A 72,089-nucleotide genomic window follows, 5' to 3' on the forward strand; every position below is an offset into this window, starting at 1 on the left:
TCTCTCTCGTTAGTGCCGTCATGGGGTAAGAGAAATCATTTTTTTTTTGTTATTGTTGTTAAAATAAATGAATGACTCCCACAAGTAAAACAGAAAGGGTGGCACTAGAACTGATACAAAATCAAACAGGCAAGACTGGAGGCGGACAAATGAATATCAGGCTTCACGAATGCTTCAGGGTTTTGGTGCTCTGCATGTGATAGCTAAACAATAGTCCATAAGCAACCAACAAGGAAGAACTTATGCGGCACTCACCCCAAGGTAGCAGTATAAATCGTGATCTTTATTGGAGAAGAAGTGTGAGTTACACCCGTCAGGACATATCCTACACCGCACGCTCCGTTTTACCTGATGTCCTGACGGATGTAACTCACACTTCTTCTCCAATAAAGATCACGATTTATACTGCTACCTTGGGGTGAGTGCCGCATAAGTTCTTCCTTGTTGGTTGTTAAAATAAAGTTCCCGGTAATCTCCCCCCTCCCACCCCCTGTGCGCCCGCCCGCTGGAAATAAAATACTCACCCAGCTCCCTCGATGACTCCTCTCAGCGTCGCAGCTTGTCCTTTATGAGCGGTCACGTGGTGCCACACATTACAGTGATGAATGTGTGGCTCCACCTCCCATAGGGGTGGAGCCGCATATTCATCACTGTAATGAGCGGCACCACGTGACCGCTCATACAGGACAAGCTGCGGCGCTGAGAGGAGTCATCAAGGGAGCTGGGTGAGTATTTTAATGCCAGCGGGCGGGCGCACAGGGGGAGGGAGGCGGGAGCTGACGGGAACTTTATTTTAAACACAAACAAAAAACATGATTTTTCATTCCTTCTCTCCAGTGAACGCTGCTGGTAAGAAGGAATGAATTCCGGATGCAGCACCCAAAGCAGGGGTCTACGTGAGTCAGTGACTCAGTGTCTCCGGTACGTGAGGAAACTGTCACCACAAGTACCGGAGCCACTGACGTGTGATACCGGCCTTAAAGATAGGGTATGCAGGACGCATGCAGATGTGGCGGAACTGAAGGAAGAGGTGTGGCATTGGGCGGGGCTTAACAGAGGAAGATGGCTGCCATCCGCAGCCCTGCCAAACGCTGGTGTGAAACCAGCCTAAGGCTGTTATTATACCACCTTACATGTGTTACACAGATACATCATGGGCTTGTCCTGCCCTACGCATGAAATGAAAGGCTAAAATACAATGTGGAGACTGAATCAGAGCAATGTTTTATTTACATTCAGAACTGGTTTAAGAGGTAAACAATTACCATTTCTCACAGAAATCTCAGACTTTTACTTCTAGAAATACTGGATAAATATTTTAACATTAGATATAGAAATATTTCTAATTTTATAAAACTGCATTTTTTTGCATTAAAAAACTTTATGCATTTCTAAAGTATTGTAAAACTATAATATGCTGTTGGTGAATGCGGGCAGGACTGTCGGTAGGGTATGTGGCTCAACATCCCCCCCCCCCCCCCAGGCCTGCCTGCGGTGTCTGAGGTTTCGGTGTCCCGGACCAGAGATCATAGTACCGGCCTTGAATTGTGAAGGACACGGCAGCCGACCCTGAGAAACATCCAAGGTGGGAACGCCCCATCATGTCGAAGAGAGTCTGCTAGATCCAGGCCTAGCAGACCAGTGCTGGTGGGTTCATGGATGCCAGGAGGGGGCTGGCCTAAAGGAAGGTCTCGTCTTTTCCTGGCGGGTCAGAGCGTTGTCCCGTCGGTTTTTTTGGACAGAACATTTCCAAAACAACCAAATTTGAACAGCAGATCTCTTGGGAGGCAGACTTTAGTCCTCTGTTGCAGAAGCGAAGTACTCAAACTGATTGGCGCAGAGTAGGACGCACTAGAAAGTCTGCATGCATGATTGTTCAGGGCGCTGGCGGTGTGGACCGGCCACCAGAGAAGGCCTAGACCAAAGCCTGGATATTTTAAGAGCAGGGTCACAGGAGCCTCTGGAAAACGTGGAGGCTGCATGAATAGGAAGGTTTCCTCAGGAGACGTCCACATTGCTCAGGGGAAAACTAGGACATATTTGTCCTGTTTTTTTTTTTTTTTTTTTAAAGGGCCACTCCAGCCGTTATAAACTAAAGGAGCCACCTTGTGCAGCAGTAATGCTGCATTCTAACAAGATGGCTCTTTTAGTTTTTGTTTCTGTTATTCCCACAATAAATGTATTTATAATTCTGCTGAAATACCTGTCTTTGTCCATGGAGGCGGGTCTGAAGCCTCCTCTTAGAAGCGCCCAACTGCCGTCAGTCATCTCTTGTGTAGATTTTCGCCGCCCCCTCAGCGCTGTTATTGTGTGAATTCCGGCGTCTGCGCTCTGCTCTTCTGCCTTGCGCAGGCGCATAGAGCATTTGCCGTCCTAGCGCTGGTGCCGGGTTCCGTTCTGCGCCTCTGCGGGCAGTGCGGCCACCATGTTACTGAAATCCCCGCCCCGCACTGTGTTATGCATTATGCACAGTGCGGGCTGGGATTCCTGGGCATGCGCACTGCACTTCTCAGACGCTCCCCAGGTCCCCCCCTTTCAGCGTTGCCGGAATATACAGGTATCCTTGCCGGCGTTTGGAACAGCCGCACAGAACAACGCTGGAAGGCGAGGAACCTGTGGAGCGTCTGACAAGCGCAGTGCGCATGCCCAGGAATCCCAGCCCCGCACTGTGCATACTGCATAACACAGTGCGGGGCGGGGATTCAGTAACAGGCTGGCCGCACTGACCGCACAGGCGCAGAAAGGAACTCGGCACCAGCGCTCGGACAGATAATGCTCTATGCGCCTGCACAAGGCAGAAGAGCAGAGCGTTGAGGGGGCGGCGAAAATCAACCCAACAGATGACTGACGGCAGTTGGGCGCTTCTAAGAGGAGGCTTCAGTCCCGCCTACAGGTACAAAGACAGGTATTTCAGCAGAATTATAAATACATTTATTGTGGCAATAACAGAAACAAAAACTAAAAGAGCCACCTTGTTAGAATGCAGCATTACTGCTGCACAAGGTGGCTCTTTTAGTTTATAACGGCTGGAGGGGGTGACAGTGGCCCTTTAAAGTAGCCCCCTCACTGCCTCGTATGTTTATCCACCCAGCTCTCCAGCCTGCTCTCCTGCTTTGTCTGTCTATGAAGTGCACATAGTACATCACCCAGCTTTGCACATAGATTTCCCTCTGCTCCTAGCTTCCACACGGTATGCTTTTCAGCTAACCCCAGCTCTACCCTAGTGTTATTTATGACCTTGTTTACTCAGGCCTGATTGTATGCATCTGGTCCACTCTTAATTCTCTGACCAAGATGAGCAGAGACCACTCCTCTCTGCTTCACACCTGAACGCACTTAGTTTTCCATATATTGCATAGCAAAAGTCTGCAATGACTTTAGTCTGCTGTGTGATCCCTTAGAAGTGTGTCCTTAAAAGGGTGGATTACAGTAGAATTAAAACCTGAATTGGAACTGAAGGTAACTGGCCAGTCACTATAAACAATGTTTCTGTTTGTTTTCACTTTCACCCCTATAATCCTTCACTTTCTGCTAACTCCCCTGATCCCTACACCAAGTAAGGAACTGTTCATCTCCTCTTCAATCCTCCCCATCCACCTCACCTCCTCCACAGTACTGTTCCTTAACATACAATCTTCTGTCTCCAAGCACAGACAGCCCCCTCATGCCCTCTCCTGCTCCCACCTGCTAACACTTTCTCTGCTCCTTCTCACTGCTGGTGAGATCTCTCCAAATCCTGGTCCTCCTCACCATATTCCCACAATAATTTCTACCTCCCATCCACGCTCTATCACAAACTTCCGTAACCTCTCTAACCTTATGCCCATTCGCCCAGCCCCCGCCTCCCCAGTCCTACTAACAGGAGCTCTGTGGAACATTCGCTCTGTCTGCAACAAGCTTTCCTACATCCATGATCTTTTTGTTACTACCAAACTTTCCTTCCTTGCCATCACCGAAACCTGGCTCACCCCTTCTGACAAAGCCTCCCCTGCTGCACTCTCTTACGGTGGCTTCCACCTTTCCCACACACCCCGCCCCAGCAGCAAACATGGCGGAGGAGTTGGTTTTCTCCTGTCAGATAACTGCTCCTTCACCCCAATCCCACTGCCACCCTCTGTTACCCTCCCTTCCTTTGAGGTGCACTCTGAGCGCATCTACTCCCCCTCCAACTTCCAACTGGCTGTCATTTACCGCCCCCCAGGGCCAGCCACCACATTCTTTGACCACTTCACCACCTGGCTACTTCATTTCCTTTCTGCGGACATCCCCACTATCATCATGGGCGACTTCAACATACCCATTGACACTTCCCTCTCAGCTGCCACTAAACTTCTAACTCTCACTTCCTCCTTCGGCCTCACTCAATGGTCTTCTGCAGCCACTCACAAAGACGGTCACACACTGGACCTCATCTTCACCCGCCTCTGCTCTCTATCTAACCTCTCTAACTCACCTCTTCCACTCTCTGACCACAACCTTCTCACATTCTCATCTGTCTCCACTCCATGTCTACAATCCCCACCCCACAAACTTTCACACCCTCGCAGAAATCTTAAACATCTTGACCTACATTCATTCTCTGAGTCCCTCCTCCCTCTCACAGACATAAGTTCCCTACACAATGCAGATGATGCTGCCGCTCTATATAACACCACAATAGCTGTAGCTTTGGAATCTGCTGCCCCACTTACACATACCAAAGCTCGCAAAATCAACAGACAGCCCTGGCACACCAGCCTGACCAAAGAACTGAGGCGAGCTTCCAGGGCTGCTGAGCGCAGACGGAAAAGATCCCACTCTAACGAGCACTTCATCGCATTCAAACAGTCTCTCACTACTTTCAAGACCACACTCACCACAGCTAAACAAACCTACTTCTCATCTCCTCCCTGTCTCACAACCCTAAACAGTTATTTAACACCTTCAATTCTCTCCTCCGTCCCCCAGCACCTCCTCCCTCCCCACTTATCTCCGCTGAAGACTTTGCCTCATTTTTCAAGCAGAAGATTGATAGCATTAGAGACAGTTTTGGTCAACAACCCCCAGAGCCCTTCCTCCCAACTTCCAAGCCCTCCACCTCCAAAACCAACTTCTCCACCATTGCAGAAGATCAACTCTCCACTCTACTCTCAAGATCGCATCTCACCACCTGTGCACTTGACCCGCTCCCATCCCACCTCATCCCAAACCTCACCACAGTCTTCATCCCAACCCTAACCCATCTCTTCAACCTATCACTAACAACTGGTGTTTTCCCCTCAAGCTTTAAACATGCCTTCATCATTCACACCTATCCTCAAAAAGCCTTCTCTTGACCCATCCTCTGTATCTAGCTATCGCCCTATATCACTTCTCCCCTATGCCTCCAAACTACTGGAAGAACACGTTTACCTTGAACTGTCCTCCCATCTCTCTTCTTGCTCCCTTTTCGACCGCCTACAATCTGGCTTCCGGTCACACCATTCCACTGAAACTGCCCTAACTAAAGTCACCAATGACCTCTTAACCGCCAAGAGCAAGCGACACTACTCTGTCCTCCTCCTCCTTGACCTGTCGGCTGCCTTTGACACAGTGGACCATTACCTATTATTACAGACCCTCTCATCCCTTGGCATCACAGACTTGGCCCTATCCTGGATCTCATCATACCTAACTGACCGGACATTCAGCATCTCCCATTCACACACCACCTCCTCACCTCGCCCTCTATCTGTCGGAGTCCCACAAGGTTCAGTCCTCGCGCCCCTGCTCTTCTCCATTTCCACCTTTGGCCTGGGACAGCTCATAGAATCTCACGGCTTTCAGTATCACCTCTATGCTGATGACACACAGATCTACATCTCTGGACCAGATATCACCTCCCTTCTAACCAGAATCCCTCAATGTCTGTCCACTATTTCACCCTTCTTCTCCGCTAGATTTCTGAAACTTAACATGGACAAAACAGAATTCATCATCTTTCCCCCATCTCACGCGATCCCCCCAACGAACCTATCCATTACAGTAAATGGCTGCCCACTCTCCCCAGTCCCACAAGCTCGCTGCCTCGGGGTAATCCTTGACGCTGATCTCTCCTTCAAACCACATATCCAAGCCCTTTCCACTTCCTGCCGACTTCAACTCAAAAATATTTCACGAATCCGTTCATTCCTCAACCATGAATCTGCAAAAACCCTAGTCCATGCCCTCATCATCTCTCGCCTTGACTACTGCAACCTCCTGCTCTGTGGCCTCCCCTCTAACACTCTCGCACCCCTCCAATTTATTCTAAACGCTGCTGCCCGACTAATCCACCTGTCCCCCCGCTATTCCCCGGCCTCTCCCCTCTGTCAATCCCTTCACTGGCTCCCCATTGCCCAGAGACTCCAGTACAAAACCCTAACCATGACGTACAAAGCCATCCACAACCTGTCTCCTCCATACATCTGTGACCTTGTCTCCCGCTACTTACCTACACGCAACCTCCGATCCTCACAAGATCTCCTACTCTACTCCCCTCTTTCCACAATCGTATACAAGATTTCTCTCGCGTATCACCCCTACTCTGGAACCCTCTACCACAACACATCAGACTCTCGCCTACCATCGAAACCTTCAAAAAGAACCTGAAGATCCATCTCTTCCGACAAGCCTACAACCTGCAGTAACCACCGATCGACCAAACCGCTGCACGACCAGCTCTGTCCTCACCTACTGTATTCTCACCCATCCCTTGTAGATTGTGAGCCTTCGCGGGCAGGGTCCTCACTCCGCCTGTACCAGTTATGACTTGTATTGTTTAAGATTATTGTACTTGTTTTTATTATGTATACCCCTCCTCACATGTAAAGCGCCATGGAATAAATGGCGCTATAACAATAAATAATAATAATAATATACCGGTCCTTAAGATCACAAATCCTTTTTCGCAGACCGATGATGAAGATGGGCATGGAATAACCTGGACGCAGAGAGGCGAGAGGGTAGGGGGATTCGTGGCATGAACGGTCCTCCAGGGAACCCCAAACACTTTTGATGTGTTAGGGCCTTGCCTCGTAGACCACAGATGATACGGTAGTGACAATTCTAGGTGGGAGATTAGAGTGACAATTCCACTGTCGCCCTCAAAAGCCATATCTGGGAAAAAAAGAGAAAAGAAAAAGAAAAATCGTTAATAAAAAAAACCAAAACCTAAGGCCTAAACTGGGCTGGGCGGTCCAGACCCATGTCTTCCTAATGACATTAAGATAAAACGGATTAGCTTCGTGCCAGTTGGTGGTGTACCCTCCTCTACAGGAAATACCTAAAATTTGTTTTTTGCATAGCATAAGCAGCATACACCCATTTTTTTTGTGTACCCCAATGAAGCATTAGCGCCCCCCCCCCCCCACATCAACCAGAAGGCCACACAGCATAACCTCGCTCCCCCAGTCAGAAACCTCCACCTCACATTAACCAGCAGACCCCACAGGATAAACCCAAAGCCCACCAGACATTCCCTGCCACAAGCGTAAATCCCCATATGACGCCCCCTGCCCCCAACCATAAATCCCATCAGACACCCCCCCCCATCGGATGCCACCCCAGCTTAACCCCCCAGCATAAACCCCCATCGGACGTCCACCCCTCCTCCAAGCATTACTCCCATCGTACACCACGCCCACCCAAGAATAAACCCCCACCGGACGGCCAAACCCCAACCGGACGGCCAAACCCCCCCACCCAGCACAAAGCCCCCATCGGACGTCTACCCCCTCACCCAGCCTAAACCCTTATCGGACATCCACTCCACCCAGCCTAAGCCCTCATCAGCCCCCCCCAAACCCAACCCATAAGCAGGTTGCCCCCCAATAAAGGTGGTCCCCCAGTAAGCAGTAGGTCGCCCCCAAATCCCACCAAGGGGTCCCCCCTCCCCACCACAAGCAGGTCGCCTCCCCACGTCCCGCCACAAGCAGGTCGCCTCCCCACGTCCCACCACAGGGGTCCCCCAAAAGCCTGCAGCAGGTCTCCCCCCACATCCCACAAGCAGATAGCCCTCAAATCCCACCACAAGCAGGTGGCCCTCACTCCCACCACAGGGGTCCCCCCCCAATAGACCGGTCACGCCCCCCCAAACCGAACCACAAGCATGTCACCCTCAAACCCCACCACAGGGGTCCCCCCAATAGCCAGCAGCAGGTCGCCCCCACTAAAAGGGATCCACCCCGTAAGCAGCAGGTCACCTCCAAACCCCACCACAGGGATCCCCCCCAACTGCCAGCAGCAGCAGGTTCCCCCCCAAATCCCTCCACAGGGGTCCCCCCCAACAGCCAGCAGCAATCGATGCCCCCCCAAATCCCACCACAAGGGTCCCCCCAACAGCCAGCAGCAGTCGGTGCCCCCCCAAATCCCACCACAAGGGTCCCCCACAACAGCCAGCAGCAGCCCCCCACCAAAATCCCACCACAGGGGTTCCCCCACAATAGCCAGCAGCACGTGCCCCCCAAAATTCCACCACAGGGGTTCCCCACAATAGCAAGCATCAGGTGCCCCCCCATATCCCACCATAGGGGTCCCCCACAATAGCCTGCATCAGGTGCCCCCCCAAATCCCACCACAGGGGTCCCCCACAATAGCCTGCATCAGGTGCCCCCCCAAAATAGCCAGCATCAGGTGCCCCCCCAAAATCCCAAGGGGTTCCCCACAACAGCCAGCATCAGCCCCCCACCAAAATCCCACCACAGGGGTTCACCCCACAATTGCCAGCAGCACGTGCACCCCAAAATTCCACCACAGGGGTCCCCTACAATAGCCAGCAGCAGGTGCCCCCCAAAATCCCACCACAGGGGTCCACCACAATAGCCAGCATCCGGTGCCCCCCCAAAAATCCCACCACAGCGGACCCCCACAATAGCCAGCATCAGGTGCCCCCCCCAAATCCCACCAAAGGGGTCCCCACAATAGCCAGCATCATGTGCCCCCCAAAAATCCAACCACTGCGGTCCCCCACAATAGCCAGCATCAGGTGCCTTCCAAAATCCCACTGTGGTCCCCCACAGTAGCCAGCATCAGGTGCCCCCCAAAATCCCACAGGGGTCCCCCACAGTAGCCAGCTTCAGGTGCCCCCCAAAATCCCACCACAGGGGTCCCCCACAACAGCCAGCAGCAGTAGGTGCCCCCCCAAAAAAAATCCCACCACAGGGGTCCCCCACAACAGCAGGCAGCAGTAGGTGCACCCCAAAATCCCACCACAGCGGTCCCCCACAATAGCCAGCATCAGGTGCCCCCCAAAATCCCACCACAGGGGTCCCCCACAATAGCCTGCATCAGGTGCCCCCCAAAAAAATCTTACAATAGCCATCAGCAGGTGCCCCCCTAAATCCCACCACGGGGGTCCCCCACAATTGCCAGCATCAGGTGCCCCCCCAAAATCCCAAAAGGGATCCCCCACAACAGCCAGCAGCAGTAGGTGCCCCCCCAAAATCCCACCACAGGGATCCCCCCACAACAGCCAGCAGCAGTAGGTGCCCCCACCCCCAAATCCCACCACAGGGGTCCCCCACAACAGCAGGCAGCAGTAGGTGCACCCCAAAATCCCACCACAGCGGTCCCCCACAATAGCCAGCATCAGGTGCCCCCCAAAATCCCAAAAAGGGGTCCCCCACAACAGCCAGCAGCCCCCCACCAAAATCCCACCACAGGGGTCCCCCACAGTAGCCAGCATCAGGTGCCCCCCCAAATCCCACCACAGGGGTCCCCCACAATAGCCTGCATCAGGTGCCCCCCAAAAAAATCTTACAATAGCCATCAACAGGTGCCCCCCTAAATCCCACCACGGGGGTCCCCCACAATAGCCAGCATCAGGTGCCCCCCCAAAATCCCAAAAGGGATCCCCCACAACAGCCAGCAGCAGCCCCCCACCAAAATCCCACCACAGGAGTCCCCCACAATAGCCAGCAGCAGGTGCCCCCCAAAATCCCACCACAGGGGTCCTCCACAACAGTCAGCAGCAGGTGACCCCCCAAAATCCCACCACGGGGGTCCCCCACAACAGCCAGAAGCAGCCCCCAACCAAAATCCCACCACAAGGGTTCCCCCACAATTGCCAGCAGCACGTGCCCCCCAAAATCCCACCACAGCAGTCCCCCACAATAGCCAGCATCAGGTGCCCCCCAAAATCCCAAAAGGGGTCCCCCACAACAGCCAGCAGCATCCCCCCCAAAAAAAATCCTACCACAGGGGTCCCCCACAATAGCCAGCAGCAGGTGCCCCCCAAAATCTCACCACAGGGGTCCCCCACAACATCCCACCACAGGGGACCCCTACACTAGCCAGCAGCAGCAGGTGCCCCCCAAAATCTCACCACAGGGGTCCCCCACAGCATCCCACCACAGGGGACCTCCACAACAGCCAGCACCAGCAGGTGCCCCCCAAAATCCCACCACAGGAGTCCCCCACAGTAACCTGCAGCAGGTCGCCCACCACAGGGGCCCCTCTAATAGCGAGCAGTAAGTAGCATTTCTTTCTCCCTGGAACCACTAACCTCCATGTGCCGTCCACAAGCTACAGATACAGTATGCTGCTTTCTTTGCCGCCTTGGTGATGTGAACTCAGAATACGCCCCCTCCCGATAGGGCACGCCCCCGGAAATGACGTCACACCTGGAAGGAGCCCATACACTAGCATTTTCCCCTTCTGGACGCTTGGGTTTAGACGCTACCATGACTGCTGTGGAGAACAGCGCGGACAGCAGCAGGGAGCAGACTCGGCGGTACCTGGAGGGGCTGCAGCTCATGAAGCAGGGGGCTGAGGCTCGGGTGTACCGGGGAAGTTTCCTGGGGAAGGCGGCTGTAGTGAAGGAGCGCTTCCCCAAGACTTACAGGCATCCTACACTGGACGAGAAGCTGACGCACCGGCGGACCGCCCAGGAGGTGCGCTCCATCTTCAGGTGCAGGAAGGCAGGTGAGCCACCAGGGGCCTTGTTGCTAGGAGAGATTTTAGTTTTCGGTGTAGGAAGTAGAAGCGGCCACCAGGGGCGCTGTGACTGAAGAGTTGTCAATTCTCAGATGCAGGGAATGGATTGGAAGCAGCCACCTGTGCAGGAATGGAAAGTGGCCACTAGGGATGTTGTGACTGAGGATAAATGTCAGTTCTCAGATGAAGGAAGGAGGAGTAACCACCAGGGGCGCTACAACTACTCAGAGCAATCAATTGGGTGCAGGAAGGCAGATAAGCCATCAATGGCCATGTTGCTGGAAGAGCTGTCAGTTTTCAGGTGCAGGAAGTGGGAGCAGCCACCAGGGGCGCTGTGACCGAGGAGAGGGGTTAGTTCTCAGTGCAGGAAGGAGGAGCCTCCACCAGGGGCGCTGTGACCAAGCAGACAGGTCAGTTCTCAGTGCAGGAAGGAGAAGCAGCAGCCAGGAGGGGCACTGTGACTGAGGAGTGAGGTTAGTTATCTGTGCAGGAAGGAGGAACCTCCTCCAGGGGCGCTGTGACCAAGGAGAGGGGTTAGCTTTCAGTACAGGAAGGAGGAGGAGCAGCCACCAGGGGCGCTGTGACTGAGGAGAGCGGTTAGTTATCAGTGCAGGAAGGAAGAGCATCCATCAGGGGCGCTGTGACTGAGCAGAGGGATTAGTTCTCAGTGTAGGAAGGAGGAGCGGTCACCAGGGGCGCCATGACTGAGGATAGAGGCTAGTTCTCAGTGCAGGAAGGAGGAGCAGTCACCAGGGGCGCCATGACTGAGGATAGAGGCTAGTTCTCAGTGCAGGAAGGAGGAGCGGTCACCAGGGGCGCCATGACTGAGGATAGAGGCTAGTTCTCGGTGCAGGAAGGAGGAGCGGTCACCAGGGGCGCTGTGACTGAGGAGAGGGGTTAGTTCTCAGTGCAGAAAGGAGCAGCAGCCACCAGGGGCGCTATGACTGAGGAGAGGGGTTAGTTCTCGGTGCAGGAAGGAGGAGCAGCCATCAGGGGCACTGTGACTGAGGAGAGGGGTTAGTTCTCAGTGCAGGAAGGAAGAGCATCCATCAGGGGCGCTGTGACTGAGGAGAGAGGTTAGTTCTCAGTGCAGGAAGGAAGAGCATCCATCAGGGGCGCTGTGACTGAGGAGAGAGGTTAGTTCTCACTGCAGGAAGGAGCAGCAGCCACCAGGGGCGCTATGACTGAGGAGAGAGGTTAGTTCTCAGTGCAGGAAGGAGCAGCAGCCACCAGGGGCGCTATGACTGAGGAGAGAGGTTAGTTCTCAGTGCAGGAAGGAGCAGCAGCCACCAGGGGCGCTGTGACTGAGGAGAGGAGTTAGTTCTCAGTGCAGGAAGCAGGAGCTGCCACCAGGGGCGCTGTGACTGAGGAGAGAGGTTAGTTCTCAGTGTAGGACTGGAGGAGATGCCACCAGTGGTGCTATGACTGAGGAGAGGGGTTAGTTTTCAGTGCAGGAAGCAGGAGCGGCCACCAGGGGCGCTGTGACTGAGAAGAGAGGTTAGTTCTCAGTGCAGGAAGGAACAGCAGACACCAGGGGCGCTGTGACTGAAAAGAGAGGTTAGTTCTCAGTGCAGGAAGGAATAGCAGACACCAGGGGCGCTGTGACTGAGAAGAGAGGTTAGTTCTCAGTGCAGGAAGGAACAGCAGACACCAGGGGCGCTGTGACTGAGGAGAGGGGTTAGTTCTCAGTGCAGGAAGGAGCAGCAGCCACCAGGGGCGCTGTGACTGAGAAGAGAGGTTAGTTCTCAGTGCAGGAAGGAACAGCAGACACCAGGGGCGCTGTGACTGAGGAGAGGGGTTAGTTCTCAGTGCAGGAAGGAGCAGCAGCCACCAGGGGCGCTGTGACTGAGGAGAGGGGTTAGTTCTCAGTGCAGGACTGGAGGAGATGCCACCAGTGGTGCTGTGACTATGAAGAGCAAATAACCCTGGTGAATGTAGACCTTGGGCAAGAAAGAAGTGTTTCACAAGACTGTAAACATTAATAAAAATAATTTTCATAAAATTATTTGCTAAAAAAAAAATCTTTTTATAAAAACATAAGAAAGGTGCAGAAAAGGATGAAGATGGAGGGACCGGAATATACAAATTAATTTTTGCAACAGGTAGATAATACAACTTTCTCAAAGTACATCAACTGGACATGATTACTCATTACAAAATAATTCCAGGTTCAACGTGCATAATAATTATACAGGTAAAAAGTCCATATAACATACAAATAATTTATAATCACTAGTCTCTATTGCACTAGGCCTTAGAAGAATATATATATATATATATATCTATAATTAGTATTGTTGTTCACGCTTTTTTCTCCTTACAACACTACACGCCCCCCCTTCCCCGAACAAGCAGGACGAAACGTGTGCATCGGGGCAGAGGGAACCGGTGTGTAGAACCATCTTCACATTGGTTATAACTTCAGGTAATAACTTCAATATTAATATACTTTCTTATGACATCCCATAATTAGAGCTCAACAAACATGCTATATATGGGAATCTCTACAATTTGTCTTCCTTTTGTTGCACCTCATTAGTACTTTATAGCTTTGAATTACCGTATATACTGGAGTATAAGCCGAGACCCCTAATTGAAAACGTATTGACTGGAGTGTAAGCCTAGGGTGGGAAATGCAGCAGCTACTGGTAAATTTCAAAAATAAAAATAGATACCAATGAAAGTAAAATTAATTGAGACATCAGAAGGTCAAGTGTTTTTGAATATCCATATTGAGTCAGGAGCCCCATATAATGCTCCATACAGTTCATGCTGGCCCCATAAGATGCTCCATATTAAAATATGCCCCATATAATGCTGCATAAAAGGTTGATGACTGATACATAAGATGCTCCAATAGACACATATGCCCAATATAATACTGCACAAAGGTTGATGGCCCCATAAGATGCTCCATATTAAAATATGCCCCATGTAATGCTGCATAAAAGGTTAATGATGGCCCCATAAGGTGCTCCATAGAATATTATGCCCCATACGCTGTTGCGATAAAAAAAATAAAAAAAATGACATACCCACCTCTCATAGCTGAACACCGGCGCACTATGGAGGCCAGGTGCGGGAGTCGCCGCTGGCTCAGGCCCCCAGGACTTGCGATATTCACCAGTCCCCGTTCCACCGCCACACACTGCTGTGTCTTCTGGGTCCTCTGGATGTGACTGTTCAGGCAGAGGGCGCGCACTAAGAATATCGCATGGCTCACCCTCCACCATCATACTCCCCCCTCCCCCCCATTCTAGCGCGGTCTCTGCTTCTCAGATGGTCTCTGGCGCTGGCAGCTTGTTCCTATGTTCAGCGATCACGTGGTACCGCTCATTAAAGTAATTAATATGCGCTTCACGCCTATGGGAGTGGAGGTGCGTCCATATTCATTACTTTAATGAGCGTTACTACGTGACCGCTGAACATAGGAAGAGCCCCGGAGACCATAGGAGAAGAAGGGAAGTGCAGAGATTGCGCCAGCAGCAGGTGAGTTTGATGTGACAGCCGCCACTCCTACTGCTCTCCCTCCCCCGCCGACCCCCCTGGGACAATGACTCGAGTATAAGCCGAGATGGGCACTTTTAGCCTAAAAGAATGGGCTGAAAATCTCAGCATATACTCAAGTATATATGGTAAATTTTTCCTTTGGGGAATGATACAAATGGCTAAGGAGAGGTCATTACCATCCATACATGTTGCTTTTAGGGTTCTGTTAAATAGAATTGATATACAGGGTTTTGTGCAATAGATATGACTGATTTGTCATCCTATTTATTATGCACTTTAAACCTATAATTAGTCAATAGAATATGATTATAGAGCCTTCTAGTACCTTGGCTTTTAAAACTATTTTCATATGTATTCCAACAGCACTTTATATTATATTAACCCCTTGTGGCATGACATAAAGAGAAAAAAAGCGTGGACAACAATACTAATTTTATATATACATACATACACATATATATACTGTACATACATACACACATACATACATAATTGTCTAAGGGTCACTTCTGTCTGTCTGTCACAGATATTCATTGGTCGCGGCCTCTGTCTGTCATGGAAATCCAAGTCGCTGATTGGTCGTGGCTGTTTTGCTGCGACCAATCAGCGACGGGCACAGTCCGGAAGAAAATGGCCGCTCCTTCCTCCCCACAGTCAGTGCCCGGCGTCCGCCATACTCCCCTCCGGTCAGCGCTCACACAGGGTTAATGGCAGCGTTGACCGCGGTGTAACACACTCGGTTAACCCCTTAGCGACCGCCGATACGCCTTTTAACGGCGGCCGCTGTTGTGAATTCTGTGGCTGAATTCACTCCTGTGGTCACAAGTGGTACTGCAGCTTCTGAGCTTCCTCCCTCAGGTGTTCTGGTGAGCTCGTTAACTGCTTCATTACTTAAATCCGCCTGATGCTGCTATCCTTGCTCCTTGTCAATGTTTCAGTGTTGGATCTGAGCTTCTCCTGATTGTTCCTGTGACCTGCTGCTCTGTATAGCTAAGTGCTTTTTGCTTTTTTGTTGCTTTTTTTCTGTCCAGCTTGTCTTTTGTTTTGCTGGAAGCTCTGAGACGCAAAGGGTGTACCGCCGTGCCGTTAGTTCGGCACGGTGGGTTTTTTTTGCCCCCTTTGCGTGGTTTTGCTTAAGGGTTTTTTGTAGACTGCAAAGTTCGCTTTACTGTCCTCGCTCTGTCCTAGAATATCGGGCCCCACTTTGCTGAATCTATTTCATCCCTACGTTTTGTCTTTTCATCTTACTCACAGTCATTATATGTGGGGGGCTGCCTTTTCCTTTGGGGAATTTCTCTGGGGCAAGTCAGGCCTATTTTTCTATCTTCAGGCTAGCTAGTTTCTTAGGCTGTGCCGAGTTGCCTAGGTAGTTGTTAGGCGCAATCCACAGCCGCTTTTAGTTGTGTTTAGGATAGGATCAGGTGTGCAGTCTACAGAGTTTCCACGTCTCAGAGCTCGTTCTTGTATTTTTGGGTATTTGTCAGATCACTGTGTGCGCTCTGATCGCTAAGCACACTGTGTTTCTGGATTGCCTTCATAACACCTGTCATTAGCAAACATAACAGTACAAGGAGCCTAACTAATGATTCTCAATAGAGGGAAAGAAAAAGTTCTGACATCATTTTTTTTTTTTTTTTTTTCTGCTCTGTGTTCACTTTTTTTTTTTCCCCTAGACATTTGGGTGATTCTGGACACAGGTGTGGACATGGATATTCAGGGTCTGTGCTCTTCAATGGATAATCTCGTTATAAATGTACAAAACATTCAAGATACTATTGATCAGAAATCTATGTTAGAACCAAGAATTCCTATTCCTGATTTGTTTTTTGGAGATAGAACTAAGTTTCTAAGTTTCAAAAATAATTGTAAGCTATTTCTGGCCTTGAAACCTCATTCTTCTGGTAATCCTATTCAACAGGTTTTGATTATTATTTCTTTTTTGCGCGGCGACCCTCAGGACTGGGCATTTTCTCTTGCGCCAGGAGACCCTGCATTGAGTAGTGTCGATGCGTTTTTCCTGGCGCTCGGATTGCTGTACGATGAGCCTAATTCAGTGGATCAGGCTGAGAAAAATTTGCTGGCTTTGTGCCAGGGTCAGGATGATATAGAAGTATATTGTCAGAAATTTAGGAAATGGTCAGTACTCACTCAGTGGAATGAATCTGCGCTGGCAGCTTTGTTCAGAAAGGGTCTCTCTGAGGCTCTTAAGGATGTCATGGTGGGATTTCCTATGCCTGCTGGTTTGAATGAGTCTTTGTCTTTGGCCATTCAGATCGGTCGACGCTTGCGCGAGCGTAAATCTGTGCACCATTTGGCGGTACTGCCTGAGGTTAAACCTGAGCCTATGCAGTGCGATAGGACTATGACTAGAGTTGAACGGCAGGAATACAGACGTCTGAATGGTCTGTGTTTCTACTGTGGTGATTCCACTCATGCTATTTCTGATTGTCCTAAGCGCACTAAGCGGTCCGCTAGGTCTGCCGTCATTGGTACTGTACAGTCCAAATTCCTTCTGTCCATTACCTTGATATGCTCTTTGTCGTCGTTTTCTGTCATGGCGTTTGTGGATTCGGGCGCTGCCCTGAATCTGATGGATTTGGATTATGCTAAACGTTGTGGGTTTTTCTTGGAGCCTTTGCGGTGTCCTATTCCATTGAGAGGAATTGATGCTACACCTTTGGCCAAGAATAAACCTCAATACTGGGCCCAGCTGACCATGTGCATGGCTCCTGCACATCAGGAAGTTATTCGCTTTCTGGTGTTGCATAATCTGCATGATGTGGTCGTGTTGGGGTTGCCATGGCTACAAACCCATAATCCAGTATTGGATTGGAATTCCATGTCGGTATCCAGCTGGGGTTGTCAGGGGGTACATGGTGATGTTCCATTTTTGTCGATTTCGTCATCCACCCCTTCTGAGGTCCCAGAGTTCTTGTCTGATTATCAGGATGTATTTGAAGAGCCCAAGTCCGATGCTCTACCTCCGCATAGGGATTGTGATTGTGCTATCAATTTGATTCCTGGTAGTAAATTCCCTAAAGGTCGATTATTTAATTTATCCGTGCCCGAACACGCCGCTATGCGCAGTTATGTGAAGGAATCCCTGGAGAAGGGACATATTCGCCCATCGTCATCACCACTGGGAGCAGGGTTCTTCTTTGTAGCCAAGAAGGATGGTTCGCTGAGACCGTGTATTGATTTTTTTGAATCAGATATTTTTATTAAACCATCAAAATTGTGCATAAACAATAAAAGGAATAGTTTGTTTTCAGCAATATACAAATACACAATACATTTTTTTTTTTTTGTTAGTAAACTTATTTAGTCCCAAACCAAACTCCCACCCCCCTTCCCCCCACCCACTAGAGACCTGTCAAGAGTCATCCCCCACTAAATTATCACATACAAAAGTACAAGAAGAGGAAGATGACTTGTCAAAAAAAAATATTTCCATAGGGGCAAAAGGTCTTCAGGTCACATTGATTCAAGCCACGGGCTCCACAACCTGTCAAAGAGGTCCATCTTGTTCCTCCTAACATAGATACTCTTCTCCAAAGCAATGATATGGTCCACTTGTTTCATAAAGTCTCTCCTTGTTGGTGGCTCTTCCCTAATCCAGAATTTGGCGATCAACTTTCGCGCAATAAATAACAGTCTAGCTATAACCGTTTTATACAGCTTATCAGTTATTACCTCCTCCACATAGCCCAAAACACATACCAGAGGATCCCGAGGCACATTACAACTATATGCCAAACCCACTTTATTCAACACCACCACCCAGAAGGAGGACAGCCTGGGGCACTGCCACAACATATGAAGGATGCCCGCTTCGGACTGCGAGCATCTAGGGCATTCTGAATTAGGCCTTAATCCGGCTTTAAACAACATGTCTGGGGTTCTGTAAGCCCTATGAATGACAAATAATTGTGACAGCCTACCAGGCTCACTCATTGATATCCTGGGCACATAATCCAATACTGATTCCCATCGGTCATCATCAATCGCCCCCAGGTCAGCCTCCCATTTCGCCCTTGCTCTAATAGGGTGCTCCGCCAGAAAAGAAAATAGAAGGAATTCATATATTCCCGAAATCGCCCCCTTCGTGCCTCCCCCTTCAAGGATAAAATCCAGCATAAGATCCACCTGGATTTCAACAGGCCCTCTCTTACACTGTGCCCGGTACGCATGAGAAAGACGACGGTATTGGTACATCTCAGACTTCGGGAGTAAAAATTCTTCCTGCAATATCTCAAAGTCTCTAATTCTACCCTGATGTAAAATCTGGCCCATCCGAGAAATGCCTGCCTCCCTCCAAATATGAAATCCCTCCATCTGTCTAAACTCCTGTAGGACACAGTTGTTCCAAATGGGTGAGAATCTAGTGAGTGCCTGTACACCCCTAATTCCTTTAACTTTATCCCACACCTTGTGAATGAGCCTTACAGTGCAAAATTTAGAACCTTTCTCACGGAAATGTCCCCCCTCTAGGCCCTCACTCAACACCTTTGTCCCAATCAATGATCTCAGGCTGCAAGGTGCCCGCATCCCACCTGACCCATCTCCCCATCCCTTGAAATACTGACACTGTGAGGCCAAAAAATACAACCACGGATTGGGCAATGCCACCCCTCCCTCCGTCTTTGGTCTCTGTAGGGTTTCCTGTTTAAATCTGGGGCTCTTCCCACCCCAGATCAGCTCACCAAACAAAGATCTAATCCTCCGAAACCTATTCTGCGATATCCATATAGGGGAATTGTGCAACACATAGAGTAACTGCGGCATCACAATCATCTTTATCAGGTTTATCCTACCAATTACCGATAAGTGTAGCTTTTTCCACGCCTGGACCTTGGTACGTATCTTACGCAGAAGAGGTGCCAAATTCAGTTCCTCAAAGCTAGTCAGAGGGAGTGCGATCTGAATCCCCAAGTACTTAAATTTCTCAACTAGCCTCAACCTTGTGACAGAGTCCCCCCCATCACCGTCCCCACTATCCCCATCTATCAACATCATATTCGATTTGTCCCAATTGATCCTTAAGCCCGAATAACTCCCGAATTCCTCAATAATGGCCTCCGTCTTTACCAAGGTCCCCTCGGAATCCTCCAAGAAGAGCAGGATATCATCAGCGTATAACGCTACTTTTTCTTCCGCCTCCCCGTACATAAAACCCTTCACCTCCCGGGACCCTCTGATCTTTGCGGCAAGGGGTTCCACCGCCAAGGCGAAGAGCAGCGGGGACAGAGGGCAGCCCTGTCTAGTACCTCTAGATAAAGAGAGAGTCTCAGAGAGAGCGTCATTCACTCTAATTTTGGCCACCGGAGAAGAGTACAACAGCCGCACCCATGAGATAAATTTAGGTCCAAACCCCATTCGTTCCAGTACTGACCACAAATAACTCCACTCCACGCAATCAAAAGCCTTATGAGCGTCCAAGGATACCACAACCCGTTTGCCAACATTGTCAGAAGGGATTTGCAAATTTAAAAATAGCCTTCTCAGATTAAGTGCCGTTGATTTATTGGGCATAAAGCCTGACTGATCCGGGTGAACCAGTCTATCAATCACCCTAGATAACCTGTTTGCCAGAGCTTTTGCCAGTATCTTAATGTCAGCCGTCAAAAGTGAGATTGGTCTATAGGATTATGGTAATTGTGGGTCCTTGTCGGCCCCAGGGATAACGACCACGATAGCCTCTCTCATTGAAACAGGTAACTCCCCTCTTTCCAATGACCTATTATATACCTCCGACAGTTTGGCCAACAAAGTTTCTTTCAATACCTTGTACATCTCAGCTGGAATACCATCCGCCCCCGGAGCCCTACCCCCAGCAACCCCCGCCAAAGCGGCCCCCAATTCTTCCTCCCCAATCGGCTCCTCCAACAACTCACAGTCTTCTTTGCTCAACCTAGGCAGGTCAATCCCCTCCAAGTAGCCCGTCATGTCCTCAGCCCCCCTGTCCACACTTGAAGTATATAGTTTATTGTAGAATTTCCTAAACACTTCCAAATCTGCTCCCCCTGAGTAACCAATATTCCATCTTCCCTCCTAATGGAGTAGACATGAGAGGAGTCCCTCTGTGCAGACGCCACTACCGAAAGTAAATGCCCCACCTTTTCCCCCTCTGAATAGAAAGACGCTTTTTGAAAGGCCCGCAATCTCTCCGCCCTTCTCAAATATAATTGATTGACCTCCTCTTGGGCCTTCCTCATCCGACTCTGAGACTCCTTAGTACAATGGGCCCCCAATGCTGCCTCAGCTGCCTTCAGTTCTTCCAGAATAGCTTGATCCTGTACTCTAGTCCTAGTCTTGTGTCGTGAAATGTCACGAAACAGAATCCCCCTTAAATACGCCTTCATGGTGTCCCATACTACGTGGCATTCCGCACTCCCGTCATTAATCCTAAAAAACTCCTCTATTTCAGCCCCCACCCTTTCCATGTCCAAGAGTTGTAACCAGGAGGGGTGAACCTTCCATCCCATCTTCCGTGAACCAACCTGTTCAGATAATTTTAATGAGACCCGAACTGGACTATGATCTGATAGAATCCTGGGATTATATTCCACCTCACTTAACAATTCGTTCATCCCATCATTGCCCATGGCGACATCGATACGAGACATAGAACCATACGTGGTCGAGTAACAGGAATAAGAATAAGTATTAGCGTTTCGAACCCGCCATAAGTCAATCCAGCCTATTTCTCTAAGGTAATTCCCAAAAGGAGTGCCATTACCGTCCCTACGTAGCGGAGCGTGATTACTCTTATCCCAATGGTCGTCGGCAATATTGTTCACATCTCCAACCACCAGAAGAGGAACCCCGACCCACCCTCTCATATGCTCCAAAATCTCTTGGATTTTCTTACCAGAATACGGCGGGGGTATATATATTGAAACAATGCAGATCATACGGTTAAGAATTTTACACACCAAAAGGACATACTGACCATCTTTATCAATTTTAACCTCAACTTCCTCAAATGGAGTACTAGTATGGATCAAAACAGAAACCCCCCTTGCATAATTAGAGAAAGTCGAGTGATATGCCCTGCGCACCCATTTTTTCTGTAACATATCTACTTTTTCCTCCACCAAGTGAGTTTCTTGCAGGCATATCACCGAGGGCCTCTGTTTCACTAAGTACTGAAATATTGCCGCACGTTTAGTAGCGTCCGCTAGCCCCCTAACATTCCAACTTATAATATTAACCTTCCCTCCCATTTCCTTAGAAAAAGGTATAAAATAAGAATCGTCTCTCCCAGGTCTCCCCCAATGCCCTCCTCCCCCCCCTTCCCACCCCCCATCCCAACAACTAACCCAACCTTCCCCATCTAAAACTCAAGATAACTCAGATACTCCGAACTTTCTTTCTCTATATGAGAACCGAGGGCACTTAGTATACCCTAGAACTAAGTCTTTTGCCGTCCATGTCTTCCCCCCCACACCGCGACCAATATGAAATATTCATTACGCCGCCGAACATAATACTGTAAACGTTAGGTGCAGTTGAACCATCTGCAACAGTAACATTCAGAAAGGACCCCTCCAACGAAGAGAGGCAGAACCAGCAGAGTCACAATCCTTCCGAAACAGTCTTAACGGTTCCGCTCAGTGCCAATCTTCTTGGCGTTGGTGTCCAGCCATTGCATCGCCTCCTCCGGATTTTGAAAAAATTGAACACGGTCCAGCGCCACCACCCTAAGCTTAGCTGGGTAGAGCATTGAATATTTTAGGTCCAGTTCACGGAGCCGTCGCTTGACCTCCCCAAACTTCATTCTAAGTTTCTGCACCGATGCCGAGTAGTCCGGATAAATGGAGATCCGATTCCCATTTATGCTCAGGCCATCACTCAGCCTGGCCTTTCTCAGTAAAGTCTCCCGATCCCGGTAGTCCAGAATTTTTGCCAATATGGCACGAGGGGCCGAGCCGGGCGGCAGAGGGCGAGTGGGGACCCGATGAGCCCTTTCCACCGAGAAATGTTTGGTAAGGTCTGCTCCTCCCACCGAGTTCTTGAGCCATGCCTCAATATATTCAGTGGAATTATTTCCCTCCACCTTCTCCGGCACCCCAATTATTCTTAAATTGTTTCTCCGAGATCGGTTTTCCAAATCGTCTGTCTTAAATTCCAGCTCTGCAGTTCGTTGAATATATTTCTTTTCTCTTTTTAACAGTTCGTTTGTCTGATCCTCCACACTGCCCACACGCTCCTCCACCACCTCCACTCTTTTCTCCACTTTGCGCATAGCAGAGTTAAGGGACTTTATTTCAACTGTCAGATCATCCACCCTCAGATTCAGCGCGGCCAAGGCAGATTTGCAGTGAATAACGACAGAGAAAATGTCCTGCAGTGTTGGTTCCCCCATCCTTGGCTGCTGTACCACATCAGAGTCATTGGTCTGCACAGGGCTAGCAGCAGGTGTCACACTTTCTGCACTGTGCGCTCCCTGCGCCCTCCCTGGGGAACATTGCACCTCCACATCACCGGTCCCAGCGTCCCCTCCACTTTCTTGCCTCATCAGGGCTTCCTCCACCTCAAGTCCCTCTGGACCCAGCAGCAGGGCTCCCCCCTCCTCCGTGCGGGCAAATCGCTCCAGCCGGGCTATTACCTCCAGCCTCCGGCGGTATGTAGCGCTGGCCCTGGCCGCCTCCTCCTCGGCCACGGCGCCATCTTGAATTTTCGCGCCGGCTGCAGGCGCCGACTGTTTGCGGCGCGGCATCTCCGCTCCTCACCGCTTATCAACTCCGGAGCCTTCTTCCCCTCGCCGGGGACTTGCGGGGTCCCTCTGCCCGGTTTTCGGCGTTCGGCGGCGCCTGAAAGGGTAAGTTTAAGGAGCGGTGCAGGGAGAGAGACCCTTCGCGCGTCCGCTCACATTCGTCGCTAGGCCACGCCCCCCAGACCGTGTATTGATTACCGCCTTCTTAATAAGATCACTGTTAAATTTCAGTATCCCTTGCCATTGTTATCTGATTTGTTTGCTCGGATTAAGGGGGCTAGTTGGTTCACTAAGATAGATCTTCGTGGTGCGTATAATCTGGTGAGAATCAGGCAAGGAGATGAATGGAAAACTGCATTCAATACGCCCGAGGGTCATTTTGAGTATCTAGTGATGCCGTTCGGACTTGCCAATGCTCCATCTGTGTTTCAGTCTTTTATGCATGACATCTTCCGTGAGTATCTGGATAAATTCCTGATTGTTTACTTGGATGACATTTTGATCTTCTCAGATGATTGGGAGTCTCATGTGAAGCAGGTCAGAATGGTTTTTCAGGTCCTGCGTGCTAACTCTTTGTTTGTGAAGGGATCAAAGTGTCTCTTCGGTGTGCAGAAAGTTTCATTTTTGGGGTTCATCTTTACCCCTTCTACTATCGAGATGGATCCAGTTAAGGTCCAAGCCATCCAGGATTGGATTCAGCCGACATCTCTGAAAAGTCTGCAAAAGTTCCTGGGCTTTGCTAATTTTTATCGTCGCTTCATCTGCAATTTTTCTAGCATTGCCAAACCATTGACCGATTTGACCAAGAAGGGTGCTGATTTGGTTAATTGGTCTTCTGCTGCTGTGGAAGCTTTTCAGGAGTTGAAGCGTCGTTTTTGTTCTGCCCCTGTGTTGTGTCAGCCAGATGTTTCTCTTCCGTTCCAGGTCGAGGTTGATGCTTCTGAGATTGGAGCAGGGGCGGTTTTGTCACAGAGAGGTTCTGATTGCTCAGTGATGAAACCATGTGCTTTCTTTTCCAGGAAGTTTTCGCCCGCTGAGCGTAATTATGATGTGGGCAATCGAGAGTTGCTGGCCATAAAGTGGGCATTCGAGGAGTGGCGTCATTGGCTTGAAGGAGCTAAGCATCGCGTGGTGGTATTGACTGATCATAAGAACTTGACTTATCTCGAGTCTGCCAAGCGCTTGAATCCTAGACAGGCCCGTTGGTCGTTATTTTTTGCCCGCTTCGACTTTGTGATTTCGTACCTTCCGGGCTCTAAAAATGTGAAGGTGGATGCTCTGTCTAGGAGTTTTGTGCCCGACTCTCCGGGTTTATCTGAGCCAGCGGGTATCCTCAAGGAAGGAGTCATTGTGTCTGCCATCTCCCCTGATTTGCGGCGGGTGCTGCAAAAATTTCAGGCGAATAAACCTGATCGTTGTCCAGCAGAGAAACTGTTCGTCCCTGATAGGTGGACTAATAAACTTATCTCTGAACTTCATTGTTCGGTGTTGGCTGGTCATCCTGGAATCTTTGGTACCAGAGAGTTAGTGGCTAGATCCTTCTGGTGGCCATCTCTGTCACGGGATGTACGTACTTTTGTGCAGTCCTGTGGGATTTGTGCTAGGGCTAAGCCCTGCTGTTCTCGTGCCAGTGGGTTGCTTTTGCCCTTGCCGGTCCCAAAGAGGCCTTGGACACATATTTCGATGGATTTCATTTCTGACCTTCCCGTTTCTCAAAAGATGTCAGTCATTTGGGTGGTCTGTGATCGCTTTTCTAAAATGGTCCATCTGGTGCCCTTGGCTAAATTGCCTTCCTCCTCTGATTTGGTACCTTTGTTCTTTCAGCATGTGGTTCGGTTGCATGGCATTCCTGAGAATATTGTTTCTGACAGAGGTTCCCAGTTTGTTTCAAGATTTTGGCGAGCCTTTTGTGGTAGGATGGGCATTGACCTATCCTTTTCCTCGGCTTTCCATCCTCCGACTAATGGCCAGACCGAACGAACCAATCAGACCTTGGAAACATATCTGAGATGTTTTGTTTCTGCAGACCAGGATGATTGGGTGTCCTTTTTGCCGTTGGCTGAGTTCGCCCTTAATAATCGGGCCAGCTCGGCTACCTTGGTTTCTCCATTTTTTTGCAATTCTGGGTTCCATCCTCGTTTCTCTTCAGGACAGGTTGAGTCTTCGGACTGTCCTGGTGTGGATTCTGCGGTGGATAGGTTGCAGCAGATCTGGACTCAGGTAGTGGACAATTTGATCTTGTCCCAGGAGAAAGCTCAACTTTTCGCTAATCGCAAACGCCGTGTGGGTCCCCGACTTCGTGTTGGGGATCTGGTTTGGTTATCTTCTCGTCATATTCCTATGAAGGTTTCCTCTCCTAAATTTAAACCTCGTTTTATTGGTCCGTATAGGATTTCTGAGGTTCTCAATCCTGTGTCTTTTCGTTTGACCCTCCCAGACTCCTTTTCCATACATAATGTATTCCATAGGTCGTTGTTGCGGAGATACGTGGCACCTATGGTTCCATCTGTTGAGCCTCCTGCCCCGGTTTTGGTGGAGGGGGAATTGGAGTATATTGTGGAGAAGATTTTGGATTCTCGTGTTTCTAGACGGAAACTCCAGTATCTGGTTAAATGGAAGGGTTATGCTCAGGAAGATAATTCCTGGGTTTTTGCCTCTGATGTTCATGCTTCCGATCTTGTTCGTGCCTTTCATGCGGCTCATCCTGGTCGGCCTGGGGGCTCTGGTGAGGGTTCGGTGACCCCTCCTCAAGGGGGGGGTACTGTTGTGAATTCTGTGGCTGAATTCACTCCTGTGGTCACAAGTGGTACTGCAGCTTCTGAGCTTCCTCCCTCAGGTGTTCTGGTGAGCTCGTTAACTGCTTCATTACTTAACTCCGCCTGATGCTGCTATCCTTGCTCCTTGTCAGTGTTTCAGTGTTGGATCTGAGCTTCTCCTGATTGTTCCTGTGACCTGCTGCTCTGTATAGCTAAGTGCTTTTTGCTTTTTCGTTGCTTTTTTTCTGTCCAGCTTGTCTTTTGTTTTGCTGGAAGCTCTGAGACGCAAAGGGTGTACCGCCGTGCCGTTAGTTCGGCACGGTGGGTTTTTTTTGCCCCCTTTGCGTGGTTTTGCTTAAGGGTTTTTTGTAGACTGCAAAGTTCGCTTTACTGTCCTCGCTCTGTCCTAGAATATCGGGCCCCACTTTGCTGAATCTATTTCATCCCTACGTTTTGTCTTTTCATCTTACTCACAGTCATTATATGTGGGGGGCTGCCTTTTCCTTTGGGGAATTTCTCTGGGGCAAGTCAGGCCTATTTTTCTATCTTCAGGCTAGCTAGTTTCTTAGGCTGTGCCGAGTTGCCTAGGTAGTTGTTAGGCGCAATCCACAGCCGCTTTTAGTTGTGTTTAGGATAGGATCAGGTGTGCAGTCTACAGAGTTTCCACGTCTCAGAGCTCGTTCTTGTATTTTTGGGTATTTGTCAGATCACTGTGTGCGCTCAGATCGCTAAGCACACTGTGTTTCTGGATTGCCTTCATAACACCTGTCATTAGCAAACATAACAGGCCGCTAAGGGTACTTAAACCACAGCGCCGTTAATTAACGGCGCTGTGGAAAAAGTCCATAGCGCCCCCCAGAGGCCGATTTTCTCCGGGGTCTCGGCTGCCGAGGGTAGCCGAGACCCCAGAGAACATGATTCGGGGGGTTTTTAACCCACCCCGCATTTGCGATCGCCGGTAATTAACCGTTTACCGGCGATCGCAAAAAAAAAAAAAAGCGATCTCTTTTTAATTTCTCTGTCCTCCGATGTGATCGCACATCGGAGGACAGAGAAAAGGGGTCCCAGGAGGCCCCCCAATACTCACCTAGCTCCTCGTGTCTCCCGGTGGGCGCCGCCATCTTCAAAATGGCGGGCGCATGCGCAGTGCGCCCGCCGGCCGGCACCGGGAGAATCTTTGGGGTCTCGGCTGCCGGGGGTAGCCGAGACCCCAAAGAGCACGATCGGGGTCGGTATTACCGACCCCTGTTTTGCGATCGCCGGTAATTAACTGTTTACCGGCGACCGCAAAAAAAAAAAAAAAAAAAAAAAAAGTAAAGTGTAATTCTCTGTCCTCTGATGTGATCGCACATCAGAGGACAGAGAAATAGGGGGATTCGTGGACCCTAGCATACTCACCTAGGTCCCTGGATCCTCTTGCTGCTCCTCCTGGCAGCAGAACATGGCGGACGCATGCCCAGTGCGCCCGCCATCTGTCTCCATCTGCCGGCCGGCAGGAGAACAGCAGTTGGGGCTAAAATTAGGGGTAGGGGTAGGGTTAGGGTTAGGTTAGGGGTAGGGTTAGGTTAGGGGTAGGGTTAGGTTAGGGGTAGGGTTGGGGCTAAATTTAGGGTTAGGGTTGGGGCTAAACTTAGGGTTAGGCTTCTTTCACACTTACGTCGGTACGGGGCCGTCGCAATGCGTCGGCCCGACATACCGACGCACGTTGTGAAAATTGTGCACAACGTGGGCAGCAGCTGTAGTTTTTCAACACATCCGCTGCCCAATCTATGTCCTGGGGAGGAGGGGGCGGAGTTACGGCCACGCATGCGCGGTCAGAAATGGCGGATGCGACGTACAAAAAAACGTTTCATTGAACGTTTTTTTGTGCCGACGCTCCGCCAAAACACAACTGATCCAGTGCACGACGGACGCGACGTGTGGCCATCCGTCACGATCCGTCGGCAATACAAGTCTATGGGCAAAAAACGCATCCTGCGGGCACATTTGCAGGATCCGTTTCTTGTCCAAAACGACGGATTGCGACGGAATGCCAAACGACGCAAGTGTGAAAGTAGCCCTAGGGCTAGGGTTGGGGCTAAAGTTAGGGTTAGAGCTGGGATTAGGGTTAGGGTTTGGATTAGGGTTCGTATTAGGGTTAGGGTTGGCATTAGGGTTACGCTTGGGATTAGGGTTAAGGTTAGGGTTGTGATTAGGGGTGTATTGGGATTAGGGTTAGGTTTGAGGTTAGGGTTGAGATTAGGATTAGGGGTGTGTTGGATTTAGGGTTTTGATTAGGGTTATGGTTAGGGTTGACATTAGGGTTGTTTTGGGGTAAGGGTTGTGATTATGGTTAGGGTTAGTGATTAGGATTATGGATGAGGTTGGGATTAGGGTTAGGGGTGTGTTGGGGTTAGGGTTGGAGCTAGAATTGGGGGGTTTCCACTATTTAGGTACATCAGGGGGTCTCCAAACACGACAGCCAATTTTGCGCTCAAAAAGTCAAATGGTGCTCCCTCCCTTCTGAGCTCTGCCGTGCGCCCAAACAGTGGGTTACCCCCACATATGGGGCATCAGCATACTCGGGATAAATTGGACAACAACTTCTGGGGTCCAATTTCTCTTGTTACCCTTGTGAAAATAAAAACTTGGGGGCTACAAAATATTTTTTGTGAAAAAAAAAATATTTTTTATTTTCACGACTCTGCATTCTAAACTTCTGTGAAGCACTTGGGCATTCAAAGTTCTCACCACACATCTAGATAAGTTCCTTGGGGGGTCTAGTTTCCAAAATGGGGTCACTTGTGGGGGGTTACTACAATTTAGGTACATCAGGGGCTCTGCAATCGCAACATAATGCCCACAGACCATTCTATCAAAGTCTGCATTCCAAAAAGGCGCTCCTTCCCTTCCGAGCTCTGCCGTGCGCCCAAACAGTGGTTTACCGCCACATATGGCGCATCAGCGTACTCGGGATAAATTGGACAACAACTATTGCAGTCCAATTTCTCCTGTTACCCTTGTGAAAATAAAAACTTGGGGGGCTACAATATCTTTTTTGTGGAAAAAAAAAATATTTTTTATTTTCACGACTCTGCATTCTAAACTTCTGTGAAGCACTTGGGCATTCAAAGTTCTCACCACACATCTATATAAGTTCCTTGGGGGGTCTAGTTTCCAAAATGGGGTCACTTGTGGAGGGTTTCTACTGGTTAGGTACATCAGGGGCTCTGCAAACGCAACATAATACCCGCAGACCATTCTATCAAAGTCTGCATTCCAAAACGGCGCTCCTTCCTTCCGAGCTCTGCCGTGCGCCCAAACAGTGGTTTACCCCCACATATGGGGTACCAGCATACTCAGGACAAATTGGACAACAACTTTTGGGGTCCAGTTTCTCTTGTTACCCTTGTGAAAATAAAAATTTGGTGGCTAAAAAATCTTTTTTGTGGAAAAAAAAATATTTTTTATTTTCACGGCTCTGCATTATAAACTTCTGTGAAGCACTTGGGCATTCAAAGTTCTCACCACACATCTATATAAGTTCCATGGGGGGTCTAGTTTCCAAAATGGGGTCACTTGTGGGGGATTTCTACTGTTTAGGCACATCAGGGGCTCTCCAAACGCGACATGGCGTCCGATCTCAATTCCAGCCAATTCTACATTGAAAAAGTAAAACGGCACTCTTTCTCTTCCAAGCTCTGCGGTGCGCCCAAACAGTTGTTTACCCCCACATATTGGGTATCAGCGTACTCAGGAGAAATTGCACAACAACTTTTGTGGTCTAATTTCTCCTGTTACCCTTGTGAAAATAAAAATTTGTGGGCAAAAAGATCATTTTTGTAGAAAAAATGCAATTTTTTTTTTTTCACGGCTCTACGTTATAAACTTCTGTGAAGCACATGGGGGTTCAAAGTGCTCACCACACATCTAGATAAGTTCCTTAAGGGGTCTAGTTTCCAAAATGGTGTCACTTGTGGGGAGTTTCCACTGTTTAGGTACATCAGGGGCTCTCTAAATGTGACATGGTGTCCGATCTCAATTCCAGCCAATTCTGCATTGAAAAAGTCAAACGGCACTCTTTCTCTTCTAGGTTCTGCGGTGCGCCCTAACAGTGGTTTACCCCCACATATGGGGTATTGGCGTATTCAGGAGAAATTGCATAACAAAATTTATGGTTACATTTCTGTTTTTACACTTGTGAAAATAAAAAAAATGGTTCTGAATTAAGATGTTTGCAAAAAAAAGTTAAATGTTCATTTTTTCCTTCCACATTGTTTCAGTTCCTGTGAAGCACGTAAAGGGTTAATAAACTTCTTGAATGTGGTTTTGAGAACCTTGAGGGGTGTAGTTTTTAGAATGGTGTCACACTTCATTATTTTCTATCATATAGACCCCTCAAAATTACTTCAAATGTGATGTGGTCCCTAAAAAAAAAATGGTGTTGTAAAAATGAGAAATTGCTGGTCAACTTTTAACCCTTATAACTCCCTAACAAAAAAAAATTTTGTTTCCAAAATTGTGCTGATGTAAAGTAGACATGTGGGAAATGTTATTTATTAACTATTTTTTATGACGTATCTCTCTGATTTAAGGGCATAAAAATACAAAGTTTGAAAACTGCAAAATTTTAAAAATTTTCGCCATATTTCCGTTTTTTTCATAAATAATCGCAAGTAATATCGAAGAAATGTTACCACTAACATGAAGTACAATATGTCACGAAAAAACAATCTCAGAATCAGCGGGATCCGTTGAAGCGTTCCAGAGTTATAACCTCATAAAGTGACAGTGGTCAGAATTGCAAAAATTGGCCTGGTCATTAAGTACCAAATTGGCTCTGTCACTAAGGGGTTAACACTGCTTTTAACCCCCCTGTGTGACCAACTTTTACTATTCATGCGGCCTATGTAGCATGAATAGTAAAAAGATCTAATGTAAAAAATAAAAAAAAAATCGTTATATACTCACCGTCCGTCGGCCCCTCGGATCCACAACAGGCCTTTCCCGCTCGCGATGCTACGGTAACCGGTCCATGCTGCGATCTCGCGAGATGATGACGTAGCGGTCTCGCAAGACCACTACGTCATCATTTCGCGAGACCGCAATGCACTCTTCAGACCGGAGAGCACGAGGACCATCGGTAACCGGCCGCTTCGATCGGGAGGCTCCGGAAGGTGAGTATGTAGCTATTTTTTATTTTCTTTTTTTTTTTAACAGGGATATGGTGCATACTACGTGGCTGGGCAATATACTGTGTGGCTGGGCAATATACTGTGTGGCTGGGCAATATACTGTGTGGCTGGGCAATATACTGCGTGGCTCTGGGCAGTATACTGCGTGGCTCTGTGCTGTATACTGCGTGGCTCTGTGCTGTATACTGCGTGGCTCTGGGCAGTATACTGCGTGGCTCTGGGCAGTATACTGCGTGGCTCTGGGCAGTATACTGCGTGGCTCTGGGCAGTATACTGCGTGGCTCTGGGCAGTATACTGCGTGGCTCTGTGCTGTATACTGCGTGGCTCTGTGCTGTATACTGCGTGGCTCTGTGCTGTATACTGCGTGGCTCTGTGCTGTATACTGCGTGGCTCTGTGCTGTATACTGCGTGGACATGCATATTCTAGAATACCCGATAGATAGATGCATACATACATTCATTCATTCATTCATTCATTTTCTAAGGCCCAGTGCAATACAGACTAGTGATTATAAATTATTTGTATGTTATATATGGACATTTTACCTGTATAATTATTATGCACTCTGAACCTGGAATTATTTTGTAATGAGTAAGGCTACGTTCACATTAGCGTTTCGCTAATGTGCGTCGCTGTTGCGTCGGCGCGCCCCTATGTTTAACATGGGGGACGCGTGCGTTTTTTTGGTAGCGTTTTCCGACATGTGCGTTGTTTTCGACGCTAGCGTTGGACGCAAGAAAATGCAACAAGTTGCATTTTTCGTGCGTCCGATTTTCGTCAAAAAACGACGCACGCGTCGCAAAACGCAGCGTTTTTGCGCGCGTTTTTGGTGCATCGCCGTTGCGTCGCCGACGCACCGGCGCGCAACGCTAATGTGAACGTAGCCTAATCATGTCCAGTTGATGTACTTTGAGAAAGTTGTATTATTTACCTGTTGCAAAAATTAATTTGTATATTTCGGTCCCTCTATTTTCATCCTTTTCTGCACCTTTTCTTATGTTTTTATAAAAAGAAATATTTTTTTTAGCAAATTTAATAAAAATAATTTTTAGTAATGTATACAGTCTTGTGAAACACTTCTTTCTTACCCAAGGTCTACATTCACCAGGGTTATTTGTTGTAATTTATTCTGATATGTGGAAGTGTATACGTGTTTATTATTATTACTATTAGGACATTAAGCTAAATTGACTATGAAGAGCAGTCAATTCTCAGGTGCAGGAAAGAGAAGTAGACACCAGGGGCGCTGTGACTATGAAAAGCAGTCAGTTCTCAGGTGCAGGAAGGAGAAGTAGACACCAGGGGCGCTGTGACTATGAAAAGCAGTCAGTTCTCAGGTGCAGGAAGGAGAAGTAGACACCAGGGGCGCTGTGACTATGAAAAGCAGTCAGTTCTCAGGTGCAGGAAGGCAGGTGCGCACCACTAGGTAGGGTTGGGAAACGTTTCTGTCTTAACTCATTCTCATCTGGGTCTGTGTTGTGCACTTTGTCTTTCAGGTATTGCCGCTCCTGTGGTTTATTTTGTTGATTATGTCTCTAACTGCATCTACCTGGAGGATATAGAAGGATCAGTCACTGTTCGGGACTTCATAATGACCGCGCGAGAACATGGCAGCAGCCTGTACAGCCTAGCAGAAAGGATTGGTCAGATATTGGCCCGGATGCATGATGAGGATGTCGTCCATGGGGACCTGACCACCTCGAACATGCTCCTACGGCCTCCACATCCGGACCTGAACCTGGTGCTGATCGATTTCGGCCTGAGCTTCATCTCTGCTCTCCCAGAAGATAAAGGTGTCGACCTCTATGTCTTGGAAAAGGCTTTCCTCAGCACTCACCCCCAGACAGAGGACGTGTTCAGAGCTCTGCTCCAGACCTACACAGCCGCCTCCAAGAAATCCAGCCCCGTCATTAAAAAACTGGATGAAGTCAGACTGAGGGGCAGGAAGCGGTCCATGGTTGGGTAGACCCTCGTATATAGGACATCCTTTGGGTTGCATTTGATATTCTGTTTGATGGTAATGAAAATACTATTAAATCTTGATACTTTTTTATGCCAGTGTGATATAGGACAGATGCAATGTTCTTCCATCCAAAAAGGAAACTCCAACCCCGCCATCCATTATCCCGCTCCTGATTTTCTTTCTCAATGGTTTATACTCCAGAGTACTGTTTCTGCCATCAACCATTATCGGCCATTAGGTCATTAAGGGATCATTGACCTGTTATCTGGTCACTCAGTTGTCCAGCCGTCTCTCTCAGCTGTCCCTAGAAGTCAGTGACAGTAAGGGTGTCTATTCGTCACTCATCTCTTCCTGGCAGATAGTCACAGTAGGAGGTCACCCCCTCATTCTTTCAGCTCTTTCTGGTAGTCAGTCATCCATCTTACGCCTCCTTCACATGTCCTAATATTTACGGTACTGGAAAAAAACAGTATCGGAGATGCCCTGTGTTTCATAGGCTACGTTCACACTAGCGTTCGGCTAGTGTGCGTCGCGCTAGTGTCGGGCGACACAGCGGCGACGCACGCGTCATGCGCCCCTATGTTTAACATGGGGGACGCATGCGTTTTTGCTTGTTGCGTTTTCCGACACGTGCATCTTTTTTGACGCTAGCGTCGGACCAAGAATACGCAACAAGTTGCATTTTTCTTGCGTCCGATTTTCGTCAAAAAACGACGCACGCGTCGAAAAACGCAGCGTTTTTGCGTGCGTTTGCACGCGTTTTTCTGTGCGTCGCCGACGCAGCGGCGCACAACGCTAGTGTGAACGTAGCCATACGTGTGCTGTATCGTGTATTTACACCTGAGACAAGCCAGTACACTTTGCTGTGTTCTCAGGCGCCGGGTGCTGAAGACAGCTCACATTGTCCTCTGCTCTCCCTACAATCAGCAAGAGCAGGGGATAATGTTGAGAGTTGTATTCAGCCACTGCTGTCTACATAGAGTGTAAAATGAAGAATAAAATAAAAAATCGCATTATACTTGCTTTAACACCTAATTCCCTGAAGCCATTGTCCACTGTAAACAAAAATAAATAACATTATCCCTCATCTGTCCGAACTTGAAAGAATCTAGTGTGTGCCACTCCATAATCCTGTGCAGCATCTGCTCACCAGCGTGAGCAGTGGCCAGAGTCGACCACTCATACTGAAGAGCTGGGGAGAATGACCCGCTGCAGCGAGACCAGGCCCATGAACTGCTTTGTCTTCAGTGAGATCATCGCAGTTCACCGTGAGAAATCAGAGCATTTTACACTCGATGTAGACAGCAGGGTCTGAAAACAACTCTCAACATTGTCCCCTGCTTGTGCTGATCTCAGCATACACAGGGGACATTGATGAGAGCTGCCTCCATCAGCCGGCGCTGGGGATCAGTGCAAACAGTATCGCTGATTCCCAGGTGTCAGAGATCTGTCTGGCTAACTCTCGTTTGTCCATCAGCCATGGCTCAGACAAAGCCTTCATCATTTATCATGCACAACATCGGGCTCAACTGGTGGAATCTGGAGTGAGGACAGCAGCAGACCAGAATTCGCAGACCTGAGGCCATAGGCCATATTATTTATTATTATAGAGCCATTATTTATTATTATAGAGCCATTTACTCCATGGCACTTTACATGTAAGGAGGGGTATACATAAAAACAAGTACAATAATCTTGTCAATACAAGTCACAACTGGTACAGGAGGAGAGAGGACCCTGCCCGCGAAGGCTCACAATCTACAAGGGATGGGTGAGGATACAGTAGGTGAGGATAGAGCTGGTCGTGCAGTGGTTTGGTCGATCGGTGGCTACTGCAGGTTATAGGCTTTTTGGAAGAGGTAGGTCTTCAGGTTCTTTTTGAAGGTTTCGATGGTAGGTGAGAGCCTGGTATGTTGTGGTAGAGAGTTCCAGAGTAGGGGTGATGCGCGAGAGAAATCTTGTATGCGATTGTGGGAAGAGGAGATAAGAGGGGAGTAGAGTAGGAGATCTTGTGAGGATCGGAGGTTGCGTGCAGGAAAATACCGGGAGACGAGGTCACAGATGTATGGAGGAGACAGGTTGTGGATGGCTTTGTATGTCATGGTTAGGCTTTTGTACTGGAGTCTCTGGGTAATGGGGAGCCAGTAAAGGGATTGACAGAGGGGAGAGGCCGGGGAATAGTGGGGGGACAGGTGGATTAGTCGGGCAGCTGAGTTTAGAATAGATTGGAGGGGTGTGAGAGTGTTAGGCTGTGTGCACACGTAGGTTCGGGTCCCTGCGGGTTCTCCCACAGAGGATTTGATAAGTCTGCAGGGCAAAACTGCTGCAGTTATCCCTGCAGATTTATCACGGTTTGTCTTGCGGTTTCCGCTGCGGGTTTTACTCCTGCACTTGTTTTACTATTGATGCTGCATATGCAGCATCAATAGTAATGTTAAAAATAATTAAAAAATGGTTATACTCACGTCCCGATCTCAGGGCTGCACGCGGCGGTTCGGTTTCAAAGATGCTATGCGAGAAGGATCTTCGTGATGTCACGGTCATGTGACCGCGACGTCATTGCAGGCCCTGCTCGCATAGCAACCCTGCGACCGGACGGCAGCGTGCAGCACTGAGAGGTGAGTATATCATTATTTTTTATTTTAATTCTTTTTCTTTTTTTTTCTCCTCCACCCCGGGTAACATCCGCACATGATCCGCTTACTTCCCGCATGGTGGGCATAGCCCCATGTGGGAAGTAAGCGGATCAATGCATTCCTATGTGTGCAGAATCGCCGCGATTCTGCACAAAAGAAGTGACATGCTGCGGATTGTAAACCGCTGCGTTCCCGTGCGTTTTTTTCCGCAGCATGTGCACAGCGTTTTCGGTTTCCCATAGGTTTACATTGAACTGTTTTCTCATGGGAAACTGCTGCGGATCCGCAGCAAAATCCGCACCGTGGGCACATAGCCTTAGAGGCCACAGAACAGAAGGTTACAGTAGTCGAGGCGGGAGATGATGAGGGCATGAACTAGGGTTTTTGCAGATTCTTGGTTTAGGAATGTATGGATCCGTGAAATATTTTTGAGTTGAAGGCGGCAGGAAGTGGAAAGGGCTTGGATATGCGGTTTGAAGGAGAGATCAGCGTCAAGGATTACCCGATACAGCGAGCTTGTGGGACTGGGGAGAGTGGGCAGCTGTTTCCTGTAATTGATAGGTTCGTTGGGGGGGGGTCATGTGAGATGGGGGAAAGATGATGAATTCTGTTTTGTCCATGTTAAGTTTCAGAAATCTAGCGGAGAAGAAGGATGAAATAGCGGATAGACATTGAGGGATTCTGGTTAGTAGGGTGGTGATATCTGATCCAGAGATGTAGATCTGTGTGTCGTCAGCATAGAGATGATACTGAAAACCGTGAGATTCTATGAGCTGTCCCAGGTCAAAAGTGTAAATGGAGAAGAGCAGGGGCCCTAGGACTGAACCTTGTGGGACTCCGACAGATAGGGGGTGAGGTGAGGAGGTGGTGAGTGAATGGGAGACGCTGAATGTTCGGTCAGTTAGGTATGACGAGATCCAGGATAGTGCCAAGTCTGTGATGCCAAGGGATGAGAGGGTCTGTAGTAATAGGGAATGGTCCACTGTGTCAAAGGCAGAGGACAGGTCCAGGTGGAGGAGGAGGATAGAGTAGTGTCGCTTGCTCTTGGCGGTTAAGAAGTCATTGGTGACCTTAGTAAGGGCAGTTTCAGTGGAGTGGTGTGACCGGAAGCCAGATTGTAAGCGGTTGAAGAGGGAACAGGAAGATAGATGGGAGGACAATTCAATATAGGGTTAGCATCTCCTCCAATGCGTCTATAATGACTAGTGAAATTGCAATAACTTTTCTACAGCTAGAAATTTTTTATGAGAGGTTCTCCACTAGTACAGGACCAGTCGGCAGCCCTCTGTATACCAACAGTCAGTAAGTGGTATGTTCACACTACCTCTAATTTGGGGAGTGAAAAATGCTATTTTAAGGTTTACTTTTGGGGGGCAACTTCTTATGGGGTTGTCTAGGTTTGGGATTAAAGTCTGTAGTTACTCTGTGACTTTTCCACAAAGCAGAAGAAGAAAAATATATGCGTCACTCACCCGTTTGAAGCTGTATAAACGTGCTTTTTATTGGAACGAAAATGTGAATACATCCATTAGGACATCAGGTGTACAGGAGGGTGCGGGGATGGAGTCTGGACATTTTCCTCTATCTGTTTTTTGTATTACTCTATGTGACTGCATACTTTTGAATCTTCACGGTGTGCATAATGTCAGGATTCTTCAGGCCCGGATGCAAGAGCTGGCAGTCACATGCAGACTAGACGTGCTTGGCCACTTTCAATTCACTTGTATTGAGCTAGGTTGTACACATCTTGTCAAAATGTGGCCCGGAAGTACGCACATTGCATGCTTGTTGTCACGTATTCTCCTGACCGCATGTAGTGCACTCACTGATTTCGTTTCGCATACAATGGGTATAGATTTTCATCCCAAATCTGATCAACCCCTTTAAGCAAAAGCACCTTCCATATGCTTAGAAAGACATGTGGTCGTCTTTTTGTCCGTCTCATTGACCTTTATTGTAAAGTATTGTGCGACTTCTTAGCGAAATACGACAAAAGAATGGAAAGGTCACTTTAAAAAAAAAAAAAAAAAAATCAAAAGCTTGAACATATGAACTGCAAGTCGTTTTTCCATACAAATTAATAGGCCCATTATTGTGTTCGTTTTGTTCGTGCTTTTGTGTTTTTTTTTTTTTTTTTACCATACCTGCTCAAAAACAGCCCTAAGGCTAGGTTCACATTGCGTTAGGGCAATCCGTTAAGCGCATAGCGCTAGCAGATTGCGCTAACGCAATGTTTATTTTGGGTCCGCGTTCGCCGCCCCCGCTAGCGCAGATCCCCAATCTGCGCTAGTGAGGGATGGACCTCGGACGCTGCAAGCAGCGTCCGTGGTCCGTCACAAAATAACAGCACATCGCTAGCGCGTGCCGAAAATGGCATGCGCTACAGGCACAAATCACATTGCTGTCAATGGGTGCGCTAACGGACCCGTTGCACGGCGTTAATTGCGACATTTTCGCCGTGCAACGCAGTCCGTTAGCGTTAACCCATTAACGCAATGTGAACCTAGCCTAACCCGTGCTGCCATCTAATGTTCACCACAACTAGAATTATACAGCATTTGCAAGGTCACTGCCAGGGAAAGTAATGACTCCCTGGCCATGTAATCATTTTTATAGCGCCAACATATGCCGCAGCACTTAACAATTTTAGAGGGGACTTGTACAGACAATAAAGACATTACAGAATAAGCATAGCTCATGTCTAAAGGAGTGAGGGCCCTGCTGGCAAGCTACAATCTATGATGTGTGGCTTGCAAATGTCAGATGAGAAGAAGGAGTTTTTATTGTCTGATGCTATAATAATAATAATCTTTATTTTTATATAGCGCTTTACAGTTTTTCACACATTATCATCGCTGTCCCCGATGGGGCTCACAATCTAGAATCCCTAGCAGTATGTCTTTGGAATGTGGGAGGAAACCGGAATACCCGGAGGAAACCCACGCAAACTCTTTGCAGATGTTGTCCTGGGTGGGATTAGAACCCAGGACCCCAGCGCTGCAGGGCGGCAGTGCTAAACACTGCGCCACCATGCTGCCCACCGTGCTATGAGGACAGACATACTGGGAGAAAAGGACGTCTGTACAATTGAGTATGTATAATGCTTTACACCTAGGGGCTTGGTGTGGGGGTCTTAATTTAGAAGTCTAATTTAATTTTACCACTAAAAACAAAATTTTGATTTAAATAGTTCTACAAAGTTTGCAAAAGAGGAAATCTCTAGTCTTAACACATCACATACAGCAGTTTATGGGTGGTTCAGACGAATACTGTATATTAAAAAAATCCTCTGTGTTTCTTCCACATCCGTTTTTACATTCATAATAAAACAAGAATAAAAACATATATTCAGTTTCCTGTGTAACCTTTAAAAACAAATGCCAGTGGTGCCAGTTTGTCAGTACATCCTTTGAGCTTTATAGGTGAGCTTCATCTGGAAAACTGAAGACATTGTCGCTAAAAGGGCCATGTAGAAAACCGCTCATCTGAACTAGCTCATTCATTTGCATTGGTCTATGCGCTTGCAGCGCCCCAGAGTCCTGGTCGTTGCAGTAATGTTATTCTTCCACCAGGGGGAGTGATGTTACGTCTGAAGGCAATGAAGGAGATCTTCTGTCCAGGTATCACAACCACAAAACACACTTCACACTCCAGTCCGCCAGGTGGAGCCATGCTTCCATCTATTGGGGCACTCCTCACACTTAGGTAAAACTGGTGGGTTGGTTAGGAAGTGAGACAGAAGCTGACTGGAGGGAGTAGGAGATAGTCAGTGAGTCCCGACCGAGTTTGGCAGAGGCTGGTTGGAGTGGGTTCCTGCCAGCTCCAGACTCCGGCCAGCGGAAGACGAGGGTACACGGTGCTGCGCCTGCATCCCATGCGGCAGCATCCAAGAAGGAGACAGTGAAAGGAATTGTGTTGCAGTGAGTGAGCAACGAAGTCATAGCAACAGGAGAGGAACATCAGTGGGAGACCAACTAGAAGCAGGCTGCCTCCTTCTGAAGCGCACTACCGGTTAGGGTTGAGCGACTTTTACTTTTTTAGGGTCGAGTCGGGTTTTGCGAAACCCGACTATCTCAAAAGTCGAGTCGAGTGAAATCGGCCGATTATCGCGTAAAGTCGGGGTCGGGATCGACCGAAACACGAAACCCAATGCAAGTCAATGGGGGAGCATAGTCGGCAGTGAGTGGAGGCCAGGAAAACACCTACAGTGCCCATTTTAATGGCAAAAACATCCATTCTTGGTACTGAAGCTTGTCAATCTTATTTTACTTTATAATAATAGTAAGGCATTGGAAATTGGGGGTCATTTGGCTAAAGTTGTTGGGGGGTATGGCTGGTTCAAGTATTTAGTGGGCCCAGGAAACGTGGACCACGTCACGGCAGTGGAGCAGGGAGAGGTAAGTATTTCAACTTTGCAAGTGCTGTGATCCTGAGCAAGCAGGGGGGGGCCACTCGTTCGCATTGGCACTGGCACAGGGCCCCTCAAAGTACGGCGGTGTGTTTGCACGGCGGGGGCGCCTCCCACCGGCAGCGACACTTTTGCGTACTATGAGGGGCCCTGTGCCAGTGACGTCAACGAGTATCCCCCCACCTGATGAAGGAACCTGCACTTTCATCTGCACCTTCCTCTTTGTCCCCGTGTAAGGTGGTATAGTATGTGGGAAGGGGAACCTCACTTTCAGCAGGGTCAGAATATGGCTGTGTAGCGTGCAATGGGAATGTAACGGTCTGGGTCAATGTACCAGCAGAGTCATCTAGCACTGGCTGGGCAATGGGCATGATGAGGAAACACAGATATAGGCCCAAATAATAAAGTGGGCTAAATGCATTTCAAAATTGGTAACAGGACTAACCAGGCAGCATTGCTTTGTTCAGTGGAGGACAACTGTAATCAGAGGCTGACACAGTGAGTAGGCCCAAATCAGTAAGTAGTCTAAATGCAGTTCAAAATTGGTAACAGTAGTAAACAGGCGGCACTGCTTTGTTCAGTGGAGGAGAACAGCAAGGAGCGGCAGACACCGTTAGTAGGCCCCAACTCAACTAGTAGGCCAAATGCAGTGTAATATTAACAACTACTTAACGAGAGCCTGAAAATGGAAGTTCAGGACACGAAACCAGGAGAACAGCAAGGAGCGGCAGACACCGTTAGTAGGCCCGAACCAAACTAGTGGCCCCACTGCAGTTGTTCCATTTAACAACTATTTAACAAGAGCCTGAAGATAGAAGCTCAGGAAAGGCAACCAGGAGAACACCTTGGAGCGGCAGACACTGTTAGTAGGCCCCAACCAAGCTAGTAGCCCCACTGCAGTTTTAAAATTCTGATAATTGCAGGTCCTTTTTTTTTAAGAGGACAGCTGTATTGAGTGGCGCAGCCAGACACTGCTAGTAGGCCTTACACCACAAAGTTGGCTCGATGCAGGTTTAGAAAAGGTACGTGGGTACACGGTCAGCATTGGTGTGGTCAGTGGAGGACTATTGGAAGGAGGGACCGCAGACAGACTTAGTAAGCCTAAAATAACAAAAAAGGTGGCTCTATGCACTTTTAAATAGCATCCAGGGGTACACAGGCAGCATTAGTGTTGTCAGTGGAGGACTATTGCATACCTCCCAACTTTTGAAGCTGGGAAAGAGGGACAAAGTTTGCGGCGCGCAACGTGCACCGCGGCAAATTTTAGGCCATGCCTCTGACCACACCCATTCACTAGTCACACCCATATCCACGTCTCAACCACACCCATTTAGCACTGCTGATCACACTGTTCATAAAGAATAATTATAAACAAAAAATATGGCCACACAGTGCTCCATACTGTATAACGACCCCACATGATGCTCAATACTGTATAATGGCCACACATGATGCTCCATACTGTATAATGGCCACACATGATGCTCAATACTGTACAATGGCCGCACATGATGCTCCATACTGTATAATGACCACACATGATGCTCAATACTGTATAATGGCCGCACATGATGCTCCATACTGTATAATGGCCGCACATCATGCTCCATACTGTATAATGGCTGCACATGATGCTCCATACTGTATAATGGCCCCACATGATGCTCCATACTGTATAATGACCCCACATGATGCTCCATACTGTATAATGACCGCACATGATGCTCCATACTGTATAATGGCTGCACATGATGCTCCATACTGTATAATGACCGCACATGATGCTCCATACTGTATGACGACCCCACATGATGCTCCATACTGTATAATAGCCGCACATGATGCTCCATACTGTATAATGGCCGCACATGATGCTCCATACTGTATAATTGCCGCACATGATGCTCCATACTGTATAATAGCCGCACATGATGCTCCATACTGTATAATGACCGCACATGATGCTCCATACTGTGTAATAGCCGCACATGATGCTCCATACTGTATAATGACCGCACATGATGCTCCATACTGTATAATAGCCGCACATGATGCTCCATACTGTATAATGACTGCACATGATGCTCCATACTGTATAATGACCGCATATGATGCTCCATACTGTATAATGACCGCATATGATGCTCCATACTGTATAATGACCACACATGATGCTCCATACTGTATAATAGCCACACATGATGCTCCATACTGTATGATGACCGCACATGATGCTCCATACTGTATAATGACTGCACATGATGCTCCATACTGTATGACCGCACATGATGCTCCATACTGTATAACGACCGCACATGATGCTCCATACTGTACAATGACTGCACATGATGCTCCATACTGTATAATGACTGCACATGATGCTCCATACTGTATGACTGCACATGATGCTCCATACTGTATAACGACCACACATGATGCTCAATACTGTATAATGACTGCACATGATGCTCCATACTGTATAATGGCTGCACATGATGCTCCATACTGTATAATGACCGCACATGATGCTCCATACTGTATGACGACCCCACATGATGCTCCATACTGTATAATAGCCGCACATGATGCTCCATACTGTATAATGGCCGCACATGATGCTCCATACTGTATAATTGCCGCACATGATGCTCCATACTGTATATCGACCCCACATGATGCTCAATACTGTATAATGACTGCACATGATGTTCCATACTGTATAATGACCACACATGATGCTCAATACTGTATAATGGCCCCACATGATGTTCCATACTGTATAATGACTGCACATGATGCTCCATACTGTATAATGGCCGCACATGATGCTCCATACTGTATAATGTGTTATGGACCTGGTGGTTAGGAGCACCCGGAACGACCTGATGGTTAAACTCACACAGGACAAGCTCTGGGAAGTGGGAGCTCTGCTGACCGCAACCCCTAATCCTATCACACAACTAGAAATAGCCGTGGAGCGTACCTAACTCTACCTAGACGCCTCTTCACAGCCTAAGAGCTAACTAGCCCTAGAGATAGAAAATAAAGCCTACCTTGCCTCAGAGAAATTCCCCAAAGGAAAAGGCAGCCCCCCACATATATTGACTGTGAGTAAAGATGAAAGTCACAAACACAGAAATGAAACAGGTTTCAGCAAAGGGAGGCCAGACTTACTAAACAGACTGAGGATAGGAAAGGTATCTTTGCGGTCAGCACAAAAAACTACAAAAAGACCATGCAGAGTGTGCAAAAAGACCTCCGCACCGACTCACGGTGCAGAGGTGCCACTCTGCATCCCAGAGCTTCCAGCTAGCAAGGCGAAATCATGATAGCAAGCTGGACAAGGAAACAATGAACAAATAATTAACTAGCAGGGACTTAGCTTCTGCTGGAGTAGACAGGTCACCAGAAAGATCCAAGAACGAACTGAACCAGTACAAGAACATTGACAGCTGGCATGGAGTAACGATCAGAGTGGAGTTAAATAGAGCAGCCAGCCTAAGAATAAACTAGGTCACCTGTGGAAGGAACCTCAGAACCAGCAGCTCCACTCACAGCCACCAGAGGGAGTCCATGGACAGAACTCGCCGAAGTACCATTCATGACCACAGGAGGGAGTTCGATAACAGAATTCACAACAATAATGGCCGCACATGATGCTCCATACTGTATAATGGCCGCACATGATGCTCAATACTGTATAATGGCCGCACATGATGCTCCATACTGTATAATGGCCGCACATGATGCTCCATACTGTATAATTGCCGCACATGATGCTCCATACTGTATAATAGCCGCACATGATGCTCCATACTGTATAATGACCGCACATGATGCTCCATACTGTATAATAGCCGCACATGATGCTCCATACTGTATAATGACCGCACATGATGCTCCATACTGTATAATAGCCGCACATGATGCTCCATACTGTATAATGACTGCACATGATGCTCCATACTGTATAATGACCGCATATGATGCTCCATACTGTATAATGACCGCATATGATGCTCCATACTGTATAATGACCACACATGATGCTCCATACTGTATAATAGCCACACATGATGCTCCATACTGTATAATGACCGCTCATGATGCTCCATACTGTATAATGACTGCACATGATGCTCCATACTGTATGACCGCACATGATGCTCCATACTGTATAACGACCGCACATGATGCTCCATACTGTACAATGACTGCACATGATGCTCCATACTGTATAATGACTGCACATGATGCTCCATACTGTATGACTGCACATGATGCTCCATACTGTATAACGACCACACATGATGCTCAATACTGTATAATGACTGCACATGATGCTCCATACTGTATAATGGCTGCACATGATGCTCCATACTGTATAATGACCGCACATGATGCTCCATACTGTATGACGACCCCACATGATGCTCCATACTGTATAATAGCCGCACATGATGCTCCATACTGTATAATGGCCGCACATGATGCTCCATACTGTATAATTGCCGCACATGATGCTCCATACTGTATAACGACCCCACATGATGCTCAATACTGTATAATGACTGCACATGATGCTCCATACTGTATAATGACCACACATGATGCTCAATACTGTATAATGGCCCCACATGATGTTCCATACTGTATAATGACTGCACATGATGCTCCATACTGTATAATGGCCGCACATGATGCTCCATACTGTATAATGTGTTATGGACCTGGTGGTTAGGAGCACCCGGAACGACCTGATGGTTAAACTCACACAGGACAAGCTCTGGGAAGTGGGAGCTCTGCTGACCGCAACCCCTAATCCTATCATACAACTAGAAATAGCCGTGGAGCGTACCTAACTCTACCTAGACGCCTCTTCACAGCCTAAGAGCTAACTAGCCCTAGAGATAGAAAATAAAGCCTACCTTGCCTCAGAGAAATTCCCCAAAGGAAAAGGTAGCCCCCCACATATATTGACTGTGAGTAAAGATGAAAGTCACAAACACAGAAATGAAACAGGTTTCAGCAAAGGGAGGCCAGACTTACTAAACAGACTGAGGATAGGAAAGGTATCTTTGCGGTCAGCACAAAAAACTACAAAAAGACCATGCAGAGTGTGCAAAAAGACCTCCGCACCGACTCACGGTGCGGAGGTGCCACTCTGCATCCCAGAGCTTCCAGCTAGCAAGGCGAAATCATGATAGCAAGCTGGACAAGGAAACAATGAACAAATAATTAACTAGCAGGGACTTAGCTTCTGCTGGAGTAGACAGGTCACCAGAAAGATCCAAGAACGAACTGAACCAGTACAAGAACATTGACAGCTGGCATGGAGTAACGATCAGAGTGGAGTTAAATAGAGCAGCCAGCCTAAGAATAAACTAGGTCACCTGTGGAAGGAACCTCAGAACCAGCAGCTCCACTCACAGCCACCAGAGGGAGTCCATGGACAGAACTCGCCGAAGTACCATTCATGACCACAGGAGGGAGTTCGATAACAGAATTCACAACAATAATGGCCGCACATGATGCTCCATACTGTATAATGGCCGCACATGATGCTCAATACTGTATAATGGCCGCACATGATGCTCCATACTGTATAATGGCCGCACATGATGCTCCATACTGTATAATTGCCGCACATGATGCTCCATACTGTATTACGACCCCACATGATGCACAATACTGTATAATGACTGCACATGATGCTCCATACTGAATAATGGCCGCACATGATGCTCCATACTGTATAATGACCACACATGATGCTCAATACTGTATAATGGCCCCACATGATGCTCCATACTGTATAATGACCCCACATGATGCTCCATACTGTATAATGACCGCACATGATGCTCCATACTGTATAATGGCCGCACATGATGCTCCATACTGTATAATGGCCGCACATGATGCTCCATACTGTATAATGACCGCACATGATGCTCCATACTGTATAATGACCGCACATGATGCTCCATACTGTATAATGGCCGCACATGATGCTCCATACTGTATAATGGCCGCACATGATGCTCCATACTGTATAATGACCGCACATGATGCTCCATACTGTATAATGACTGCACATGATGCTCCATACTGTATAATGACCGCACATGATGCTCCATACTGTATAATAGCCGCACATGATGCTCCATACTGTATAATGACTGCTCATGATGCTCCATACTGTATAATGACCGCACATGATACTCCATACTGTATAATGACCGCACATGATGCTCCATACTGTATATTGGTCGCACATGATACTTCGTACTGTATAATGGCCACACATAGCTACTCCTACACACACGGCTCCGCTCCGTACACCTCGTACACATTCAGCTCCGCTCCATACACCTCGTACACATTCAGCTCCGCTCCATACACCTCATACACACACAGCTCCGCTCCATACATCTCGTACACACGGCACTACTCCGTACACCTCGTACACACACCGCTCCCCTCCATACACATTGCACACGCTGCTCCGCTCCGTATACCTTGCACACACACGGCTCCGCTGCGTACACCTCATACACATATGGCTCCTCTCCATACATCTCGTACACACACGGCACTACTCCGTACAGCTTGTACACACACAGCTCCGCTCTATACACATTGCACACGCTGCTCCGCTCCATATACCTTGTATACACACGGCTCTGCTCCGCACACCTCGTACACACGTGGCTCTGCTCTGTACACCTCGTACACACGTGGCTCCGCTCCGTACACCTCGTACACACGTGCCTCCGCTCCATACACCTTTCACACTCTGCTCTGATCCGCACACCTCTTACACACACAACTCCGCTCCATACACCTTTCACACGCTGCTCCGCTCAGTACACCTCGTACACACGCGGCTGTGCTCCGTACACCTCGTACACACGCAGCTGTGCTCTGTACACCTCGTACACACGCAGCTGTGCTCCGTACACCTTTCACATGCTGCTCCGTTCCGTACACCTCGTACACACGCGGCTGTGCTCGGTACACCTCGTACACATGGCTCCGTACACCTCTTACACACGACTCCGCTCCGTACACATTTCACATGCTGCTCTGCTCCGTACACCTCGTACACATGTGGCTGTGCTCCGTACACCTCGTACACATGGCTCCGTACACCTCTTACACACACGGTTCTGCTCCGTACACATCGTACACACACGACTGCGCTCCATACACCTTTCACACGCTGCTCCGATCCATACACCTCGTACACACACGGCTCTGCTACATCCACACTGTAAACACCTCCTGACCTCACACATACGCTGCCTTACCCTCCTCTGGCGCCATGGCAACCAGCAGAGTCCTGTACACGGAGGTCCTCCTCCCGATCATGTGACCCCTGACTCCTCCCATTCTGTGACCTCATCACAGGTCCTGTGCGCACAGAGCAGCCATTATGTGGTGTGTTGCTGTGCGGGCCGGATGCAGGGACTCAGGGAGCTCTCAGCTGACCGGGTCATATACACACTTCCCAACCAGTGCGGGACAATTAATGTCCCGCCCGGGATCGCGGGGCTGACTGTCAAAATCAGGACAGTCTCGCTGGATCCGGGACGGTTGGGAGGTATGCTATTGGAAGGAGGGACCACAGACAGACTTAGTAGGCCTAAAATAAAAAAAGTGGCTTTATGCACTTTTAAATAGCATCCAGGGGTACACAGGTAGCATTGGTGTAGTCAGTGGAGGACTATTGGAATGAGGGACCGCAGACAGACTTAGTAGGCCTGTTATGACCTGGTGGTGAGGACAATAATGGACCTGGTGGTTAAGAGCACACGGAATGACCTGATAGTTACTAATAATACAGGACAAGCTCTGAGACGTGGGAACTCTGCTGACCGCAATCCCTAATCCTATCACACACACTAGAAATAGCCGTGGAGCGCTCCTGACGCTCCCTAGGCGCCTCGTCACAGCCTAAGGAACTAGCTAGCCCTAAAGATAGAAAAATAAGGCCTACCTTGCCTCAGAGAAATTCCCCAAAGGAACAGGCAGCCCCCCACATATAATGACTGTGAGTTAAGATGAAAATTACAAACACAGAGATGAAATAGATTTAGCAAAGTGAGGCCCGACTTACTGAACAGACAGAGGATAGGAAAGGTAACTTTGCGGTCAGCACAAAAAACTACAAAAAGACCACGCAGAGGGCGCAAAAAGACCCTCCGCACCGACTCACGGTGCGGAGGCGCTCCCTCTGCATCCCAGAGCTTCCAGCAAGCAAGACAAAAATCAAAATAGGAAGCTGGACAGAAAAAATAGCAAACAGAGAAAAACAAGCAGGAACTTAGCTTCTGCTGAGAAGACAGGTCACAAGAACGATCCAGGAGCGAACTAGACCAATACTGGAACATTGACAGGTGGCATGGAGCAATGATCTAGGTGGAGTTAAATAGAGCAGCCAGCTAACGAATTAACCTCGTCACCTGTGGAAGGAACCTCAGAAGCCGCAGCCCCACTCACAACCACCAGAGGAAGCCCATGGACAGAACCAGCCGAAGTACCATTCATGACCACAGGAGGGAGCTTAACAACAGAATTCACAACACCTAACATAAAAAAGGTGGCTCAATGCAGCTTCAATTATCTTGCAGGGGTACACACGCAGCATTGGTGTGGTCAGTGGAGGACTATTGGAAGGAGGGAGCGCAGACAGACTTAGTAGGCCTAAAATAACAAAAAAGGTGGCTCTATGCACTTTTAAATAGCATCCAGGGGTACACGGGCAGCATTGGTGTGGTCAGTGGAGGACTATTGGAAGGAGGGACCGCAGACAGACTTAGTAGGCCTAACATAAAAAAGGTGGCTCAATGCAGTTTCAATTATCTTGCAGGGGTTCACAGGCAGCATTGGTGTGGTCAGTGGAGGACTATTGGAAGGAGGGACCGCAGACAGACTTAGTAGGCCTAAAATTAAAAAAAAGGTGGCTCTATGCACTTTTAAATAGCATCCAGGGAAAACAGGCAGCATTGGTGTGGTCAGTGGAGGACTATTGGAAGGAGTGTCTGACACAGTTAGTACTCCAAAAGAATACATAGATGTTAATGTCTCGCAAAAAAACAAAACCCCCCAAAAAAGGGTGGCATACTTAGGTACAGGGGTGGGCTCTTCTGCTGACTTTCAGACATTGTTATTTGGCGCAAAGTATTTACTGGTGTAAATTTAGGATAGGGCCACTGAATATTTTAAGTAGCATCATACATGTCGACAAATTGGTATTGTCAGTGCCAGGCATTGAAGGATTTCACCGCATAGACTAAACAGCGGTGGAGCAGCGACAGATAATTTTGCAAGTGGTAGAGCACAGTTTTAGCTGGGGGGTGGGGGGCACTCTCTCGTGCCCGGTGGTACTGGCCAAAGACCCCTCATGTTACAACGGTGTGTCTGACGTTGGGTGCGCGCCACCACCGCCAGAGACACTTCATTGTACTATGAGGGACCCGGTGCCAGTGCCGTCGACCAAAAGTGGGCACACCCACCTCTTCAGAAAAAAAGGCACTATCACGGGTGCTTTCGCCAAGTGGCGAGACCACGGCCCCGTGGGGGGAGTCAGCCCATTTAAGGAGGTGTAAACGTGTCGTATGCTGGACATACAGCAGCTGCAAATGGAGAAATTGGAACACTCAGTAAGACCAGTCCAAAAGCAAGACCTTTTTAAAGGAAAGCTAGTTGTAAGCTGGGAAAGGTGGGGCAAAATAATTAGAAATCCATGAGTGGTTCATTTTAATGAAGGTTAGATCATCAACATTTTGGGTAGCCAGACGAGTCCTTTTTTCAGTCAGTATTGAACCAGCAGCACTGAATACTCTTTCTGATAGCACACTAGCTGCTGGGCAAGCGAGCTCCTGCAATGCGTATTCGGACAATTCAGGCCAGGTGTCTATTTTGGATGCCCAGTAATCAAATGGGAATGACGGGTGAGGGAGAACATCGATAGGGGAGGAAAAATTGTTAGTAACCATACTGGACAAATGTTGTCTCCTGTCACTTTGAATTGATGCTGCAGTACCTGTCCTGTATGCGGTCATTGCGAAATCACTCCACAACCTGGTCAGAAAACCCCTCTGTCCAACACAACTTCTGATTTGTGCACCTCTAACACCTATGCCCTGTTGCCCCCTGCAACTCGTGTGAGAACCATCACCGGCGCTGTGTGCTGGGAATGCCTGAATCAAACGGTCAACAAGAGTTGCTTGTTTGGTTGCCAATATTTGTTCAAGGTTCTCATGTGGCATGATGTTTTGCAGTTTCCCCTTATAGCGTGGATCTAGGAGGCAGACCAACCAGTAATCGTCATCGGTCATCATTTTTATAATGCGGGAGTCCCTTTTTAGGATACGCAAGGCATAATCCGCCATGTGGGCCAATGTTCCAGTTGTCAATTCGCTGCTTGTGCTGGGTTGAGGAACACTTTCGAGCAAATCAACGTCACTTGCCTCCCTGTTATGATCCGGTGACCTTGGAGCTGCATAAGAACTTTCACTGGAGAAAGTGGCCACTATACTGACCGCAAACCTGGACTTAACACCGCAACTAGAAGTAGCCGTGGAGTGTACCTAACACACCTAGACACCTCGTCACAGCCGGAGGACTAAATACCCCTAAAGATGGAAATCGGAATACTGTCTTGCCTCAGAGAAAATCCCCAAAGGATAGACAGCCCCCCACAAATATTGGCATTGAGTGGGAGAGGAAAAAACATACACAGGCAGAAAAAACAGGATTTAACACAGGAGGCCACTCTAGCTAGATAGGACAGGATAGGACAGAGTTCTGTGCGGTCAGTATTAAAACCCTTCAAAAAATCCACAGCAGAATATACAAAAAACTTCCTACATCTAACTAAAGATGTAGGAGCGTATATCTGCAACTCCAGTGAAACCAACCAGACTGAGAAAACACACACAGTCTAATCTGGACAAAAGAAAAACAAACGAACAGTACTGAAAATAAGCACACTGCATGTGTGCCACAGGAAAAGAAACAGACACTTATCTATGCTGAACTGGCAGATAAGCAGGAGAGGCCAGGCAGAGATCCAACACTTCCAGAGAAACATTGACAACTGGCAAGGGCTAAAGGATCCTGCACACCTAAATATACCAGTCAGAATTGTAATTATCCGATACACCTGGCCAGGACTGCGAGTCAGAGACAACTGCATTCCCTGTTGTGAATTCTGCTTTTAGGCTCCCTCCGGTGGTTGTAGAGGGTAATGCAGTTGTGCCTGGACTGCAGGATTGGACAGGTGTATCTGCTAATTGCAAAGCTGACTGGGGTATATAGCTTTGCAGGACTCTTTAGTCCCTGCCAGTTGTCCATTGTTCCTTTGGAAGTGTTGGTCCTGCCTGGCCTCTCCTGCTTGCTGCCAATTCAGCAAAGTTAAGTTTTTGCTTCATTTTGTTTTAGACACACTGCTGTGTGTTAATTTTCTGTGCTATCTTGTTTCTATTTTGTTCCTGCTAGACTGTGCCTGATGTTTTTCTCAGTCTAGTTGGATTCGCTGGAGTCGCAGATATACTCTCCACATCTTTAGTTAGGTGGTGGAGTTTTTGTATTTTTCTGCTGTGGATATTTTGTAGTGTTTTATGCTGACCGCATAGTATCCTGTACTTTCCTTTCCTTTCTAGGTAGAAGTGGTTTTCCCTTGCAGCCTTTGCAGAATCCTATTCCTTTAAGGGGAATTGATGCTACACCCTTGGCTAAAGATAAGCCTCAGTTTTGGATACAGGTGACCATGCGCATGGCGCCAGCCCACCAGGAAGATTGTCGATTTCTGGTATTGCATAATTTGCATGATGCTGTCGTGCTGGGTTTCCCGTGGTTGCAGGTCCATAATCCTGTTTTGGATTGGAAGTCCATGTCTGTAACTAGTTGGGGTTGTCAGGGGGTTAATAATGATGTTCCTCTGATGTCAATCGCCCCTTCTCTCTCTTCTGAAATTCCAGAGTTTTTGTCTGATTTTCAGGATGTATTCGATGAGCCTAAGTCCAGTTTCCTTCCACCGCACAGGGACTGCGATTGTGCTATTGATTTGATTCCAGGCTGTAAGTTTCCTAAAGGTCGACTTTTCAACCTTTCTGTACCTGCACATACCGCCATGCCGAGTTATATTAAGGAGTCTTAAGGAGAAGGGGCATATTCGTCCATCTTCTTCACCGTTGGGAGCAGGGTTCTTTTTTGTTGCTAAAAAAGATGGTTCTTTGAGACCCTGTATTGATTATCGCCTCTTAAATAAGATCACGGTCAAGTTTCAATACCCTTTACCTTTGCTTTCTGATTTGTTTGCTAGGATTAAGGGAGCTAGTTGGTTTACTAAGATTGACCTTCGGGGGGCTTATTATCTTGTTCGTATAAAGCAGGGTGATGAATGGAAAACTGCGTTTAACACGCCCGAAGGCCATTTTGAATACCTTGTGATGCCATTCGGACTCTCTAATGCTCCATCTGTTTTTCAGTCCTTCATGCATGATATCTTCCGGAGTTATCTTGATAAATTCTTGATAATTTATTTGGACGATATTTTGATTTTTTCCGATGATTGGGAGTCTCATGTGCAGCAGGTCAGGATGGTATTTCAGATCCTTCGTGACAATGCCTTGTTTGTGAAAGGGTCTAAGTGTCTTTTTGGGGTGCAGAAGGTTTCCTTTTTGGGCTTTATTTTTTCTCCCTCATCTATTGAGATGGATCCGGTTAAGGTTCAGGCCATTCATGATTGGATTCAGCCCACATCCGTGAAGAGCCTTCAGAAATTTTTGGGTTTCACTAATTTTTATCGCCGTTTCATTGCTAATTTTTCCAGCGTGGTTAAACCCTTGACTGATTTGACTAAGAAGGGAGCTGATGTGGCGAATTGGCCCTCTGCGGCTGTCTCTGCCTTTCAAGAACTTAAACGTCGTTTTTCTTCTGCTCCAGTTTTGCGCCAGCTGGATGTTTCTCTTCCGTTTCAGGTTGAGGTTGACGCTTCTGAGATTGGGGCAGGGGCCGTTTTGTCTCAGAGGGATCCTGTTGGTTCCTTGATGAAACTGTGTGCCTTCTTTTCCCGTAAATTTTCGCATGCGGAACGCAATTATGATGTCGGAAATCGGGAGTTGTTGGCTATGAAGTGGGCGTTTGAGGAGTGGTGACATTGGCTTGAGGGAGCTAAGCACCGTATTGTGGTCTTGACCGACCATAAGAATTTGATTTACCTCGAGTCTGTCAAACGGTTGAATCCTAGACAGGCTCGATGGTCCTTGTTTTTTTCTCGTTTGGATTCTGTGGTCGACAGGTTGCAGCAGATTTGGGCTCATGTGGTGGACAATTTGGTGCTGTCTCAGAAGGAGGCTCAACGTTTTGCTAACCGTCGTCGGTGTGTTGGTTCCCGGCTTCGGGTTGGGGATCTGGTTTGGTTATCTTCCCGTCATGTTCCTATGAAGGTTTCTTCCCCTAAGTTTAAGCCTCGATTTATTGGTCCTTATAGGATTTCTGAGATTATTAATCCGGTGTTCTTTCGCCTGGCGCTTCCGGCCTCTTTTGCTATTCATAATGTCTTCCATAGATCTTTGTTGCGGAAATATGTGGAGCCCGTTGTTCCCTCTGTTGATCCTCCGGCCCCTGTGTTGGTCGATGGGGAGTTGGAATATGTTGTTGAGAAGATTTTGGATTCTCATTTTTCGAGGCGGAAGCTTCAGTACCTTGTCAAATGGAAGGGTTATGGCCAGGAGGACAATTCTTGGGTTTCTGCCTCTGATGTCCATGCCGCTGATTTGGTTCGTACCTTTCATCGGGCTCATCCTGATTGGCCTGGGGGCTCTGGTGAGGGTTCGGTGACCCCTCCTCAAAGGGGGGGGAGTACTGTTGTGAATTCTGCTTTTGGGCTCCCTCCGGTGGTTGTAGAGGGTAATGCAGTTGTGCCTGGACTGCAGGATTGGACAGGTGTATCTGCTAATTGCAAAGCTGACTGGGGTATATAGCTTTGCAGGACTCTTTAGTCCCTGCCAGTTGTCCATTGTTCCTTTGGAAGCGTTGGTCCTGCCTGGCCTCTCCTGCTTGCTGCCAATTCAACAAAGTTTGCTTCATTTTGTTTTAGACACACTGCTGTGTGTTTATTTTCTGTGCTATCTTGTTTCTATTTTGTTCCTGCTAGACTGTGCCTGATGTTTTTCTCAGTCTAGTTGGATTCGCTGGAGTCGCAGATATACTCTCCACATCTTTAGTTAGGTGGTGGTTTTTGTATTTTTCTGCTGTGGATATTTTGTAGTGTTTTATGCTGACCGCATAGTATCCTGTACTTTCCTTTCCTTTCTAGGTAGAAGTGGCCTCCTTTGCTTATCCCTGTTTTCAGTCTGCGTGTGTCTTTTCCTCTCCTACTCAGTCATTATTTGTGGGGGGCTGTCAATCCTTTGGGGGTCTACTCTGAGGCAAGAGAGTTTTCCTATTTCCATCTTTAGGGATATTTAGTTCTCCGGCTGTGTCGAGGTGTCTAGGTCTGGTTAGGCACACCCCACGGCTACTTCTAGTTGCGGTGATAGGATCAGGGTTTGCGGTCAGTATAGTTACCACTGCTCCAGCGAAGGTCATTTCATGCTGCTCCAAGGCCACCTGATCATAAAAATTCCCACCAACAACCACTGGAGGGAACCCAAGAGCAGAATTCACAACACCTCCCTCAAAAACCCTGAACCTGGCCTTGCAATGCCACTAGTTTCTATTGCCCCCTGAGAAGCTTCCTCATCCAAAAAATACTCATCCCCATCATCCTCCTCGTCCTCCTCCTCTTCGCCCGCCACCTCGCCTGTTGTGAATTCTGCTTTTTGGCTCCCTCCGGTGGTTGTAGGTGGTAATGCAGTTATCTCTGGGCTGCAGTCCTGGACAGGTGTATCTGCTGATTGCAATTCTGACTGGGGTATTTAGGTTTGCAGGACTCATTAGTCCTTGCCAGTTGTCAATGTTTCTTGGGAAGTGTTGGATCTCTGTCTGGCTTCTCCTGCTTAGCTGCCAATTCAGCAAAGATAAGTGTATGTTTCTTTTTCTATGGCACACAAGCTGTGTGCTTGTTTTTTCATTGTATTCCTGCTCTGAGTTTAGTAGTCTCTGGAGTTGCAGATATACGTTCCACGTCTTTAGTTAGATGGAGGGATTTTTTGTATAATCTGCTGTGGATATTTTTGGAAGGGTTTTAATACTGACCGCACAGAACTCTGTCCTATCCTTTCCTATTTTAGCTAGAGTGGCCTCTTGTGCTAAATCCTGTTTTCTGACTGTGTGTGTCTTTCATCTCCTACTCACAGCCAATATTTGTGGGGGGCTGCCTATCCTTTGGGGTTCTGCTCTGAGGCAAGGTAGTATTCCTATTTCCATCTTTAGGGGTATTTAGTCCTCCGGCTGTGACGAGGTGTCTAGGGCTTGTTAGGTACACCCCACAGCTACTTCTAGTTGCGATGTTAAGATCAGGATTTGCGGTCAGTATAGTTACCACCTACTCCAGTGAAAGTTTTCATGCTGCTCCAAGGTCACCGGATCATAACAGTACAACTGGCCAATAATGAGTTAAATGCCTCTCAGAAAAAGGGAAGAAAGGTCTTGAGCCATTTTTTTTTCTTCAGTCTGCTTTATCTTCTCTTCCCTCTTTATCTCTGGGTGGCTGAGGAGCCTTGTGCAAGCATGGATGTTCAGGGTATTTATGATTATATTGTTCAAACTCCTGTTTTAGAGCCGAAGATTCCTACTCCTGATTTGTTTTTTGGTGACAGGTTCAAATTTTTGAGTTTTAAAAACAACTGTAAACTATTTTTTGCTCTGAGACCTCGATCCTCTGGTGATTCCATTCAGCAGGTTAAAATCGTCATCTCCCTGCTGCGTGGCGACCCGCAGGATTGGGCGTTTTCCCTGGAATCTGGGAATCCGGCTTTGCTTAATGTAGACTCCTTTTTTCAGGCTTTAGGATTATTATATGATGAACCTAATTCTGTGGATCAAGCTGAGAAGACCTTGTTGGCCCTGTCTCAGGGTCAAGAGGCGGCAGAATTGTATTGTCAGAAATTCAGAAAATGGTCTGTGTTGACTAAATGGAATAATGATGCTTTGGCGGCAATTTTCAGAAAGGGTCTTTCTGAATCCGTTAAAGATGTTATGGTGGGGTTTCCCACGCCTTCCGGTCTGAGTGATTCTATGTCTCTGGCCATTCAGATTGACCGGCGCTTACGGGAGCGCAGAACTGTGCACGCTGTGGCGTTGTTCTCAGAGCAGACTCCTGAGCCAATGCAGTGTGATAGGATTCTGTCTAAAACGAAACGACAAGGATTCAGACGTCAGAATAGGTTGTGTTATTATTGTGGCGACGCTTCTCATGTCATTTCAGTCTGCCCTAAGCGGACAAAGAGGATCACTAGTTCATTTACCATCAGTACTGTACAACCTAAATTTCTGTTATCTGTGTCCTTGATCTGCTCATTGTCATCATTTTCTGTCATAGCGTTTGTGGATTCAGGCACCGCCTTGAACTTAATGGACTATGAGTTTGCCAGGCGTTGTGGTTTTCCCTTGCAGCCTTTGCAGAACCTTATTCCTTTAAGGGGCATTGATGCTACACCCTTGGCTAAAAATAAGCCCCAGTTTTGGACACAGGTGACCATGTGCATGGCACCAGCCTATCAGGAAGATTGTCGATTTCTGGTGTTGCATAATTTGCATGATGCTATCGTGCTGGGTTTTCCGTGGTTGCAGGTACATAATCCTGTGTTGGATTGGAAGTCCATGTCTGTGACTAGTTGGGGTTGTCAGGGGGTTCATAATGATGTTCCTTTTATGTCAATCTCCTATTCTTCCTCTTCTGAAATTCCAGAGTTTTTGTCAGATTTTCAGGATGTATTCGATGAGCCCAAGTCCAGTTTCCTTCCACCGCACAGGGACTGCGATTGTGCTATTGGCTTGATTCCAGGCTGTAAGTTTCCTAAGGGTCGACTTTTCAACCTGTCTGTGCCTGAACATACCGCCATGCGGAGCTATATTAAGGAGTCTTTGGAGAAAGGGCATATTCGGCCATCTTCTTCACCGTTGGGAGCGGGGTTCTTTTTTCTTGCTAAAAAAGATGGTTCCTTGAGACCCTGTATTGATTATCGCCTCTTGAATAAAATCACGGTCAAGTTTCAATACCCTTTACCTTTGCTTACCGATTTGTTTGCCAGGATTAAGGGAGCTAGTTGGTTTACGAAGATTGACCTTCGGGGGGGCATATAATCTTGTTTGTAGTAAGCAGGGTGATGAATGGAAAACTGCGTTTAACACGCCCGAAGGCCATTTTGAATACCTTGTGATGCCATTCGGGCTCACTAATGCTCCATCTGTTTTTCAGTCCTTCATGCATGATATTTTCCGGACTTATATTGATAAGTTCTTGATTGTATATTTGGACGAAATTTTGATTTTTTCCGATGATTGGGAGTCTCATGTGGAACAGGTCAAGATGGTATTTCAGATCCTTCGTGACAATGCCCTGTTTGTGAAAGGGTCTAAGTGTCTCTTTGGGGTGCAGAAGGTTTCTTTTTTGGGCTTTATTTTTTCTCCCTCGTCTATAGAGATGGATCCGGTTAAGGTTCAGGCCATTCATGATTGGATTCAGCCCACATCCGTGAAGAGCCTTCAGAAATTTTTGGGTTTTGCAAATTTTTATCGCCGTTTCATTGCTAATTTTTCCAGCGTGGTTAAACCCTTGACCGATTTGACGAAGAAAGGCGCTGATGTGGTGAATTGGTCCTCTGCGGCTGTCTCTGCCTTTCAGGAGCTTAAACGTCGATTTACTTCTGCTCCGGTGTTGCGCCAACCGAATGTTTCTCTTCCGTTTCAGGTTGAGGTTGACGCTTCTGAGATTGGGGCAGGGGCCGTTTTGTCTCAGAGGGATCCTGTTGGTTCCTTAATGAAACCGTATGCCTTCTTTTCCCGTAAGTTTTCGCCTGCTGAACGCAATTATGATGTCGGCAATCGGGAGTTGTTGGCTATGAAGTGGGCATTTGAGGAGTGGCGACATTGGCTTGAGGGAGCTAAGCACCGTATTGTGGTCTTGACCGATCATAAGAATTTGATTTTCCTCGAGTCTGCCAAATGGCTGAATCCTAGACAAGCTCGATGGTCCTTGTTTTTTTCCCGTTTTGATTTCGTGGTCTCGTACCTTCCGGGTTCTAAGAACATTAAGGCTGATGCCCTCTCTAGGAGTTTTTCGCCTGATTCTCCTGAGGTCTTAGAACCGGTCGATATTCTGAAAGAAGGGGTGGTCCTTTCTGCCATTTCCCCTGATTTACGACGGGTTCTTCAGGAATTTCAGGCTGGCAAACCTGACCGCTATCCTATGGGGAAACTGTTTGTTCCTGACAGATGGACTAGTAGAGTGATTTCAAAATATGCATTAGGAACAGGTTTTTTCTTCCCACGAACATATGTAAAACCCACTGTCTCCTGACTCATCAGTTCCTATGCAGTCATGTTCGTGCATCATGTCAACGTCATGTCATGTTCTCTTTCCCACCTGCCAATGCTGTCACAAATTCCCCCTTTTCTGAATCCACAGGCAGATGAGTGGCTGGATTCAGAACATTATGTCTTTTGAGGGTGACATATTCAGGGATTAGTATTAGAGCACATTCAAGTCTGATCTGTCTGATCTTAGACAGGTGTTTTGGTTGAACTTGTACGAGTATGGCATTAATGTCACGTGGGGAACAAATTGTCAAAAAGAAAAAGTCAGTGTGATCTCACATGCCTTTCAGTAATACAGCAGCTCTTACAGCATGTACACATGTAGAAGACCCTCTATTCACGGGGTCTAATTGTGCTAAGTAGTAAGCTATCGGTCTCTGTTTCTTTCCATGTTGTAGTGTCAGTACTGCGGTAGCAAGTCCACCCTGCTGTGCAAAATAAGAAAAATGGCTGATCATAGTTTGGAATGTCTGACACAATGAGCAGCTTGAGAGAGTGGAAGGAGTCAATTGCTTCTTGAGTGAGATTGTAGGGGTCTGATGGCAAACAGTCATAGAGTGGGTGCATCATTTGTGAAGCAGACCTTATCCAAGACCTACAGTAGGTCACCAAACCTAGAAAAGTGCGTAGATGCTGGTGTGACCTGGGTAAAGGGAGATTTGTATTGCCTGTTTTCTGTCTTCAGTCAGGTGTCTTGTACCTTCAGCAATACAATTTCCTAAAAATGTCACCTTTTGTTTGCAATCACGTGAGACTCTGCAACCCTTTTCTGCCAAAAACACAGCAAGGAAACTGTAGACATCTGGTCCGGACAGCAGAGCAAGAGGTCATCCACGTACTGTAATAGTACAATCTGTGGATGAGGTGGTTGCCACTGCTCAAGAATCCCTGCCATCGCTGTTGAATAGATGGTTGGGGAGTTCTTTCCCCCTTTGTGGGAGGACCGTCCAACAGTATTGTTTACCTTCGTGAGTGAAAGACAAAAGATACTGACAGTCAAAGTGCAGTGGAACAGAGAAGAATGCATTTGCCAAATCAATAACTGTGAAACATTTTGACATCGCGGGGATCTGTGACCGTACGGTGTGTGTGTTAGGTACAGTTGAGGTCACACTCACTGTAACATCATTAATAGCTCGTTAGTCATGAACTATTCTGTAAGTGTCAGGGGAACCCTTGGGTCCTTTTTTCTTAATGGGATACAAAGGGGTGTTGCAGGGGGAATATCTCTGCACTAGAACCCCTGCCTTAACATACTCTTTAATATCCCTGCTCAGGGCCATTGATTTGACTAGACTTAAGGGGTATTGCCTTAACCAAAAAGGAGTGATTACTTCTCTTGATTTATCATGACAGGGGGAATGGGCAGCCGACCCATATCAGATTTTCCCCTTGCCCAAATGGTGTCTGGTACCTGACTCTTTTCCCTGTCATCAGACATTCTGGTGTCAGGTGTTACTTTCACTACTCTTGCCATATACACCATTTCTGCAATATTACACAAGTGTTTATATAAGTCACACATTAACCCCTTTCTGACATCGGACGTACTATTCCGTCGAGGTGGGGTGGGCCCCTATGACCACGGACGGGATAGTACGTCCAGCGCGATCGGCGGCGCTCACGGGGTGAGCGCGGCCGATCGCGGCCGGGTGTCAGCTGCCTATCGCAGCTGACATCCGGCACTATGTGCCAGGAGCGGTCACGGACCGCCCCCGGCACATTAACCCCTGGCACACCGCGATGAAAGATGATCGCGATGTGCCGGCGGTGCAGGGAAGCATCGCGCAGGGAGGGGGCTCCCTGCGGGCTTCCCTGAGCCCCCCGCAGCAACGCGATGTGATCGCGTTGCTGCGAGGGTCTTACCTCCCTCCCTGCCTGCTCCAGACCCGGATCCAAGATGGCCGCGGATCCGGGTACTGTAGGGAGGGAGGTGGCTTCACAGAGCCTGCTCAGAGCAGGCACTGTGAAGCCTGCAGTGCTGCATGTCAGATCGGTGATCTGACAGAGTGCTGTGCACACTGTCAGATCATTGATCTGTGATGTCCCCCCTGGGACAAAATAAAAAAGTTTAAAAAAAAATTCCCAAATGTGTAAAAAAAAATAAAAAAAAATATTCCTAAATAATGAAAAAAAAATATATATATTATTCCCATAAATACATTTCTTTATCTAAATAAATAAAAAAAACAATAAAAGTACATATATTTAGTAACGCCGCGTCCGTAATGGCCCGACCTATAAAACTGGCCCACTAGTTAACCCCTTCAGTAAACACCGTAAGAAAAAAAAAAAAAACGAGGCAAAAAACAACGCTTTATTATCATACCGCTGAACAAAAAGTGGAATAACACGCGATCAAAAAGACAGATATAAATAACCATGGAAACACTGAAAACATCATCTTGTCCTGCAAAAAACGAGCCGCCATACAGCATCGTCAGCAAAAAACTAAAAAAGTTATAGTCCTGAGAATAGTGATGCAAAAATAATTATTTTTTCTATAAAATAGTTTTTATCGTATAAAAGCGCCAAAACATAAAAAAATGATATAAATGAGGTGTCGCTGTAATCGTACTGACTCGAAGAATAAAACTGCTTTATCAATTTTACCAAACGCGGAACGGTATAAACGCCTCCCCCAAAAGAAATTCATGAATAGCTGGTTTTTGGTCATTCTGCCTCACAAAAATCGGAATAAAAAGCGATCAAAAAATGTCACGTGCCCGAAAATGTTACCAATAAAAACGTCAACTCGTCCCGCAAAAAACAAGACCTCACATGACTCTGTGGACCAAAATATGAAAAAATTATAGCTCTCAAAATGTGGTAATGCAAAAAATATTTTTTGCAATAAAAAGCGTCTTTCAGTGTGTGACGGCTGCCAATCATAAAAATCCACTAAAAAACCCACTATAAAAGTAAATCAAACCCCCCTTCATCACCCCCTTAGTTAGGGAAAAATTTAAAAAAATGTATTTATTTCAATTTTCCCATTAGGGCTAGGGCTAGGGTTAGGGCTAGGGCTAGGGTTAGGGCTAGGGTTAGGGCTAGGGTTAGGGTTAGGGCTAGGGTTACGATTAGGGCTAGGGTTAGGGTTAGGTATTTTGTGTCCCTCTGTAAAATAGCCAGTAAAGGCTAAGCAAACAGCTGTGAGCTGATATTAATAACCTGGGAACCTTTATGGTTAATGGCTTCTTTCCAGAATATTAACATCAGCTGTCAGCTTTCCCTCTGCTGGTTATGAAAATTATGCAGGAGCCCATGCAGGTTTTTTTTATTTTTTGAAAAATAAACATTACATTTCACGCAGGTTTCTTAGTTGACTTTTTTTTACAGAATATGTAGGTTAATTATGTTAATGCTCCTACATGGGAGTGTGCGTGTCTTTAGTTAATATTAATGAGGGTATCTTGTGAAGAGGTTGAATAAGGAAAATACCTCACAATTCCTATATATATATATATATATATATCTATCTCTTTAGCGCTCTGGATTTAAAAAAACGCATCAAATCTGCATAAAAAGGTGCTAAATTTCCACTGCGTTTTCTGCTAATAGATGCAGAAATTTCCTCAAGCAAGACTGCGACGTGCGCAAATATATAGATAAATATGACAAACAATCATGGTAGATAAATATTTTTTGGAAATTGTATAACACCATTTATGTAATTTTTTTTTTTTTTTAACCCCTTTCTGACATCGGACGCACTATCCCGTCCATGTGGGGTGGGCCCCTATGACCATGGACGGGATAGTACGTCCAGCACGATCGGCGGCGCTCACGGGGGGAGCGCCGCCGATCGCGGCCGGGTGTCAGCTGCCTATCGCAGCTGACATCCGACACTATGTGCCAGGAGCGGTCACGGACCGTCCCCAGCACATTAACCCCTGGCACACCGCGATCAAAGATGATCGCGATGTGCCGGCGGTGCAGGGAAGCACCGTGCAGGGAGGGGGCTCCCTGCGGGCTTCCCTGAGCCCCCCGCAGCAACGGGATGTGATCGCGTTGCTGCGAGGGTCTTACCTCCCTCCCTCCCTGCTCGAGCCCCGGATCCAAGATGGCCGCGGATCCGGGTCCTGCAGGGAGGGAGGTGGCTTCACAGAGCCTGCTCAGAGCAGGCACTGTGAAGCAGCCTGCACTGCTCTCAGATCGGTGATCTGACAGAGTGCTGTGCACACTGTCAGATCACCGATCTGTATTGTCCCCCCCTGGGACAAAGTAAAAAAGTAAAAAAAAAAATTTTCAAATGTGTAAAAAAAAATATTCCAAAATAATGAAAAAAAATATATATATATTATTCCCATAAATACATTTCTGTATCTAAATAAAAAAAAAAACAATAAAAGTACACATATTTAGTATCGCCGCGTCCGTAACGACCCGACCTATAAAACTGGCCCACTAGTTAACCCCTTCAGTAAACACCGTAAGAAAAAAAAAAAAAAACGAGGCAAAAAACAACGCTTTATTATCATACCGCCGAACAAAAAGTGGAATAACACGCGATCAAAAAGACAGATATAAATAACCATGGTACCGCTGAAAGCGTCATCTTGTCCCGCAAAAACGAGCCGCCATACAGCATCATCAGCAGAAAAAAAAAAAAATTAAAGTCCTGAGAATAAAGCGATGCCAAAATAATTATTTTTTCTATAAAATAGTTTTTATCGTATAAAAGCGCCAAAACATAAAAAAATGATATAAATGAGGTGTCGCTGTAATCGTACTGACCCGAAGAATAAAACTGCTTTATCAATTTTACCAAACGCGGAACGGTATAAACGCCTCCCCCAAAAGAAATTCATGAATAGCTGGTTTTTGGTCATTCTGCCTCACAAAAATCGGAATAAAAAGCGATCAAAAAATGTCACGTGCCCGAAAATGTTACCAATAAAAACGTCAACTCGTCGCGCAAAAAACAAGACCTCACATGACTCTGTGGACCAAAATATAGAAAAATTATAGCTCTCAAAATGTGGTAACGCAAAAAATATTTTTTGCAATAAAAAGCGTCTTTCGGTGTGTGACGGCTGCCAATCATAAAAATCCGCTAAAAAACCCGCTATAAAAGTAAATCAAACCCCCCTTCATCACCCCCTTAGTTAGGGAAAGATTAAAAAAATGTATTTATTTCCATTTTCCCATTAGGGCTAGGGTTAGGGCTAGGGTTAGGGCTAGGGTTAGGGCTAGGGCTAGGGTTAGGGCTAAGGTTAGGGCTAGGGTTAGGGCTAGGGTTAGGGCTAGGGTTAGGGCTAGGGCTAGGGTTAGGGCTAGGGTTAGGGCTAGGGTTAGGGTTAGGGCTAGGGTTAGGGTTAGGGCTAGGGTTAGGGTTAGGGCTAGGGTTAGGGCTAGGGTTAGGGTTAGGGTTAGGGTTAGGGCTACAGTTTGGGTTGGGGCTAAAGTTACAGTTAGGGTTTAGATTACATTTACACTTGGGAATAGGGTTGGGATTAGGGTTAGGGGTGTGTCAGGGTTAGAGGTGTGGTTAGGGTTACCGTTGGAATTAGGGTTAGGGGTGTGTTTGGATTAGAGTTTCAGTTATAATTGGGGGGTTTCCACTGTTTAGGCACATCAGGGGCTCTCCAAACGCGACATGGCGTCCGATCTCAATTCCAGCCAATTCTGCGTTGAAAAAGTAAAACAGTGCTTCTTCCCTTCCGAGCTCTCCCGTGTGCCCAAACAGGGGTTTACCCCAACATATGGGGTATCAGCGTACTCAGGACAAATAGGACAACAACTGTTGGGGTCCAATTTCTCCTGTTACCCTTGGAAAAATACAAAACTGGGGGCTAAAAAAAAATTTTTGTGGGAAAAAAAAAGATTTTTTATTTTTACAGCTCTGCGTTATAAACTGTAGTGAAACACTTGGGGGTTCAAAGTTCTCACAACACATCTAGATAAGTTCCCTGGGGGGTCTAGTTTCCAATATGGGGTCACTTGTGGGGGGTTTCTACTGTTTAGGTACATTAGGGGTTCTGCAAACGCAATGTGACGCCTGCAGACCATTCCATCTAACTCTGCATTCCAAATGGCACTCCTTCCCTTCCGAGCCCTCCCATGCGCCCAAACGGTGGTTCCCCCCAACATATGGGGTATCAGCGTACTCAGGAAAATTGGACAACAACTTTTGGGGTCGAATTTCTCCTCTTACCCTCGGGAAAATACAAAACTGGGGGCTAAAAAATAATTTTTGGGGGAAAGATTTTTTTTTTAATTTTCACGGCTCTGTGTTACAAACTGTAGTGAAACACTTGGGGGTTCAAAGCTCTCACAACACATCTAGATGAGTTCCTTAGGGGTTCTAGTTTCCAAAATGGTGTCACTTGTGGGGGGTTTCTACTGTTTAGGTACATTAGGGGCTCTGCAAATGCAATGTGACACCTGCAGACCATTCCATCTAAGTCTGCATTCCAAATGGAGCTCCTTCCTTCCGAGCCCTCCCATGCGCCCAAACAGTGGTTCCCCCCACATATGGGGTATCAGCGCACTAAGGACAAATTGGACAACAAATTTTGGGGTCCAATTTCTCCTATTACCCTTGGGAAAATACAAAACTGGGGGCTAAAAAATAATTTTTGTGGGAAAAAATGTTTGTTTTATTTTTACGGCTCTCCATTATAAACTTCTGTGAAGCCCTTGGTAGGTCAAAGCGCTCACCACACATCTAGATAAGTTCCTTAGGGAGTCTACTTTCCAAAATGTTGTCACTTGTGGGGGGTTTCTACTGTTTAGGTACATTAGGGGCTCTGCAAACGCAATGTGACACCTGCAGACCATTCCATCTAAGTCTGCATTCCAAATGGAGCTCCTTCCTTCCGAGCCCTCCCATGCGCCCAAACAGTGGTTCCCCCCACATATGGGGTATCAGCGCACTCAGGACAAATTGGACAACAAATTTTGGGGTCCAATTTCTCCTATTACCCTTGGGAAAATACAAAACTGGGGGCTAAAAAATAATTTTTGTGGGAAAAAATTTTTGTTTTATTTTTACGGCTCTCCATTATAAACTTCTGTGAAGCCCTTGGTGGGTCAAAGCGCTCACCACACATCTAGATAAGTTCCTTAGGGGGTCTACTTTCCAAAATGGTGTCACTTGTGAGGGGTTTCTACTATTTAGGTACATTAGGGGCTCTGCAAACGCAACATGGCGTCTCATCTCAATTCCTGTCAATTTTGCATTGAAAAGTAAAACGGCGCTCCTACCTTTCCGAGCTCTCCCATTCGCCCAAACAGTGGTTTACCCCCACATATGAGGTATCAGCGTACTCAGGACAAATTGTACAACAACTTTTGGGGTCCAATTTCTTCTCTTACCCTTGGGAAAATAAAAAATTGGGGGCGAAAAAATAATTTTTGTGAAAAAATATGATTTTTTATTTTTACGGTTCTGCATTACAAACTTCTGTGAAGCACTTGGTGGGTCAAAGTGCTCACCACACCTCTAGATAAGTTCCTTAGGGGGTCTACTTTCCAAAATGGTGTCACTTGTGGGGGGTTTCAATGTTTAGGCACATCAGGGGCTCTCCAAACGAAACATGGCATCCCATCTCAATTCCAGTCAATTTTGCATTGAAAAGTCAAATGGCACTCCTTCGCTTCCGAGCTGTGCCATGCGCCCAAACAGTAGTTTACCCCCACATGTGGGGTATTGGCGCACTCAGGACAAATTGTACAACAATGTTTGGGGTCCATTTTCTCCTGTTACCCTTGGTAAAATAAAACAAATTGGAGCTGAATTAAATTTTTTGTGAAAACACTTTAAATGTTCATTTTTATTTAAACATTCAAAAAATTTCTGTGAAGCACCAGAAGGGTTAATAAACTTCTTGAATGTGGTTTTGAGCACCTTGAGGGGTGTAGTTTTTAGAATGGTGTCACACTTGGGTATTTTCTATCATATAGACCCCTCAAAATGACTTCAAATGAGATGTGGTCCCTAAAAAAAAATGGTGTTGTAAAAATGAGAAATTGCTGGTCAACTTTTCACCCTTATAACTCCCTAACAAAAAAAAATTTTGGCTCCAAAATTGTGCTGATGTAAAGTAGACATGTGGGAAATGTTACTTATTAAGTATTTTGTATGACATATCTCTGTGATTTAATTGCATAAAAATTCAAAGTTGGAAAATTGCGAAATTTTCATAATTTTTGCCAAATTTCCATTTTTTTCACAAATAAATGCAGGTACTATCAAAGAATTTTTACCATTGTCATGAAGTACAATATGTCACGAGAAAACATTGTCAAATTCACTGGGATCCGTTGAAGCGTTCCAGAGTTATAACCTCATAAAGGGACAGTGGTCAGAATTATAAAAATTGGCCCGGTCATTAACGTGCAAACCACCCTTGGGGGTAAAGGTGTTAATGTCCAAATATTTATACCCGTATTTGATTGGGTAGAGTACCCCTTAAAAAAACTAAATTTGATTCACAAAATGTTGCCAACAGAAAATTATATATATATAATTACGAAAGATACTGAGTCATAAAACGGGGGAGCACAATGCCATAGGCCACAGCAAAGCACAAGCTTATTCTAAGAAAGTAGCAGCCCTATATAAATCCATAACTAACAGTTCAGAATACAAAAAGAAGGGATTTGAAAAATGCCAAATATCAATGCCAGTTGCTTGCGATAAGGTATAAGAACTGGAAAAGACAAATAAACAGTGACTATGGTTTGAGCCAATATAATGAATGGCTAAAAAACTATATATCATATGCCTAGAAATACACAGTAACTATACCATCTTTGTGTAAACTGGCAAATGAATGGAATTAAGTGTAACTATAATAGGGCATGATTTACCTGTGGTATAATGTGCACGTGGAAGACCCTGGCGTCCCTCTGCCACAAGTGTTTATATGAAAGGGGACTTGTGACTGTAATACCCTCAGGAGAGTACTGTATAGTGCCTAGACAGCACTCAACTCTGCTCCCAGCAAATTCATAGGGGTATTGTCACTAACAATAAGTTTGTAAGCACCTCTTGGCTGTCTCGTGACTCTAGTCTTATTTGTTTAGTCATAGGGGCTTCAGTCGCTTGTCCCCCTACCCTCACGTATTCCACAGTCTCGTTAGTAATCATGTCTGGCAGTATCAAGTCTTTGTATACTAGTCCCAGCTGCCCCAGTGTCGTAGCTGTTTTTCATTCTGACCCAAATGTCAGCTTACAGATCACCAGTGAGACCAAATTGTGGAGTTACGCCCGTCATTCTACAAGCGCGCTTGGAGACAAAAAGACACCTCACACATATCCTGTGAGCAAGTCACTTTTATCTGAAGTAATAGAGCAAGAGGCAATATTATATACCATTTACAACAACTGTAACTCTAATGTAATTCATGTAGCCCCCTCCATCACCCAGGGTCATACTGACCTTTATTCTCTAACGTACCCAGAGCATGTTGTGACTGAATATTGGGAACATACATGATAAGAAGTATGGTCTCCTTGAATTGGAGGCATTAAGACTACTGCATCAACAGATTCTAGCAATTGTAGCAATTAAAGGCAAAAGGCCCTTAAAGGCAAACTATTAACCCTTCTATATCAATTTCCCCCTTTTGTAAATGGTATAACCTCTGCTACGGGGTCAGCTGATGTCCACAAAGGAGCTCCTGTCTCATGGGTCTAGTACCCACAAGGGGACTTCCTACCTGCTTCACCCATCCACCCTCAGTGTGGACACTCACCTCCCCCGTCAACAGTGGCCATACGGGGCCTATGATATACTACAGAAGGTTCAGCCTTAGGGTTTTTTTCTACACATACATTATTCCATAGCTTAGGTAATATATATATATTAGCGCTTTTACGGCTACATAAAAGAATAAGCAAAGCAACAAAATTTGCATACAAGTCTGTAAAACACCAAAAATAATCCATCCCACTAGGCCGCTAAGCCAATTGGCTGGATTTAAAAAGGAGTCTCTATATTGTATTAGTCTCATTAAGAGCCTTAAGGAACCACGAAAATCTGAGTCCAAGTCTCACTTGTGCATGCAGTGTGGTGTTAATGCCTTCCTTGGGTCCTGGGGTACAGCATAGTCCTTGCAGATACTGGGCTGTGTGCACAGATCCAACAGTCCAGCAGTTTTTGTCCTTCCGCGTCTTTTATAAGAAAAGCAAGATGTTGAATAGTTTGTTTATCCAGTGTCTCTGTAAGATGCAAACATCCTACCACAGCCAGCAAGGTGATTAGGACAACAGTCATTCTGCTGGTGAAAAGATCTTTTTGCAGTGACTGGCATGGATCCAGGTGGGCTTTCCCTCAAGTTTCCCTGAGGTGAATGTGGTCAGCTGGACTTTAAAACGGGCCGTCAAACCGTGGATCTAGGTTCCTTCTCACGTGTCTGTGTATGACCACCAATCACCTGGATTCAGCTGATGTACATCTGTGTATGACCACCAATCACCTGGATTCAGCTGATATACGTCTGCACTAGCATTAGGATCTGGAATGGATGAAAACACATGTTTATGCACCACATTAAGTCTTTTCTGTACGGCCTGGACATGGGCTGTCATAGCACCGTGTTGCTTTTGTAGCACCTGTGGGAAGTACAGACCAGCCTCTAGCAAACTACTAAACAGGACTTCAAAAGGACACAAGCCTGTCTTTCTATTTTGAGTGTGTGTGACTGAAAAGAGTGCAAGAGACAAACACTCTACCCCGCTCTTTCCTGTGTCTGCCATGGCCTTTGATTTTCCAGTTTAAGTGTCCTGTTTAGTCTCATCACTTTCCCACTACTTTGTGGTCTATATGGTGCATGATATGCTTGCTGTACTCCCAGGGCCTGCATGACTTCCCTCATTATTTCTCCCGTGAAGTGTGTGTCCCTATCGCTGTCTATGGTTTCTAGGACACCATACCTGCAGATCAGTTTTTTTTTTCATGAGTTTGTCTGCAGTCGCTTTAGTATTTGCACATTTTACAAAATAGGCTTCCTGACAACCAGAGAAGAGATCTACACATACTAGGATATTTTTCACACACTCCTACCTTGGGTAGCTGTATGTAGCCAGTCTGCAGTCTCTGAAACGGGTAGAGAGGCCTGGGTGTCGCTTTCTTAGGGATTTTTACTGTTTTACCTGGGTTGTGCTGTGCACAAATGAGGCATGACCGTACGAGCTTTGCGGCTGCGTAACTGAAACCAGGAGCGATCCAGGAGGCATCTTGTGTTGCTTGCGCCATGATTGGGAGCAGGGATCTTGGTATATACGATTTATCCTGATTCTCCCATACTCTTTCTGAGTTCAGCTCAGCTCCCATTCTCCCAGTGTTCCTTCTCTGTTTGGGCAGCTGGAGGGATTTCAGGACATCTAGGCTCAGTGTGGCTGGAATACTCTGACTCCCCGCCACCGTCCACTGCTCCCTAGGCCGTCTTGCTGCTACTTTAGCAGCCTCGTCTGTCCTTCTGTTGCCCTTTTCCTTCACAGAGTCACCGTCCGTGTGTGCTTTTACCTTAACGATGCCAACCTGGACTGATAACGTCAATGCCTCCACTAATTGTTTCACCAGCTCTGCATTTTTAATGGGCTCACCGGCTGATGTAAGAAACGTTCTGCTTCTTCAGATAGGGCAATAATCATGGGATATTCCCCATGCGCAATTCGAATCTGTGTAACTGTTAGCGACTTTACCTGCAGCAGCTCTACACGCCTCAGTGAGTGCCTTCAACTCTGCCTCCTGCACAGACATGTGAGGAGCGAGTGGTTCAGCTCGGATTACCTCATGTGAGGATACTACTGCATATCCAATGTAGAGTCGCCCATTCTGGTGGTATCTGCCATCTACAAAAATAAAAAAACCTCAAAATATGCATTAGGAACAGGTTTTTTTCTTCCCACGAACATATGTAAAACCCACTGTCTCCTGACTCATCAGTTCCTATGCAGTCATGTTCGTGCGTCATGTCAACGTCATGTCATGTTCTTTTTCCCACCTGCCACTGTTGTCACCAATTCCCCCTTTTCTGAATCCACAGGCAGATGAGTGGCTGTATTCAGAACATTATGTCTTTTGAGGGTGACATATTCAGGGATTAGTATTAGAGCATATTCAAGTCTGATCTGTCTGATCTTAGACAGGTGTTTTGGTTGAACTTGTACGAGTCTGGCATTAATGTCACGTGGGGAACAAAATGTCAAAAAGAAAAAGTCAGTGTGATCTCACATGTCTTTCAGTAATACAGCAGCTCTTACAGCACGTACACATGTAGAAGACCCTCTAATCACTGGGTCTAATTGTGCTAAGTAGTAAGCTATCGGTCTCTGTTTCTTTCCATGTTGTAGTGTCAGTACTGCGGTAGCATGTCCACCCTGCTCTGTGAAAAATAAGAAAAATGGCTGATCATAGTTTGGAATGTCTGACACAATGAGCAGCTTGAGAGAGTGGAAGGAGTCAATTGCTTCTTGAGTGAGATTGTAGGGTTCTGACGGCAAACAGTCATAGAGTGGGTGCATCATTTGTGAAGCAGACCTTATCTGAGGCCTACAGTAGGTCACCAAACCTAGAAAGGTGCGTAGATGCTGGTGTGACCTGGGTAAAGGGAGATTTGTATTGCCTGTTTTCTGTCTTCAGTCAGGTGTCTTGTACCTTCAGCAATACAATGTCCTAAAAATGTCACCTTTTATTTGCAATACTGTAATTTGTCACGTGAGACTCTGCAACCCTTTTCTGCCAAAAAAAAACACAGCAAGGAAACTGTAGCTTCCGGACATCTGGTCCGGGCAGCAGAGCAAGAGGTCATCCACGTACTGTAGTAGTACAATCTGTGGATGAGGTGGTTGCCACTGCTCAAGAATCCCTGCCATCGCTGTTGAATAGATGGTTGGGGAGTTCTTTCCCCCTTTGTGGGAGGACCGTCCTACAGTATTGTTTACCTTCGTGAGTGAAAGACAAAAGATACTGACAGTCAGAGTGCAGTGGTACAGAGAAGAATGCATTTGCCAAATCAATAACTGTGAAACATTTTGACATCGCGGGGATCTGTGACCGTACGGTGTGTGTGTTAGGTACAGTTGAGGTCACACTCACTGTAACATCATTAATAGCTTGTTAGTCATGAACTATTCTGTAAGTGTCAGGGGAACCCTTGGGTCCTTTTTTTTTTCTTAATGGGATACAAAGGGGCAGGGCTGCCACTAGAAATTTTGGGGCCTCATACTGGCAAAATTCTCGGGGCCCCCTTGAAACTCCGCCCAGGCTCCACCCCAGCCCCGCCTCCAGGCTCCACCCCTCGAACTGTCCACAGTACCTCCACTCTCTCTTGGAAAATCTCCACTTCTCACCTATCGCACATTAACAGTTCCCATCACCAGATCACACATATAGCCAGCAGCTTTTGTTTTGGCCAAAAGATTTTTTAAGCTGCCACCATAACACGGTAGACACTTTTGGCCGGGCCCTACTCTACTGTAACCTACTAAATATTTGTTAAAATATGCAATACAATTTAGGTATATTTTTATTTATTTTT

The 72,089-nt window shown here is 47.1% G+C and overlaps 1 protein-coding gene and 1 long non-coding RNA gene across 2 annotated transcripts; one reads left to right on the forward strand and one right to left on the reverse strand.

Annotated features, from left to right (window-relative positions):
• Positions 1–6,936: 6,936 nt before the first annotated feature.
• Positions 6,937–10,604, reverse strand: LOC138664288 (uncharacterized). The gene is made up of 2 exons (XR_011318321.1): positions 10,502–10,604; positions 6,937–7,116 (listed from the first exon to the last, which is right to left on the reverse strand). It is a non-coding gene; the product is annotated as an uncharacterized lncRNA (long non-coding RNA).
• A 3-nt stretch (positions 10,605–10,607) lies between these two features.
• On the forward strand, positions 10,608–33,146 carry TP53RK (TP53 regulating kinase). Its single transcript, XM_069750860.1, has 2 exons — positions 10,608–10,920; positions 32,590–33,146. The coding sequence occupies exons 1-2, from the start codon at positions 10,608–10,610 to the stop codon at positions 33,057–33,059; spliced, it is 783 nt and encodes a 260-aa protein (XP_069606961.1). The 3' UTR covers positions 33,060–33,146.
• Positions 33,147–72,089: the final 38,943 nt, after the last annotated feature.

Source organism: Ranitomeya imitator, chromosome 2, assembly GCF_032444005.1.
Source record: "Ranitomeya imitator isolate aRanImi1 chromosome 2, aRanImi1.pri, whole genome shotgun sequence".
NCBI lineage: Eukaryota > Metazoa > Chordata > Amphibia > Anura > Dendrobatidae > Ranitomeya > Ranitomeya imitator.

What these genes read in the sequence shown, in the direction of transcription:
- TP53RK (XM_069750860.1), top strand. Translation starts at nt 10,608, where the DNA reads ATGACGTCACACCTGGAAGGAGCCCATACACTAGCATTTTCCCCTTCT. An exon ending in CTTCAGGTGCAGGAAGGCAG is followed by an intron (nt 10,921 to 32,589) that starts GTGAGCCACCAG and finishes TTTGTCTTTCAG; the next exon opens with GTATTGCCGCTCCTGTGGTT.